Source organism: Eulemur rufifrons, chromosome 11 (assembly GCF_041146395.1).
Source record: "Eulemur rufifrons isolate Redbay chromosome 11, OSU_ERuf_1, whole genome shotgun sequence".
Taxonomy (NCBI): Eukaryota; Metazoa; Chordata; class Mammalia; order Primates; family Lemuridae; genus Eulemur; species Eulemur rufifrons.
Window position 1 is genome coordinate 2,499,309 of NC_090993.1, and position 53,039 is coordinate 2,552,347.

The 53,039-nt window shown below is 38.7% G+C and overlaps 1 protein-coding gene across 6 annotated transcripts; it reads right to left on the bottom strand.

The window, feature by feature from the left end:
* Positions 1 to 3,484: 3,484 nt before the first annotated feature.
* LIN9 (lin-9 DREAM MuvB core complex component) lies at positions 3,485 to 44,120 on the bottom strand. Of its 6 annotated transcripts, none has more exons than XM_069484623.1 (15): positions 43,722 to 44,120; positions 37,483 to 37,515; positions 35,942 to 36,036; positions 34,345 to 34,449; positions 27,070 to 27,203; positions 24,854 to 24,979; positions 21,228 to 21,385; positions 17,898 to 18,031; positions 16,345 to 16,464; positions 15,598 to 15,699; positions 13,249 to 13,329; positions 9,066 to 9,191; positions 5,654 to 5,833; positions 5,401 to 5,498; positions 3,485 to 4,940 (listed from the first exon to the last, which is right to left on the bottom strand). In XM_069484623.1, the coding sequence occupies exons 1-15, from the start codon at positions 43,798 to 43,800 to the stop codon at positions 4,835 to 4,837; spliced, it is 1,677 nt and encodes a 558-aa protein (XP_069340724.1). In that variant the 5' UTR covers positions 43,801 to 44,120; the 3' UTR covers positions 3,485 to 4,834. The 6 variants fall into 6 exon arrangements, with proteins under 6 accessions (XP_069340724.1, XP_069340728.1, XP_069340727.1 ...); XM_069484627.1 differs by having other exon boundaries at positions 35,942 to 36,055; XM_069484626.1 differs by lacking the exon at positions 34,345 to 34,449.
* Positions 44,121 to 53,039: the final 8,919 nt, after the last annotated feature.

Here is a 53,039-nt window from a genome sequence, read left to right on the forward strand (position 1 = left end):
GGACCAAACTAATACCTTTCTCTTTTGAAACACTCAAGACTCCCTGCCACTTTCTGATGCTTGCAACTTTAATCCTGGTTTTTTACGTTACCTCAATCACTCCGACATTACCCTTAGCGCTTGTTAATGGACTTCCTGTGCAACTTCACATTATTAAATGTTTTTCACAAATGTTCCCACGTACTTTCTATTTAAATGAATTCTGTGCCTTGGCTCTCACTGCAGTGCTTTACTCCACAATTGCTCAGTACATATTATGTGGCCATGAAAAACATTTCTGAAAGAAGTTGATAGCCAGTAATCAATATTGTATCAATCAGCAAGTCACTGTGCTGAGATATTTAATTTGGTTAAAAGCGTATCTTTGCTTGTTCAAAGTTTAGTTATATTTTGGTTTTGGAGGCCAGCCGCGGTGGCTCATGCCTGTATCTGGCACTTTGGGAGGCTCAGACAGGAGGATTGCTTGAACCCAGGAGTTCAAGACCAGCCCGGGCAATGGCGAGACCCCCACTCTATAAAGGAAAAAAATTAGCTGGGCACCAGCTACGGGAGGCTTAAGCTCAGGAGTTGGAGGTTGCAGTGAGCTATGATGACACCACTGCACAGCCCAGGCAACAGAGCGAGACCCCTGCCTCCAAAAAAAAAAATTTGGTTTCAGATTGCTCTTTCTCAATTTATAATTTTTTTTTTTTTTTTTTTTTGGAGATAGGGTCTGCCACCCAGGCTAGAGTGCAGTGGCATCATCATAGCTCACTGCAACCTCAAACTCTTGGGCTCAAGCAATCCTCCTGCCTCAGCCTCCCAGGTAGCTAGGACTATAGGCGTGAGCCAACATGCCCGATTAAATTTTTCATTTTTTGTAGAGACAGGGGTCTCACTATTGCCCAGGCTGGTCTTGAACTCCTGGCCTCAAGTGAGCTTCCTGCCTTGGCCTCCCAAAGTGCTAGGATTACAGACATGAGCCACTGCACCCAGCCCCAATTTATAATTCTTAATGTTTACATACGACTGTTTCTAAGTGAGCCTAGGATTAAATATTGTATTGATATTTTGAGGGTTTTCAAACTCCTTAGGGCCAAAGGACACTCTGTATATGAAGTAACCCTAGGTAAGGTTTCTCTGTAAACTGGGCTTTAAAGTAGGCTTATGAGAAGCCAGGGCCAGGGCCGGGACATCTGATGTATCGTGATGGTTATTAGGAGAGCTTGAACGATGCTGAATGTCTTAGAGATTATACAAGCTGGTTGCCCATTTTCACAGAGATGTTATTCAAGTGGTTTGTACTTTTCAGAGTGGCAAATCCACTATTAAAAGTAACTAAGAGAATATGGTTCAGGCTTCAGTAGCAAACTGGACTTCTGAACCCTTTGAAAACTGTCTGAAACCAGATGATAAACATTAGCTATTATTATTTTAAGTGCTTACTATGTGCCAGACATTGTGCCCAGAGCCTGTCCTGGGGGTGGTCAGGAGGTCTCACGATCACAGAGTTCACATTTTCAACTTGGGACATGGCAGAATGAGATGACACAAATACATCCGCAAGACTGAAAAACATAGATCATAAACTTTACACTTATGGTCCACTAAGAATCACAATTAAATTAATCTTGTAATTAGCTTTTTAATTGTATTCTTGCATTTAGATTGTCTTATATTTTCCCCAGTGAACAATTATAAAAACCTACAAATATTTAAATCCTGTTTGTATATTTTTAATTTTTAAAAATTGTGGGGTCTTCTACAGACAGAAGGAGTCTGCATTTCTCTCAAACTCTTAAGCCCTTAACCGCTAAGGGTGTAACAGGCATTATGTATTTAATCCGTACACCTACCATGTAAGGTAGGGACTATTCCTGTTGTAAAGATGAAGACACTTAATCTCAGTAGTGGTTCATAGTCACAGAGCTTATAAATGGCATGGCCAGGACCCAAACCCAGGACTACACGGCCCACCTGTTTGCCCACCACCATGGAGTGCTGCCTCTATGGCACTGGTCCTTTTAATCAGGGCTAAGGATAAAATAATGTGACAGGTTTAAAAGCAAGCCCCAAATCAGAATTTCTACATGCGAGTGAATATTGTCTCACCTTTCAAAGAAATCGTCACGGAAGACCACACTCTTATTCCAATGCCACTAATGTTGCTCAGCGCTCTTTTGAAACTCGCATTTCTTTGTTCATTATACAAATATATTTATTTGGTGCCTAGGAACGGGCACTTTAGCAGGACCTGGAAATAAAATGGTGAGCAAAAACAGAAACAGTCCCTCCCCTCATGGAGCAAAGAGGCCGGTATGAAGACAAAAGCTCTCTAAGGAGTATAAAATTGCAAATAGGACAAGTGCTGGAAGGAGGTACGTGTTCTGGAGACATGATGATGGCAGATGCATCGTGGTTGAGGAAAACTTCCTTGAGGTTTGATGTGAAGGAAAGATCTGCGTGCTGATCGGGGAGTTACCCGGGAGGGGAGGGGAGGAAACGGAGGCACTGCACGTGCAAAGGCCCTGCGGAGCAAGGAGCAGAATGAAGAAATCGGTAGGGGAGGCCAGACCACGCACGGCTTTTGTAGATCTTGTAAAAGAGTTCTGAATTTGTCCTGAAAGCCATGCAAGGACTTTAAAGGCATTTGTAGACAGAGGGATAACGAGACCAAGTCTGCATTTTAAGAAATACCACTCCGGCTGCATTTGAGCCGGGCCGAGGCGATGCTGGGAGGCCAGTTAGGAGGCAACTCAGTTTGCAGGTTAGTGATGACGGCAGCTGGGCTCCGGGTCGTGGTGGTAACGAAGATGGGGAAAGGTGCGTGGATTCAAGAGAAAAAAATTTAATGGGAAAATCTTTTTGTAGCTTCTCAATGGTAAAAAGTGAACTAGCTTAAAGTAATTCAGAACCAAAGCTATAGAAATAAAAGCCATGGATGTGCTTGCATGTTTGCGCTGTCTGGTTTTGATAGCTTTCTTTACACATGTATTAAGCAGTGGTACCTCCTTCAAATCGATGAGTGGCTGGCCCAAAATGACTACTCTGAATTTTATGGGTCTCTTCTTCCCTGAACAGAAATAGAATTCGACTGTATTCTTGGGCATCCCCTGCTGTCAACACGTGACAGCACTGAAAGGCAAACAGTGCTTAAGTAAATGTGTATCAAATGGGGTAACGTTTAAGTGTTAGGTTACTGTTCAAGTAAGCCTTAAGCAATACAAAAGAAAAAGCGTAAAAAATGCTTACCCAATTCTAGGCAGGATACATTAAAATCGACTTTCACTAGGTCTGTACTAGGTCAAATAACCTTGCTTGATTAGTGATTCCACAGGGATTTACTCACAGATGGAAAAAAACCCTCCCTTTTGTACTACAAATGAACCTGATTATTCATCTCTACTGTTTCCCCTAAAAATACAGCTTAGTAGAAATTACAGTTCTGCAAAACTTTTAAAATAGAAGGAATACTTACCAATTTGTATTAATTAAAATGTAGACTTAATTTTCATAGATCAATTTATTTAGAATTACAAATATTAAGAATAAAAGATTTATGCATTTCTTAATTAACATAACAGTTTAGCTAAATATAAACTCTGCACTAAAGTTTTGCAGTGGCACAATACCAACAAAGAATACAGAAGCATTTTTAAACTATACAAAAATTTCAGATGGAAAATAATCTTGTTTGAGTTTTATTATACATTAACATATAAAAAGTCTCATTTTATGAGACATCTAAAAGAATCAAAACCACCTCTACAGCTATATCTTAAACTCCAAATCTGAAAACAATTTATTATATTGTGACTTTATAATATTCTATATTAAAACAAAGAAAATTCCAAATGCACACTTTTTACAAGATTAATATTTTAGGCAGGGTTTTCCTTAAAAAAGAAAAACAAAAAAACACAACAATCAAAAACCTTTCTTCTGCATTTCACAGCACTGGTTATTATATTGGTTTTCCTTATAAAATCTTTTTACCTTATAAATTGTGTACTGTTGGATTTTAACCAGTAATCTGGTTTAAAATTTGTGCAAATAAACAAAAATATGAAAATAGCATGTTATCAGTCTTTTTTTTTTTTAAAATAAATCTCATAACAATAGCAATTTTGACCTGAATCGACGGGAAAAGACATGCCAAATCCACTTGTGGAAATTTAGCATTTTGCAGTAATGTTTTTTTCCTGCTCCTTCATTTTCTTTCAACAGACAAACAACAAAGGTTTCTTTCATATAAATTATGATAAATTAAAATATTATTATAAAATGATATATAGAACCATGTCACATTGCAAGTATATATCATATATACTTGTAAAGTTCATATTTCCCATCTATGTTTCAGCGGCTTCCTTAAAACTAGGACTTCCCGTACCTCATGATGTTATCCCTCGAAGGCTGAGATGGTGATCAACTGAATCAACTGCACTTGTGATTTGCCAGATGGAATTTCCACATTGCCACCGCTATGCACAAAAAGACCATGTTTTTTCATGTTCTCCATTGCAGTGTTGGGTTGAATTCATGCAAGTTAAAAAAAAATGGTGAATGTATTCTTCCGTGAAATTATATTATGTTTAGACATTTTCAGTTTAAAAATACTTGCTAATAAACATATGTAACATAAGCAATGCTACTGCATCTGAATAATAAGAGAAAAATAAATATGCTGGTCAGCAATGCTGGTTTAAGAAGCAGCACAGCATATCAAAATGCCTTATTTGGAGATAAAGTTCCCTTGTTTTCCACCAGTTAGGTTATTTGGTGTTGGAAGCCTGTATAAAGGAAAAGAACTTCTCACAGTGTCCTGTGCAGTTGGAATAACAACGTCTTCGGCTCAGTCTCTGTTGGTGTTATTGGCCGCAAAGGCGTGTAAGTTTCCCATCTGGCTCAGGCCACTCTGAATGTGTGCAACGTGGATTTCTACATTATTCTGAAAGCAACTAAAGCAAGAAGAAACATGATTAAGTACTTTATTTCAAAAATTTAAGAAAAATAATTTTTAAAAAAGGAAGTTAGGAAATAGCTAAGATAATGACCTTAGGGAAGGAATAAATCTCTTCTACATTAGCAGCAGTAGCTGAATAAGAAGGAAAGGAGCCACAGGGTGCTGGAAAGAAAGGATGAACCTCTCTTTCATTGGGGAAGCTCTACTTCTAAGCTGGACCTCCATGCTAACCCAAAACCTAAATATCATATGTCTCCTGATTCCTTTATATAAAAAAATCCATGTGAAATTTCTGTTCTGTCAACAGACTGGATATAACAGAAAAGCTCTTTCAAAATATATTTAAAGGATAAAAATATATGAACACTTCACAAATATGCATCATTCTTAAAACTTACACTAAAAATCACTATGAACTTAACATTAAAATAATTAGGGTGTACCTAATGAGTTACCTGATATTAGAAGCATCTATTGTACTCTTGATATCATTTAGTGAATCTGTAAGTGATTTGAATTCAAAGGAATTCAGGTCTCCTCCTTCTGCTAGACACTAAGGGGGAAAAAAAAATTTCAAAATTTAATTAAATTATAGCTCAAATAGAGACATAAAATATCTGACATAATCTATGGATTATAATTTCTTAGCAAGAAATCAGCATAGTTTGTTTAGTGTCAAATTGAGAAAATATATTCTCTAAAATTTACCTTGATTTGTAATAAAATAGCGGTAAGCCTGGAGATTAAGTCCGTCAGATTTTCATTTTCGACACAGGGCTGTCCCGTTGAGGAGTTTGCGTGCCGGACTATCTCCTGTGCTTCTTCCTCACACCTCCGCCGCATGTCTGTCGGCTGATCCGCAGGCTGGAGCCCCTGGTCTGGAGCGAGCTGCACAGGGATGATCGAAACATGAGACGCACGTTCAAAAGGCCATGATTATTTTTGTGTGTCTGTGCCGTTCTTAGGCTTTGATTTTTACAAAACTAGCATTTATAACTAAGATGATACTCACTCTTACCTTAGGATCTGTTTTTTTCCCTCCAACAGTTTCTTTTTTGATTTGTTTTCTATTCTTTGTAACTTTTAATTTTGATATAATTTCAAACTTTTAAAAAAATTAAAGAATAGAACAAAGAACTCTTGATAACCCTTTACTCAGATTCGCTGTTGATGTCTTACTACGTTTGATTTTGCCAGCTGATCTCTCTCTGTGCATATATAGTAATTTTTTCCCCTTAGTCATTTCAGAATAAGTAGCCAACACCGTGGCCTCTTTACCCCTAACTACTCCAGTTTGTATTTCCTTGATATTTTTGAAGAGTACCAGCTAATTATTTTGTATACTATCCCTCAGTGTGGGTTTATCTGTTTCCTTATGATTAGACTACAGTTATACATTTTTGGCAGGAATACTACAAAGTGAGGTTGAGTTCTTCTCTGTCCATCATTAGAAGGCCCATGATGTTGATCTGTCATTACTATGTTAACTTTGATCACGTGGTTAAGTAAAGTGTCTGCCGAATTTCCCCACAGTAAAGCATTTCCCCTTTGTAATTACTAAGTGTGAAGAGATACTTCGAGGCTATGTAAAGATACTATTTATCATCAAACTTTTACCTACCAGTTTTAGCATGCACTGACATACTTGTCTATATCGATTATTACTATAATGGTTGCCAAATGGTGTTGTTCTCTCTTATCATTCCTTTTACATTTATTAGTTGACATTTTACTATAAGGAAGAACTTTCCTTTAAAATTAATTAGTATCAATATAGATTCGTGGATTCTTATTTTATTCTATGGATTACAATCTCTTACTATATTAATTTACTCTGAAGCTCAAATTGTCAAATTTTCCCACATTTGGCCAGTGGCAACCCTGTCAAGCTGGCTCCTTTGACATGTCCCCATCATTTTGGGGGCACATTTTATTTCCCTGGATAATAGGATGGTCCAGCCTCATCTTTCTCTGCCCTAGGTCTGGAATAAGTCTCTTTTTCAAGGAGCCCTGCTTCCTTTTATTGGAGAACAGTGCTTAGAACCCAAGATCTGGGTACTAGGAGTGTTCTTTGCTATTAGGGTATCGCTGCCTCTGGGCTCTTTCAGCAGACATACACACTTACTTACATTAATACGTATATTATAAAAATAAAATAAACAACGAATTCATACTGATTCTTCATGTTCCACTCTACCACCACAGGATTTATTCCAATCTCCCCCTCTTTGTAACTCCCTTCTGCAACAGTGAGAACCTGGCTCCTGTTATTCTCAATATATTCAGCCCTAGAATACACAGGAGTTTCAGAATTGCTCATCCATGCCACCACAAGAAAAAAAAAATCCCACTAGAGTTCAGTATGTCTTTAAGTTTGGTTTAGACTAAGGGTATACAGTCCAAATACAAGTTGAGTGTCCTTTATCCAAAATGCTTGGCACCAGAGTGTTTCGTATTTTGGATTTTTTTGAATCTTGAAATATTTGCATTATCCTTACCAGTTAGCATCCCAAATCCAAAATCCGAAACGCTCCAATGAGCATCTCCTTTTAGTGTCATGTTGGTGCCCAAAAAGTTTTGGATTTTGGAGCATTTTGGATTTGGGATGCTCAACCTATACTATGTTCAAGCTATTTGGATTAGTTTTTGTCCCCTTCAGTGACAGTAACAGTTTATGTTACTCCTTTGTAATAGGCTTAGGTTTGTTTATTTCTGTTTGTATTCCATTTCAGAGTTTACTTGTATTTTGGAGGGAAACACACTCAGAGAAATGTCACTCCTTCTCACTCCCCAACCCCTTCCGAAATTAGTCTCTGGTTTACCCTTTCTGTGTTTCTTTTTGGAAAATTAAGCATATATATATGTATATATATGTATAATTTCCACTTATTCACTGATTTCCTACCCCAGAGGTAACATACTATATACATTTATTTGTACTTTGCCTTTTTTTTTTTTTTTAAAAGACAGAGTCTCACTCTGTTGCCCCGGATAGAGTGCATCAGAGCTCACCACAACCTCAAACTCCTGGACTCAAACAATCCTCTTACCTTGGCCTCCCAGAGTGCTAGGATTACAGGTGTGAGCCACCATGTCTGGTCTGTACTTTGCTTTTTTCACTTAATAATATATCCTGAAAGTCACTCCATATCAGTAAGTAGAGAGCTTCCTTGTTTTTTCTTATAGAATAATCTTATCCTTTAACATTTTTTAAAAATTTTAATTGAAGCATGTATAAATACATAAAAGTACACAAACCATAAAGTGTACAGGTTAATGAGTTTTCACCAATCAAACATGCCTGAGAAATCAGCGACTAGATTAAGAAACAGAACATGACCAGCCCCGCAGATGCCCCCTGATGCCACCTGCCAGTACTGCTTCCCTAAGGGTGACCCCGTCCTGACTCGCAACAGCACAGGTCAGATTTTGATGGCTTTTGAGCGTTACAGAAATGGAAGCATACATTATACGTTCTTTCATGTCTGAGTTTATTTGTTTGACATTGTGAGATTAATCCATGGCATCGTGTTGTCTGTCCACTCTCACTGTTGGGTAGCAATTCCATTGTGTAATTGTACCATGTTTATCGATTCTTTCAAGTGTTGTTGGATATTTGGGTAGCTTCTAATTTCTGGCTATGATGAACAGTGATGCTATGAACACTATAGTGTATGTCTTTTAGTAAACACCGATTCACATACGTGGTGTTTGGCATGTATTTAGGAGTAGAATTCCTTAGTCATAGTGGTCTCTCCGATATGGTCTTATTTTAAAATCAATATCGCACTTCCACAAGAGCTTTGTCATCTTGGATGCTTGGTCTGAGTCTCTTGTGGACAGGGAAGAAAATCTATTTACTAGAACAATGTATATTATTATGTAGGTCACTGACCACTATTAGGAAAATAAAAAAACCAACTCAGAATTGATAGCTTGCTGTGTGTGTATAGAGCACTCTTCAACACTGATGATTTCAGGAGTAAAAATATATATAAAATATAGTTCTGCTAAAGGACCTTATAAAGATACTGGCTTAGATTGCATTTTCTAAAATGTGCGGGTAAAAGTATTAAGCTTTCAAATAAAAAATGGAGAGAAATTCATATATCTGACCCACCTCATAGCAATACTGTTGAACTTTATGCAAAACTTTGTTTAGGTCCTTGTTCAGCTGTTCAAGCTCTAGGACAATTGTTGCATATCTCCGCTGAAATTCAATGCCGATGGGCATGGAATATGATTTCTGAGAAGAAAAAAATAAACAGGTCTTGATAAGGGTTTTTTGTTTTGTTTTTGCAATGCAATTTCAATACTCTAAAATGAAACTTATCTAAAACTAAATATTAATATAATAATTAAAAATTTAAACAACCGAATACCAAAATCTGTATTAGTCAGGGTAATGGAAAAAAAAGAAAAGAAAAAAACAAACTATGGGTATTAAACTTGTTTATATTCATTGTCATAGTTCTTGTGTGTGAAAATGGTATTATTTAGAAGATTGTTCTTGCTATTAGGAGCATCATGATGTCTGCCATTTACTTTTTTAAAAAGGAGATCTTATATAGAGAGAAATTAAACAAAGCAAAATGTTAAATGATAAATCTGTATCCTCATATTGGTCTTTCAACTTTTCATAGGTCTGTCATTTTTCAGAATATAAAGTTGTTAAAAATTGTATGTACTCATTTGAAGCATTCTAGTTATTTAAATTCAATTGGTTCTCCACCCAGAATCAAATGAATATAACATAATGGCTAAGAGCATGGGTGCTAGAATCAGATATTTGTTCAAATTTCAACTCTATTGCCTACTAGCTGTGTGACGTTAAGTTCCTTAATCTCTCTGTGCCTCCATTTCCTCATCTGCCAAATGGGGATAATACGAATATCTACCGGGCTGGGCGTAGTGGCTCACGCCTGTTATCCTATCACTCTGGGAGACCGAGGCAGGCGGGAGGATCACTTGAGCCCAGGAGTTTGAGGTTGCTGTGAGCTAGGCTGATGCCACCGCACTCTAGCCTGGGAGACAGTGTGAGACTCTGTCTCCAAAAAAAAAAAAAAAAAAAAAGAGAATATCTACCTAATGGGGTTATTGCAAAGATTAAACGAGATAATATAGGCTAGCGTATTGCTTCCCACATAGAAAATGCTCAATAAATACTTTTTGTTATTACCATCATTCCATATTTGCTCCCTACCAACAAGTGTTAGTGGACTTTGATACCATTTCCTTTCCTCTCTTCACAATACCTAATAAATTACACTCTTCATTCGCTCAGGTACAAATGCCAGCAATGAAACCTCTCTACTCAAGAAAAATTTAACCACATTTTTTTTTTCCCAGAGGATTTCTGAGAAAGCAGATCATAATGTACTGGGGGAGCCAAACTGCTCCTTCTACTAATAGTTCGGGAAAGAAAGCATTCCTAGACAGCACAGGGAAGAATTACTTACAGGAGCCCCAAATCACAGAATGATAGATTGTTTGAGCTAACAGAAACTGTAGAGATCGTCTAGTTGAGCCACATCACTTTACGGATAAGAAAACTGAGGTCTAGAAAAGTTCAATGTCTTGTTCAATAGCACACGGTATTATTGATACTAATGTGTTGTTGACGTGGTGATGATAACAACAGCTAACATGTGTAGTGTAGAGCTGGCTAATATGCCAGGCACTGTCCTAAGTGTTTTTAAGGCATTTCATTGAATCTTCACAACAGTCCCAGCAGAAGGGCACTATTGTTGGTTGTCTCCATTTTACACGAGGCCCATGGACTACAGCCAACGAGTGGTCAGGCTGTGGGGTCCGAAGCCAGTTTGCAGCAGTTAGAATTCCTCAGCCACTGGGATCTGAAGCAGTGAAAGAGGAGGACAGGTCAGAGCAGCCCAGACAGAACAGGGAAGGGACAGGTCCCACACAGGCCTGGAAACACACCCAGGACATCCTACTTTCAGTTCACCACTGGTGCCTCCCGCATTGCTTCCCCTGCAAGAGCCTCAGTTTTTGTGTCCACTGGACCATCCAAAAGATTTTTATTTTATAAAAATACAAGGATAATTCGAGACCTATTTTCAATCACTAGTTCTCCCTTCTGCTGCTCCTGATCTGCTGTGGTTATAGCCACCGAGTGCTTAATTTTGGTTGCTGTGGTTTCCATTGGGTCTCTTTTATTGCTCTTTCCAGTTCTCTTCTAAAATTCTCAGTTTTGTCTCACCTCTCTGAACAAATTAAGCATTTAAAATCTATGTCTAAAAGCCATTATCTGGAGTCTGCCTACTGTCCACAGTTTCTCTTCTTTTTTTGTTAGGGTTATCTTGTCTCCTTTTATAGCTGGGATTAAAATTGTTAGATACTGTATATAAAAATTTGTAGAAATTTGAGGCCTAGAAAAATGCCATATATTCCTCCAAAGAGGACTTAAGGTTTGCCAACTTCCCCCAACTCTTTGTGGGTCTCTGGACTCTAATTTTGGCCGCCCGACCCCTGTAACCCTAGCAAGAGGATGCCACTCAGCTTCTCAGCTACCTTTTCTAGAACTTGCAGAAGTCTCCGAGGAAAAAGCAACCCTAAACACCAGGTTCCCTCTTCTGAGTTTTCTTCTTTTTTCAGATCCTACACCTATAATTTTTTAATGCCTTGTTAATGCTCCAGTATCTTCAAGCAGGTTATTTTAATATTTTATTCCAGAGGAAATAGTTGTTCTCAGTAGGAGGGTTAATCCAAATTACCTAGTCTACCATTACCAAAAGCAGAAAGAATGCTTAACTTTTCCCATACAGTATATTCAAATTCTTGAGAGGAAATGTCTGTTTCTTTCTCTCCTTTTAATTTGAGTAAATGCCACATCTGAGTTCTGCCACTGGGATGAAAAAGAGGGATGAGTAAAAAGACTTTGAATTAATCTGCTTTGAAAACAGTCATCTCACTTCTGTACTTCATCATATTTGCCAACTCTGGGCCTGGAGCCTCTGCAGGGTTCCAACATGCAACCTCCTTCGAGCCATGGTTTCTGTTTCATCTAGTAAGGCAAGCCCGATGGTTTAAAGCATGAGACTGACAGACACAAGAAAAAGTCCTAGCTAGTGATATTAACAGGAAATGATTCAATTATGCACGAAGATGGAAGATGTGATAGAATTATCAGAGGAAACACAGAAGTGGGGGGAGCACTGACGAGGCAGAAAATAAAGGGCAGAAGTAGAACTGATGGAAAGCAAGACAAGAACTGGAGTATAGCAGGGAAAAAGCAGCACACACAGGTTTACGTTTAAGATATGCAATAGCAACACGTTACGGCTGATCTTTCTCAACCTTTGGTGGCCTGTGTATCTGACAGTAATAATTTTATATTATGCTTAAATGAGTTAAACTGGAACCAGGAAGCTTAAGTTATAGTGTGGTATCTGCACTGCTACACAGCAATAGGATCTTACACGGACATCACTTGACATCTTTGGTCTTAGGTAATACAGATAGTTTCAGATGAAAAATTCCATAATCCTAAAAGGGGCTGTTCTTCGTGCAGTTAGGTATCTGCCTGTGCAGCTGTTTACCCACACCTGTCCCCTCCCAGCAAGTCCTTCCAGAGATGCCAGGTGCCCCCACCCCCACCCCCACGCCCTCACAGATGGCGGTGACCACTCCGCACTTCCTCCTCTCTCCCGCACTTCCTCCTCTCTCCCGCCCCAGCCCAGGCACGGAGCTCTCCCTTATTTTCACACTTCTGCGTGGCCATTTTCAATTCACTGGAGATGGTGCTTGAGATGAAACCTTTTTGCCATCCTACAAATCCTTCCGCAAGATGTGAATTTCCTTACAGACTTTCTTAGTATTTTCTACATGGTTTTAAAACACTCTGATAATTCTCTTACGAATACATATTTTAAACCCATTAGATTAATAAGATATAAACTGTCAGGATAACCTGAAGATGACAAGGTATACATTTCCTGATTTACTTATTATGAAGCACTTTTTATAACCTCTGACATTGTCACTTCCTTAGTCAGAGGCGCCAGGCCCAGGATTTCCACACTCACGCGAACTGTTCAGAGAACCTAATACGCCCATTAATCCTGCTTAGCTGTACAGTCAATGGCATAATGAGGTCTGGGGTAGCGCACTGCATTGCTTTGCTAGTGTACTCAGCATATGTTCTATATAATAAGAGACAGTAATAATAAATGAAGACTTAAAAATAACATTTACCTCCAGGTTTTCTTCCATAAGACATTTTTAAATCATTAGATATAGAAGGCCTCACCATTTTAAAATTAGACAAGCAAACAAATCCTTACCAGTTTTTCTGCTTCTGTATTCATTTCCCTTAATTTCTTGATATGTTCCTTTTTAATCATGAGAATTTTTGATAATTTGGTCTACAGACAAAAAAGAAGAAATGTTTTGGAATAAATTTTCACTAAGATATTTTAGCAATAGATTTTAGTGTTTCAACATAACTACTGTATAGCATTTTATTTATCTGATTAGCTGACAAGAAAATATTGTTTTAAAATCCATCGTAACTAGGACATGTCAAAAGGACTCAACCTGAACAAGCTTTCGCTGGCCCAAAATAGGACGATTTGTGGACCAATAACAACTGCAAAGAACTGAAGTGCAAATGTTAAAATCCATGAGTTCACAGTGCTACTTTAAAAAAATTGACCATTGTTGCAGAACACTAGTGACCAAACTCATTATTTTATAAACTGGAAAACAGAAAGAATCAAGCATTTATCCTGCCCTTTCCTATACAAACTATACCATTATGTAACCAAATAATAGATTAGGAAAATCTTCTTTTGGGGGAGGTTGTTTTGTTTTTGTTTTTTAAGAGACAGAGTCTTGCTCGGTTGCCCCAGCTAGAGTGCAGTGGCGTGATCATAGCTCATTGCAACCTCCAACTCCTGGGCTCAAGTGATCCTCCTGCCTCGGCCTCCCGAGTAGCCGGGACTACAGGTGTGTGCCACAATGCCTGGCTAATTTTTCCATTTTTAGTAGAGATGGGATCTCGCTCTTGCTTAGGCTGGTCTGGAACTCCTGAGCTCAAGCAATTCTCCTGCCTCGGCCTCCCATGATGCTAGGATTATAGGAGTGAGCCACCATGTCCTGCCGGGGAAGTTTTTCTTTATAGAACTATTTCAGGTAATAAAGAATGAGTGATAGAATGAAAAGAGCATCATTTTGCCATTCTAATGAATGAATGGATCTAGGCATTGATAATCAATGACAGCTTACATTAAAAAAGAGAGAGAACATATAAGCCTCCTATCAAAAGAACATTTTCAAACTCTTAAAATGTTCTATATCCTTAAAAATCCTAATGTCAATTATGGTCTTTAGATGATAAATGACCTAGGTCTTTAGGTGTCAGTGTAGGTTCATCTACCATTCTGGTGGGCATATTGATAATGGGTGGAGACTATGCACGTGGATGGGCAGGGAGTATATGCGAAATATACCTTCCTCTCAATTTTGCTGTGAACCTAAAACTGCTCTAAAAAAAATAAAGTGCATTAAATTTTTAAAAATCAAACATACAAGCATCAATACTTCTGACATAATGCAGCAGTACTTAGCTTCTGGCTCCCTCTGCTTGTGGATCTCTTTCTCTCTCTCTCTCTCTCTCTCCCCCTGCCTCTCTTTGAAACACACACACACAAACACACCTGTCCAAATACAACATATTAGCTTTGTTTTCACTTTCAGTATTTGAAAGAAAGAATTAAAAATAACAGGTGTCTTCTTTGTGAAAAGAGTAAGTCCTAACTCTTCTCATATTTTCAACCTTTCATATACAAATATCTATCGACCTTTGGAAGCCAAAAGGCCTAAGAAATTTTATATTGCAAGGATAATTAACAATATGTGATTGAGGAATACATAATGCTATCACACACACACAAATGACAAGACTTTTCCTTAAAATAACATCAACTGCAAAAGGTAAACATTGTATCTTAATGGATTATGTTATAAACATTTTTATTTATGAAGATTGTATCTATCCCAAGCCAAAGTAGTTTTTATTTTCAAAAAAGGAAAAGAAATAAAACATTATTAGACTATGATTCAAACTAAAAAACTTATCTATAGTCTAATTTTCAAAACAAACTACTCATATTTTTAAGAGTTAGGCTATTCAGGAGAATTTTTCTGTGTGTCTACACTTATTTCAAATTACTAAGTATTTAGCAAGTAAATATTAATCGTTGTTTCTAGTCTCTGAAAAGAAATAAAATTTCTCTTAACCATACAGCTAGCCAAGACATTATAACTGTTGAGTTAATTGATAATGGCAGGAGATGCTGAGGTTACTCAGTAAAAGCCTTCGTACTCACCCAATTTATTAATAGACAACCATTTAGCTTTCACAAAGCATAATGCTAGAATGTCTGAGCTCTGAAAAATGCAGAATAAGAACTAAAACCTAAGAAAAGCCCCCAAAGGAAGGCCTCTAAGGCTTTTTGGTTTTTATAACTTTTATTTTCAAGCTTTGTTGAAAACAGTAGTTCCTAAAATCTATACTATGCTAAAAGAACAGTATGTAAAAACATTTGGCCTTAGAAAAATTTTCAACTTTAATAACACAAAAGATACAGAGTTTTTAAAGACATAGCCCAGATATTCAGAGTAATACTTACCACTTGGATAAGAAATTCTACTGGAAAACCACCTAACGTTTCAGTGTCAGAGCCAGAAATTTTACTTCTCCAAGGTGACTGTCCCAATAAAGGATCATTATCCTACGGGAATAAAAGGGAACCATTTAATCACTGACTGTTCAAAGGGAAATATCTTACTTTTTGATAAAGAGAAAATTCTATTATAATTAATATTATATTAAAATCCAATAAAAAGGAAGATATTTCTGGAGTTGAAGCAACTATGTACTTTTTTATTTTTTTTTATTTTTTTTTTTTTTGAGACAGAGTCTCACTTTGTTGCCCGGGCTAGAGTGAGTGCCGTGGCGTCAGTCTAGCTCACAGCAACCTCAAACTCCTGGACTTAAGCGATCCTACTGCCTCAGCCTCCCGAGTAGCTGGGACTACAGGCATGCGCCACCATGCCCGGCTAATTTTTTGTATATATATATATTTTAGTTGTCCATATAATTTCTTTCTATTTTTAGTAGAGACGGGGTCTCACTCTTGCTCAGGCTAGTCTCGAACTCCTGACCTCGAGCGATCCACCCGCCTCGGCCTCCCAGAGTGCTAGGATTACAGGCGTGAGCCACCGCGCCCGGCCTTGTACTTTTTTATTAATATTTTAAAACTCACAACAATGTGCGTACCTCCTGAAGTTGCTGTAATAGATGTGTTTTCATAGGAACAGTTTTCATCTATAATAGTCAATTAAGTTACTGATGACATTTCTAGAATATTACTTACTGTGATCGGTGACTGGAGAGGAGGAGTATAATGTGACCGTGGTGGGGTCATGAAAAATCGAGAAGGCCGCTGTTTTTGTCCAAAGGCAGCAATGGGCATCGTCTCATGAGGTTCATTACTCTTTGGGAAAACAGAATATCCGCAAAACTTAAAGAAATTTACCAATCGTTTAAGCTTCATAAATATTATATTTCAGCTTGAGACATATATTCACTCATATGATTTATCGTAGCCTATATTATTTTACAAAGATCAAAAGCTGGAACTTAAATCAGAATATGCTGCCAAAAGGTTGAAAAGAGAAGAATTAAGGCCAAAGGCTCAAACAGTTCAGATAATCATAGATTAATATACAGTGTTCTATGGTCATCTTTGTTTATCTGCATTTAGATAATCTGAATATATCCTACTGTAATTAAAGTCAATTCTTATTTAGCCATGGAGAAAAATTTGTATGATCTTATAATGAAAATTAAGTTAATTAAACAGAAAAGCAATTTTCTTTTTTTAAAAGGGGAAGCTTAAAGATTTCAGCCCTTAACATAAAAACTTAAGGGTGGCATACTTTGCCTATATTGAGTCCAAATTTTCTTTCTCCTTTATTTCCCTTCTATGTAAGAGATGTTTAATCTAAAAAACCATCACAATAAACAGAGTCATAGTTTTTAAAAAGCAAATATCAGAAAAGAAAGATTCTTCTATTGTATTTTTTCATTACAATAAAGTATCAAGTAATATTATATTTTTGCACTTAAATTTTAAATTATAGATAATCCTTCCAAATCAAGTTTATATAACAAAAAAATGAAAAAAAGGAGGCTAAAAGTGAACAATTTAATTTCCATAATGCTTGGAGGAAAACCATTTTGTCATAAAAGTTCGTTATTCATTTTCGAAAGACTTTATCAGATTACAGTTATATTAGTTCTTAAAGTTATTTTAACTTATTAGAAAGGGGTGTAATTTCCATAACATTGCTAAATCAAGCATGATCATGAAAGGATGGTCCAATAGTTTAATGGAATCTACCAGAAATTCAAAAGATCTGGATTCTAGTCCCAGCCTGACAGGAAACCGGCTCTAGAGCCTTGAATAAATTAATTTACTTATGTCTCAGTTTCATCATCCAAAAAGTGAAGATGATTAACACTCACTCTGCATACCACTGAGGATAAAACAAGAGAACAAATCTTAAAATATAAGATGTTACTTCATACTTTTAAAATAATTTTGCAAGAGAACTACATTTTACCCTAACAACTGGAATAAAAATGTTGTGTAGCTTCTTCCCCTAGTTTCTCCCGTCCGGAGTGATCAGTTCTGTGATACTAAAGTGCTGTGTGGGCAAGGTACGACAGAGGGATCCTAGCTTCTGAAAAATGGAAGATGTAAGTACAGTTCTGCTCCAAAGGTCTAGCAGACAGGGCTGGGAACCCCTAAGGATCTCTTCCTCTGTGAGCTAAAGTCGGGATTCTATCATAAAATAAAATAAAATTTCTCAGAAAGCTCTACTTAGTAGGCATAAAACACACATATTATGAAATACTACTTACGAGAACTTCATAGTCAGGGATGGTGTGGGTTCCAAGCCCTGTCCGATCAAAAGTTACTCTATAAGTAGCATTAAGAGTATCCACAGCATCTATTTGTCCAGTGAACAGACCATCATGAACACCACGTAACCGTGCTGAAGAAAGAACAAAGGCATTATGGTGTTTGAGAGACAGAGAATTACCAAATATAAAACTATTCCAAGTATGTAATTTTTTTTTTTTTTTGAGACGGAGTCTCACTTTGTTGCCCAGGCTAGAGTGAGTGCCGTGGCATCAGCCTAGCTCACAGCAACCTCAAACTCCTGGGCTCAAGCGATCCTCCTGCCTCAGCCTCCCAAGTAGCTGGGACTACAGGCATGCGCCACTATGCCCGGCTAATTTTTCTATATATATATTTTTAGTTGTCCATATAATTTCTTTCTATTTTTAGTAGAGACGGGGTCTCACTCTTGCTCAGGCTGGTCTCGAACTCCTGACCTTGAGCGATCCACCCGCCTCGGCCTCCCAGAGTGCTAGGATTACAGGCGTGAGCCACCGCGCCCGGCCTCCCAAGTATGTAATTTAAACCATAGAAAGTACAGTATTATTATCTGTTAGAGTTTAAAATAAGCACACCCTTTATTTTAGGTTTAGAGAAACAACAGAAAGATTTTTTGAAACCAAAACCAAAACTATAAACGGTGATTCCATTATACTGATCCCATTGTATTAATATATTTGTGTGTGTATATACATATATATTTTTTTTTTTACTGAGAGTGCCATAATCTTGGATATATTTGTATTTTACAACAATGTTCAGGAAATCTGTCTGGCAGCTCCATATCTCTGTCAACATTTGATGTTATCAGCTGTTTCAAATTCAGCCATTCTGGGGTATGTGTAGTGGTATTTCATTATGCTTTAATTTTCATTTCCCTGATGATTAAATGATGTTGAGTACCTTTTCATGTGCCAATAAGGCCATTCGTAAATCTTCCTTTGGGAATTTTCTTTTATTTATTTATTTTTTGAGACAGAGTCTCGCTCTGTCACCCAAGCTAGAGTACAGTGGCATCATCATAGCTCACTGCAACCTTAAACTCCTGGGCTCAAGGGATCCTCCTGCCTCAGCCTCCCGAGTAGCTGGGACTGCAGGTACCCGCCACCATGCCTGGTTAATTTTTTCTATTTTTTGTAGAGACAGTCTTGCTCTTGCTCAAGCTGGTCTCAAACTCCTGATCTCAAGCGATCTTCTGGCCTTGGCCTCCCAGAGTGTAGGATTATAGGTGTGAGTCACCACGCCTGGCCACTCCTCTCTTTTTCGTGACTCCAATTACACACGTTATATGGCCTAAGATCTCAAAGGGCACAGGGGCTCTATTAATGTTTTTTTCCTTCCTGTTTTCATACTTGATTTCTATTGAAACATTGTCAAGTTCATTGATCCATTCTTTTTCTGTTTCCAACCCATTCGGAACATTTTTTCTTTTCAGATGTTATACTTTTCAGTTCTAAATTCATTTCTTTATCTGAATAATTTCCATTTACCCACTTATATTCCCTATCTATTCATTATGATCGTATGTATATTTACACTTAAATTCAGGGACCTATTTTATAACAGCTATTTTGAAGTCTTTATCTACTAATCTCAACATCTGAGTAATCTCAAAGTCTATTTCTGCTGACGGCTTTTTCTATGGACTTTGGAATCTGTCTTCGGGTTTCTTCACAAGCCTAGCAATTTTTGATTATATGTTGGACAAGGTTGTCCTTTTTTCTGGTAGGCAAAAAATCTTTTTGGTCCTGTCATGCTTGCTTTTATTTTTTTATAGGGGTTGGTCTGTTTTAGTTAGGAACTTAATTTAGAGCGTCTTTACTCCTTAAGGAGGCCCTTTGACTTTCGTATAATTTCCATGAGTCATAAAATCGCATTATTCTTTTGATTTTTTTTCAACCATTCAAAAATGTAAAAACCATTCTTAGCTTACAGAGTATACATAAATAGGTGACAGGCTAAATTGGGCCCAGGGGCCATAGTTTGCTGACTCTTGCACTAGTGACCCTTAAACATTGCTTTAAAAGAGCTCTACTAGCTGATTCCTATAAACTTTTCTCATATTTGATATACCCAGTCCAACCTACTCTCCATTGTAACAAAAGTACCTACTTAAGGATCCTCTCAAAAATTTTCATTCTTGTCAAATAATATCATCAGAATTTAAAATTCTGGAACAACTAACATTTAAGGATTTCCTATTTGAGTCTGAGTATCACTCTATTCATGCCAGTATTTCTCTGATTAGTAGTTATGCTACAGACTTCATCTGTACTTATTTGTAAGGGTTTCTATAAACTAACACATTTTTTTCTAGTATGGTCATCTCCCCACCTCATCCCATCTCCACCCCGACCCCAGACTGATTTTGTTAAGACACAGAGTATATCATCTCTAACTTCTGCATATCGTAGGTTTTCTACATGACATTGATTATGACCAAATCTGGTCGCTCTTTTCCATTTGCATTTCACATACACGATACAGTCTCTTCCTTATTATCTACCTTTCCTCAGAATTACCCAATTTTACAATATAATGGAAACGTGTCCCACTTTTATAACTAAGAAAGACAACATAAATTCTTCCCTGATTAATCCAATCATTTCCCAAACACTTCCAGTAAAATTATTAACCTAGCTATCACTTAACATCTTATTTCTCATATTAATTATAATTTTACCTCATCAAATTAACTTAAACTTGAAGTTTTGTACCTTCCCTCCAAGTTGTAACTAAACTGAATCATTACACAGAATCACATCTATAAAATGGACAAAAATTACACTCTCATAAAATTTTGAGCAAATTACCTATGGAATAACTTAGTTTTATTCAGTTATTAGAAATGGACTATTTCTAGACCCCAAGGCCACAAGAACAATGGTGTTTGTGAACTAACTAAACCAGGCTGGTTGGGAAAGTAAAACAAATTATGTGAATGCAAAAGATAATTTAAAGTTTAAAAAATTTAAACAATACATAACTATATTTATTCGATGAATTCTAAATTTCATCTCTGTTGGCAGTTTGTTTGACTTTATACTGTAGTATATGTTACTTTCAACTGTAGTTACTTTATATTGTAGTAGATGTTACTTTCAACAAGTACACTTTTTTCCAATTACTTTAAAAAAACAGATTTCATGAATGAGGAATGAATAACCTCAATAGTAAATTGCTGCAAAACTATAGTTTAAGCTTTCTAAATTTAAAAGCCATTTCTCTAACAGAGATTATCTTGGTTAAAAATTACAAGTCAAAATAGTAACAAGCTTGTCTTCACTTACCTGTAACTTTGGTACCAATAACCAGGGGCAAAGGAATTTCGTCTGGGAGATCTTTAAATTGTGAAACATCTGCAACTTTCCTTTGTTGTAAGAGCCTTATTTTCTGCCGTTTCTGCTTTAATGCTGATCTCTCTTCCTCAAAAAATGCAGAAGAACATCTAGAATAAATTATAAAAATCATATAAACTGATAACTACCCTATATAAACTTAAAGTCTGACCACCTATCTCATGGCTCTCTTTTTCCTTCTCATTCTTTTGAGATATACTAGAGGTATACTGGAGTGCAGGGGCGTCATCATAGCTCACTGCAGCCTCAAACTCCTGGGCTCAAGCATTCTTCCCGTGAGCAGCTGGGATTATAGGCACGTGCCAGTGTGCTCGGCTAATTTTACTGTTTTTTGTAGAGACAGGGTCTCACTATGTTGCTGAGGCTGGTCTCGAACTCCTCGCCTCAAGCAATACTCTCGTCTCAGCCTCCCAAAGTGCTGGATTACAGGCATGAGCTACCGTGCCCGGCCTCAAATTTGTAAATTTTATAGATACTACCAAATTGCCCTCCACAGAGACTATATAAAATTAATCTTTCACCAGCAATATGTGTAAGAGTGACTATTTCACCATATCATTGCTAACCCAACATGTTTTCCCATTATGAGTAAAACTGAACCTTTTGCATGTTTAGAAGAGACATTTCTTTTTCCTTTCCTATGAATTATCTGTCCATAATCATTTTTTATTATGGGTTACTTGACTTTTATTGATTTATAGGCATTATTCCCATATTGGGGAATTAGCTCTCTGTCTGTGATACGAGTTATAGATATTTCTGTCATCGTCTTTGAGCTTTGTGGGCTTTTGGTTTTTGGCCACGCAAAATGTTCTTACTTATTGCACAGTGGCTCATACCTGTAATCCTAACACTGTGGGAGGCCGAGGTGGGAGGATCGCTTGAGCTCAAGAGTTCGAGACCAGCCTGAGCAAGAGTGAGACCCTCATCTCTACTAAAAATAGAAGGAAATTAGCTGGACGACTAAAAATATATAGAAAAAAACTAGCCGGGCATGGTGGCGCATGCTTGTAGTCCCAGCTACTCGGGAGGCTGAGGCAGGAGGATCGCTTGAGCCCAGGAGTTTGAGGTTGCTGTGAGCTAGGCTGACAGCACTCTAGCCCAGGCAACAAAAGTGAGATTCTGTCTCAACAACAACAACAGCATCAACAACAAAAAAAGAAAGGCCTTTTCCAATTCAAGATTAAGCAAAAATTTCCTATGTTTTCCTCTAGAGTTTTATTCTTTCATTTTAAAAATATTTAAATCTTTGATCTTTTTCAAATTTTTCCTGGAATGAGGCATGAGAACAACTTTTTCCCTCTAGATTGCTGCACAGTAGTCTCAATCTCCATTAAGCAAATAATCCATCCTCCCTCCCCATGTACTTGAGAGGCAACCATCGCAACTATTATACTAAAGTCCCACAGATGTCTGTGATTGTATCTGGATTTTCTCTTCTTTTTCATTTATTTTTCCATTCATGCACCACCACACTGTTTAATTATGGTCACCTTATCATCTATTTTAATATCTGATAAATGGAGTCTTTATTACTTTGCTTTTTCAGAATTTTCCTGCTTGATCTCTCCCTTCTTAAATGTGAATTTTAGATTTATCCGGTTTTAAAAAAGGCCTATTGATATTTTTATTGGGACTGATTTTAATGTACAAATTAGCATGTTGAGTTGTCTATTCCAAGGTCAGGTCTGTCATCCCATTTGTTCATATGTACCTTGCACACTTCCTGTTAAGTTCCTTCCTGTAGTTTATCTTTTTTCGTTGTTGTTATTTCTTCTTTTTTATCTTCTAATTGGATATGGTTTCACCAACTGATTTTTACAATTAGGATATTTTTTTATCGTACCAATAATTTATATTATACCTTGACTTCCTCAGGGGGAAAAAAAAACCTACACATTTTTTCTGAAAACAGACTTCAACTATTAATCAACCTTGATGAATTAAAAGACTATAAGATTAAGTAATGTTATCATAAGAGAACAAAGGATAAATTAACCAGAGAAATATAATGACACTCTTAAACAAACTGCAGAATTATAATGAAACAGTAAAATAATGACTAATATCCCATTCTGATGGACAATAATTAGAAATAGTATATAGCTCAATTTGCTAAAACATGGAAAATCACAGCAAAAGCCCCCAAAATGCCCTAATGTAATTACCAAAGACCATAAATGATTAGTATGAAACACACTAACACAGTATAAATGGGGAAAATATTAAAAATATCATCAGCAAGGTCATCTTTTAATACATGAGATAAAATATTAGCAGTTGAATGGAAAGTTCTTGCATTTCATCATCATCTAACAAGATCATTAAAACTAAATTCCATATCTCCTTTGCCCAAGTCACTTTATATTTCTAGATCTTCCTTGAATTTTCCCAGAATGTAAAATGAAGAAGCCTTGCACATGCTTTTATTAAGCAGATGGACATAACGTGAGAACTAATGATCTAATTCTTCTTCTAGTATATTTCCAGATTTCACTCAAAAGTAACATAAGGTTTTCCAATGTGTTACCAGGATAACAATGGAAAAGGAAAAGTCATTTCACATGAAGAGTAATTCTTGAACTGTAACATATTGGATAGATTAATTGATTTCCTATTTTTATGAAAAGTAAAATAGGCCCTTCTGGGAAAGCTCTTAAGGTGATAAAGGTTTTCACAAAAAATAATAACAAGGAACCCAGAACCTTATAGCTTCCTTAAATACTTGTAGTACATCCTTAAATTTTTTTTTGAGACAATCTCACTCTGTTACCCAGGCTAGAAGTGCCGTGGCATCAGCCTAGCTCACAGCAACCTCAAACTCCTGGGCTCAAGCTCAAGCAATCTTCCTGCCTCAGCCTCCCGAGTAGCTGGGACTACAGGCATGCACCACCATACCCGGCTAATTCTTTTTATATATATATATTTTTAGTTGTCCATATAATTTCTTTCTATTTTTAGTAGAGATGGGGGGTCTCACTCTTGCTCAGGATGGTCTCGAACTCCCGACCTTGAGCAATCCTCCCACCTCAGCCTCCCAGAGTGCTAGGATTACAGGCATGAGCCACCGTGCCCGGCCCCCTTAAATATTTTTTGGAACATAGAGGTATATACATAATTTAAAACAATAAAATTATATCCAAAGCCTGTGATTTAAACAAAAATGAAATTGTACATAAGATACATGAGTATAAAATGCACCTACGTTAAACTTGGTTAATAGGATATAGTTAACATATAATCAATTATTCTGAAAGGTTGTATTTTGGAACCAGTCATTTTAAAGATTAAAAAAAACCAATGTATTGTAGTAATGATATTCCTATTTATTGATTTTATCTTTTAATTAATTTATTTTTTTTTAAGAAACAGGGCCTCACTATATTGCCCAGGCTAGAGTGCAGTGGCTACTCACAGGCATGATTATAGTACACTACAGCCTTGAACCCCTGGCCTCAAGCGATGATCCTCCTGTCTTAGCCTCCCGAGCAGATAGATGGGATTACAGGTGCCCACCACTGTGCCTGGATGACTTTAAACAAAAATATTATTTTTACCTCCGCGGTTTTCCCATAAGCCGCCTGATTTTTCCCCATTCTACTCTTGTTAACTTCCTTGTTTTCAAATTAGGGAAAGATTCTTTTAGACATACACAGAAGTCATTATCGCCTTCAAAAAGTGGTCTGTAAGACAGAAATGGTATTTTAATGGTTACATACAATGTGTTATTTTCTTCAAAGACATAAAATTCAAAATATGCATTCCAATTTTCCACATCATCTTAATTATAAAATGTCAAACTTTCACTTCAACCCCACATATATATACAAAATAGGCACAAATTCGAAGTGCTAAAACTAAACTAAATACTTTGCATTTGTGAAACAACTAATGTGTAAAAGTCACTCAGGAAATATTGTCTGTGCTTGTGATTCCAGGAGACACTGAATTGTGTTTCATCTTTTATATAAGTATATCCTGTGGGAGGCTGTACTGGCCCTAACATTGTATCTGGTGAAGATAAACAATGTTAGCTACAAAGTGTCTTGGTTCCCAAGGTAATGCCATCTCCAGGGAGTCCTCTTTGGAATTAAACCAGTCTTAGAACTCTGGAGGACTCTAGAGCATTGGTCCCCAACCTTTTTCACACCAGGGACCAGTTTCATGGAAGACAGTTTTTCCACAGAGCAGGAGGTGGGGGTGGGAGGGGGGGATGGTTTGGGGATGCTTCAAGTGCATTACATTTATTGTGCAGTCAAACCTCTCTGCTAATGACAATCTGTATTTGCAGCCGCTCCCCAGGGCTACAGCGTCACCGCCTCAGCTCCACCTCACATCATCAGGCATTAGATTCTCATAAGGAGCCGCAACCGAGATCCCTCCCATGTGCAGTTTACAGCAGGGTTCATGCTCCTATGAGACTCTAATAGCGCAGCTGATCTGGCAGGAGGCGGAGCTCAGGCAGTGGTGCGTACCATGGGGAGTGGCTGCAAATACAGATGAAGCTTGCTCGTCTGCTGCTCACCTCCTGCTGTACGGCCAGTTCCTAACAGCACACAGACCGGTACCGGTCTGCGGCCTGGGGTGTTGGGGACCACAGCTCTAGAGGGTTAGATCAGTTTTGGGGGCTCCCAGAAGAACTCAGATCACACCAGGACACCCTGAAAGTTCTCTTAAGCCTATGGAAAACCTGTGGACAAAAATAAAACAATTCTATTCATAAGTTTGGGAAACCAGGAACCAGTCTTAGCAATGACACATAAATGCCTTGGGCTCAAATATAAACATCCAGGAGGTTCGCAAGCTTCAGAGTAGGCCACTGGTTTGGAAAACAGAGAAGGGAAGTAAAGATAAATAGCAAAGCAAGCACCAGCGACTGGCAGAGGAGGATGGATTAGAAACCAGAATTTGTCCTCAGGAAATTCTATTGTTCAATAATTAGATTTCAGCCACATCTCTTACTATGTTCTTTCTACTTAAACATTTGTGTGTAAGTGTTTAATCACTATCCCCAAAATAGCAAGACTATCTTCCTAAAAATCTTATTAAGCCATTTTTACCATTAGCAATGGTTTCTCTGCTATTATACTAACTCTTCACATTTCGAGATTCATAGAATAAATCTCATTCACTGCAATAATGGTGCTTTGTTTAAGGTATCTTTACTCCATCGTCTTTGTAAATTATAATATGGAAATTATTCTTTCATTAATTTTTTCACAAAAATGTATAACTTCTTCCCCCAAAGGGGGAAGGAGGGAAGAAAACTGTGAGAAGTAGAAATGGATCAAACTGGAATGAGGAATAAAAAAATGAATTCAGGGCCGGGCGCGGTGGCTCACTCCTGTAATCCTAGCACTCTGGGAGGCCGAGGTGGGCGGATCGTTTGAGCTCAGGAGTTCGAGACCAGCCTGAGCAAGAGCGAGACCCCATCTCTACTAAAAATAGAAAGAAATTATATGGACAGCTAAAAATACATATAGAAAAAATTAGCCGGGCATGGTGGTGCATGCCTGTAGTCCCAGCTACTCGGGAGGCTGAGACAGGAGGATCGCTTGAGCTCAGGAGTTTGAGGTTGCTGTGAGCTAGGCTGACGCCACGGCACTCTAGCCTGGGCAACAGAGTGAGACTCTGTCTCAAAAAAAAAAAAAAAAATGAATTCAGGGAAAAATAAGATCAAAACAGACGTATTAAAAACATTGTAGCTTATGGCATTTGAAAAACTCAAAATTTTGGTTTCAGTAATATTCGTGATATAGGCCACGATACATACTTATCTATATTTGAATAGAACCACTCATATATGCACCATTTATGTGCTTTGGGAAGCTTGAGAAGATTGCGTAATCGAAAACCAATCTTCTGTGACGCTTTCTTATCTGGTGTTGACATTGTTGCTGTAAATTTCTACAAAATAAAAAAAAAAACAGAGATTAATTACAGTCCCATTAAGTAAAAATGAACATTTATAACACTGAATAAATTTGTAAAAAGGTAAATTATGTTTACATACTCAAAAGATTCAACAACATTCAACATGGAATTTTTGTTATAGAATAAAAAACACTCTAATTATTTCTTACGAAGTTAAAAGTTCCAGTTTCATAAAATATTCTGACAAAGAAGGTGAAATATTTGCCCCTCCCCGTGTTTGAACTGCAATACAATTTCAATTTAGGGATGCAGGAAGAAGAGGCTTGTATGAAATATTCCTAGACTTCACAGGCCAGAAAAGACCAGTAAAAAGAGAGCAACAGACAGACAGACAGACACACACACACACACACACACACACAGAAAAGAGAAAGAACATGTGAGCAAGCACTAGGTCCAGAAAGTTTCACCAGTGAATTCTACAAAAAAAAAAAACAAAAAAACTCCAATGCTATTCAAATGTTTCAGATCACTGCAGAAGAAAAAAAGCTTCCCCACTTTTTTTATAAAGCCAGCATAACACAGATAACAAAATCTGCCAAAGTATAATAAAAAAAGACTTTAGAAAATATCACTTACGTGCATGGATTTTAAAAATCTTAAAAAAAAAACACCAAACTTACAGATAAACTCCAACATAGCATCAAAAGAATACAACATAACCCAGTGGAATTCATATCAAGAAAGCAAAGATTGTCCAGTAATAGAAAACTATTATTAATAATATAATTCGCCATTACTAATAAATCAAAACAAGAAAAATTCAAGGATGCTAAAGACATCTGAACACTATCCATTAAAAGAACTCTTAATAGAATAGAAATAGATGAAATAATTGAAAAAACACAACATACCAAAAGTTAAGTGATACAGCTACCATAGTGCTTGGAGGAAAATTTAATTTCTAGACTTCAATTTTAAGTCTAACCTACATTTAAAAAGAAGGAATATTTCAAATAAATTATCTACCCTCTCACCTTAAGAAACTGGAAAAAGAAGAGCAAAGTAAACCCAAAGCAAGTAGAAGGAAAAACTAAGATTAGAACAGAAATAAATAAAACAGAATATAGAAAAATAGAAAAAAAAAAAATCAATGAAACCAGAAGTTTGTTGAAAATATCAACAAAATTAACAAACTTTTAACTACATTGACCAAGAAAATAAAGATAGATGTATACTTTCTTAACCTGATAAAACACATTTCTCCTCACTCCAATCCAAAAATCAGTATCATATTCAATATTCAAATACTAAAAACATTCTCATTAAAGTGAGGAATATGACAAAGATGTCAACTATCACCACTATTTTTTAACATTATTTTGAAAGAACTGGCCACTTAGATAATAAAAACTGGAAAGGAGAAGATAAAACTACCATTATTTACAGGTGATATGACTGTCCTAGAAAATTCAAGAAAATCATCTGTAACCATTAAAAACAATAAGAGAATTTAATAAAGTGGGTAAATACAAAGTTGATAGACAAAAATCTGTATGACAAAATAAATTACCATCTTTTCTATGTAAATAAGAACTGGTTAGACAATAAAATGAAGACATATCCTGTTTATGATAACAAAAATGACAAGAACAAAAAATATTAAATACTTAGAAATATACTTAAGAAATGTACAAAATTGATATGGTAAAAAATTTTGAAGTCTGCTGAGGAATATTAAGGACTTGAATAAGTAGAAATAGAACCAGATCTTAGGTAGTCTCATTATTACATATATGTCATTTCCCATAAATTTATAATATTAGTGCAATCCTAATAAAAATGACAACAGGATATTTTTCCTTGTCAAATTGATTCTAGAATTTATACGGAAACATAAATATGAAAAGAATATTTAGGAAAAAACTAAAAAAAGAACATGTACTAATGTTTTACCAGACATTAAAACAGTATGAAGTCATGTTAAAACAATTTGATACTAGCACATAGAAATATACTAGACATAGAGACAGAAAGCCTCGAAGTAATCCTAAATGAATACAGGAATCTAGCCTTGTGATGAAGGCAGCACTTTAAATCAATGTATAAAAGGTGGATCACCCAATAAATGTTACCAGGACAACCTAGTAGCTCCCTGGAAAAAAAATTAGGTTGCAGTCTTACCTCATCCCTTACTCCAAAATAAATTCCAAATGTACTGAAGAGTTAAACAACAGAACAGTGAAATAAGAAATACAAGAGAATTCTAAAACTATCAATTTTCGACTAGGAAAGGTCTTCCTGAGCATGACAAACTCAAGAAGTCATAAAAAAGGAAAGAAAGTTATATTTGACCCTTAAAAAATTTTAAAGCCTGGCCAGGCATGGTGGCTCACACTTGTAATCCTAGCACTCTGGGAGGTCAAGGTGGGAGGATCGTTTGAGCTCTCGAGTATGAGACTAGCCTGAGCAAGAACAAGACCCCATCTCTACAAAAAAATAGAAAAAATTAGCTGGGCATGGTGGCGTGTGCCTGTAGTTTCAGCTACTGGGGAGGATGAGGCAGGAGGATCGCTTGAGCACGTAAGTTAGAGGTTGCAATGAGCTATAATGACACCACTGCACTCTACTCAGGGCAACCAAGCGAGACTCTCAAAAAAAAAAAAAAAAAAAAAAATTTGTTAAATCCTGCATGTTGAAAAATACAGAAACAAAGTCAAAAGGTAAACTACAAACTCTGAAAAAGAAATTACAACTATGTAAATAGCCAAAGGGTTAATGTTCTTAATATATAAAAAATTATTCTAAACTAGTAAAAAAAATGACCAATGATCCAATAGAAAAATGGGGAAAAGACGTAAACAGTTAACAGCAAAGAAAAGAAATAATTTTTAAACATATGAAAAGTATATTGACCTCACTCATAGATGAAATGCCAACTGTTAGAAGTGAGAAGGCCAGGAACAGTGGCTCATGCCTGTAATTCTAGCCCTTTGGGAGGCCGAGGTGGGAGGATCACTTGAGCCCCAGGAATTGGAGAACAACCTGGGCAACACAGCAAGACCTCATCTCTATAAAAAAAATTATTTTTAAAATACCCTATGAAAATTTTTTTAAAAAAATTACCCAGGCATGGTGGTACATACCTGTAGTCCTAGCTACTTGGGAGGCTAAGCCAGGAGAATCATTTGAGCCCAGGAGTTCGAGGCTGCAGTGAGCTGATTGTACCACTGCACGCCAGCCTGGGTGACAGAGCGAGACCCCACCTCTTCAAAAAACCCAAGTGAGAGGCTGTATCAGATCAGCAAAAATCTGGATGTTTAATGATGTGGAGTTGACAAGCATTTGAAAAATAGAGGCTCCGATATATTGCGGGTAGAAAATATAAACCAGTACAATTTCTTTTAAGAGTATTTAGTACCACTTTAAAAACCTTAAATGTGCATATCCCATAATACAACAATTCCACGTTTTAGGTATCTGTCCTAAAAAAACACTTGTAAATTTATACCAAAAATGCTCAGGATGTTCACTGCAGCATTGTTTGTAAGAGTAAAAACTTAAAAACTATTTAACTGCCCCGAAATAGGAGGATTTATAAATAATGATATTATATAAGATTGAAGATCTCACAACAGGAAAAAGAAGTGAAATACTGAACCCTGTTTGCCTGTCTGTCTCAATCAATCAACATGCCCAGCTCTCCAAGAAGATTTTAGAGTGAAAAAACTAAATTACAGAATGATGCATGGCATAATACTATGAAAACGATATTATAAATGTAATTTTAAAAATATACACAGTTAGGCTGGGCACAGTGGCTCATGCCTGTAATCCCAGCATGTTGGGAGGCTGAGGTAAAAGGATCGCTTAAGGCTAGAAGCTCAAGACCAGCCTGGGCAACGTAGTGAGTCCCTGATTCTACAAAAATATTAAAAAATTAGGTGGCCATGGTGGTATGCACTTGTAGTCCCAGCTACTAGGGAGGCTGAGGTAGGAGGATCACTTGAGCCCAGGAGTTAGAGGCTATAGCAATCTATGATCATGCCACTGCACTCCAGCCTGGGTGACAGAGCAAGACCCTATGTCTAACAGTAACAACAAAATATATGTATATTTAGAAAAAGGAAAAAACTATATATATTAAAAAATATATTTTCTAAGAATACATAAAGTTTTAAAAGTGTATCTATAAGGTCTTAAGAGGATAATCAAGCCACAGTGATTAGAGCTGGATGAGGGAAATAGATTAGCATGGTGAGTTAAGGTCAAAATTAACTTTTTATTATAGAAAAATTATAGATTTACAGAACAGTTGCAAAGACAGTACAGAGTCCCATAAGCCCTCCACCTAGCTGTCCTTAATGTCAACATCTTACATAACTACGGTATATTTGTCAAAATTGATACAATGCTATCTGCTAAACCACAGACTTTATTTGGATTTCGCCAGTGTTTTCACTAATGTCCTTTTTCTGTTCCAGAATCCAATTCAGGATACCACACTGTATTTAGAAAATTAACTTTCTAATGTAAAAAAAGAAAAATTGTGTAAGTGACGAGGAGATGTTTGGCATGAATAACGAAATTACTGTAAAATACTCTTGCCATAAAAACCGCTATGTTTCTTCCTATTGAGTTAATGATCCAGATTTTTAAATAGGGTATTGGTGGCTCAATGAATATAAAACTATATTAAAGACCCCTCTGTTGGGAAAATATATTTAAATTGTTCGTGAAAATATAAATTATTACAATTTTTATGAATAGATTGACAGCATCTTCCAAATTTTAGATATAAATACTCTCATTGTGGCAATTACACTTCTAAGGACTTATTCACCAAATGGAAAATGGGGAGTGACTACTACTGGGTACCAGGTTTCTCACTGGGGTGATAAAAATGTTCTAAGATTGACTGTGGTGATGGTTGCATAACTCTGTGCATTATTAAAAACCATTAAATTTGTATACTTTAAATTGATGAATTATATATGTGAATTATATCTCAATAAAGCTCTTTTTTTTTTTTAAAAGTAGGATTCTGGATACGGGCTGCCTGTTTTATTAGCCTTTACTTCCTAGCTTTTTGATCTTGAGCAAGATACTTAACTTCTCTGTGTCTGTCTTCTCATCTGCAAAATGGAGAATAATAAACATTAACCTATCTCATAGGGGTTGTTGAAGATTAAAATCAAAGTAATACATATGAAGTGCTTGTGAGTACATACTAAGTACTCAATAAAAGTTAGTTTTCATAATTTTTCAGCTCTAGGGGGTATTCTTTAAATATGCATGGACAAAATGCAACAGATTTAGAGGATGTAACTAGAAAGGTAAGGGAACAAGCCACGTTACGGAAACGAAGACTGAAAGAACCAGGGATGTTAACACTAGTAAAGGGAAAACTCAGAGGACACAAAAACTTTTCACATATTTGAAGAAGTCTCACATCATGTGTGTCCTATGTTATCTTTGCTCTGCATTGCTCAGAATTGCTCCACATTACTAGAAAGGACTTTGTAAAACAGCCCTGAAGGCATGATGTGCCTAGGAAGAAAGGCAGCCAGCAGAGGTGGGACAGGACGGTTTCACAGTCACAAAGACCAGTTTTCTGTCTGTAAGTCACCCAGATTATCCTGGCAACACAGTTCTTCCAAAGTCAAGCTAATGAATTGTTATTTAACTATTTCTTGTATTCATTCAATCCTGTATCCAACACATAAACGAGCCAAGAAATACACATTACATTTTAGTTTCAATAAGATCAAATTTTTAATTACATTTTAGAGGCTTACATGTGGTTATACTTGACAACTTTTTCTTTCTTTTTTTTTTTTTTTTTGAGACATTTGAGACAGGATTTCGCTCTGTCATCCTGGGTAGAGTGCAGTGGCATCATCATAGCTCACTGCAACCTCAAACTCTTGGGCTTAAGTGGTCCTCCTGCCTCAGCCTCCCAAGTAGCTGGGAATACAGGCTCGAGCCACCATACCTGGCTAATTTTTCTACTTTTTGTAGAGATGGGGTCTCACTCTTGCTCAGGCTGGTCTTGAACACCTGGCCTCAAGTGATCCTTCCGCCTACGGCTCTTGACAACTTTTTAAAAAAAAGCTTGGCCAAGCATGGTGGCTCACGTCTGTAATCCCAGCACTCTAGCAGGCTGAGGTAGAAGGATCACTTGAGCCCAGGAGTTAAAGACCAGCCTGGGCAAAATAGTGAGACCCCCATCTCTACAAAAAGAAAAAAAATTAGCTGTGACTAGTGGCATGTGCCTGTAGTCCTCGCTAGTTGGGAGGCTGAGGCAGGAGGATGACTTGAGCCCAGGAGTTGGGGGCTACAGTGAGCTGTGATCACTCCACTGCACTCAAGCCTGGGAGACAAAGCAAGACCTTGTCTCAAAAAATAACAAAATAAAAAGTTCAAGATACATTTTTGTTCATTCTACAGAACATGAACGCATTTTACTGTTTGACATTATCATCAGGTATGTAAGAACTTTTTTTCTGGTAGGGCATATTGCTGTCCTGCTTTTCTTTGATGCCAAATCTTTGCTTGACGAAATCACCTCTACTATGATCCACTAGATTGGAAACTCTTGTTTTATAACACTTTTGGAAAATAATGAAAGGGAAGTAGGCAATGACTATACCAGAAGTTATAAATTTGATACAAGAAAAATTACATTATTTTTAAAGTTAATAATTCCTTATCCAATTTTTATTCCTTTGATTCTTACATGTCCCCTGTGATTTAAAAAAAAAAAAGATGCCAAAAATACAAACAGGAGATATGATTTTATGCTATATATTTTCCTCTTTTGGATAAAGGAAGTCTTCGACATACTTTCCTCAGTGATAAAGTAAAATATTTTTTCCTGTCTTATTTCCATGCATAACTCCAAACTATGTGCTTAACGTCCACCACCTCTCTCCATGCGTAAAAGAAAACTGTGCATTTGTAGGACTGACAACTGGCTTTCTACTCTAGTTTAAAGCTGATCGACAAAACAATGACATGTTTTAGGTAACTAACACAGAAGCAGAGTGGCAGTACTGATTTAAAGAAAAGAACTTGTTACTCAAAATGTAACAGAATAAATACCATAAACTTTATTATGTTGGAAAACTACTTACTTCCTTTCACATAAAATAAAATTTTAGCACATACATACCTGTGGAACCATTGCAACCCTTTGGTTTCTCTTAGGTGACCTTGTATTTATTTGTCTATCATCTTCATCAGAAAAGAGTCGACTTCGTTTTGAATTTCTGAAAGGCTATGACAGAAATTTTTTATTTAATGAAAAAGCTGAACGCTTCCCATTTTTGTTCCAAAATACAATTGTATACTTGGAAAACAGGGCTAACTCTGGATTGTTAACATCAGCAGTATGGAAGGATGAAGTATGTGTAACACAAAGTACACAAAGCCAGATATAAGTAATCTTAGATTTAGAAAGCAGTAGGATATATTTATGCAATTTGCTTACAAATGAAACATCTAGCTGATGACTAAAACTAGAACCCAAGTCTCCTTAGTACACTGGCAGCCTTGGATGCTGCAGACAGGAAAATAAATTCCAGAAATTCCAATTCAAATTATATTGGCACCTGGGTTAATATCAGTTGGGTGTGTGACACAGGGCTGGGCCAGGCCAAAGATACTATATCACTCGAGAAGAGTAAGCCTAAATATATATAATATTATCCTAGATCTGCTGTCAAAAAATGTCATTTATGAATTTCCATTTGTAAATAAAAATAACAAGATCCACATGATAGATCCTCAATAATTACCTGGAGAACTAAAAAAAATTTTTTAAAGGCCAAAAGTACGCCATACACTTAAGGGTCTGTAATATGAAAAATTGTGCAGTCCACCCTATATTCAGAGGTTTCATTAACAGAAACAACAGAAATAATATCCCAGTAAGACCCACATCCTTTTTCGAAGCCTTCTCCCACCACTCAAGACAGACCTGCACACCTATCTGCAAAGCAGACGGGTGAGGAGGGCTAACACCGTACGGGTAGCATCCAGTTGGATCCACGGACCCTTAAGATAAAACCCACTCGAAGTCTCAGGACTCTATATCCCTGAGAGGAAGTCCCTTCTACTCTACCTGCCTTCCCCGACCACAGGCAGAGAGGAGGAAGGGCCTGTAGGTGACGGGAAGTCCCTCACGTAGTGGGGCCAGCTGGCCAGGCTACGGTCACTGCTGCTGTCTGTCCCAGCTCTGGGCTTGTTTCGTGACTGACCCCTAGAACTTCCTGGCAGAGCAGGGGAGAAACAGAGTTCCTAAAATTGCTAGTCACGCCAATTATATGCTCATCTCTGCTTTCCACCTCCAAAGGCAATTACCCTTGACCTACACAAGGATTTTTTTTTTTTTTTTTTTAGCTATACAAGAATTTAATACCTCACCACTTACTTACAAATCTTTCTGCAGGAACCAGAGCCATGTAAATTTTTTACGTAACTAATAAAAGTATGATTTGGGGTTGTTGCAGTGTTTTTGGTTTTGTTTTTCCTATTTAAACAAACTACAATTATTTAACAAACACTTAATGACAAACGGATTATCACTGGCTACAGATAATTTACCTAAACAAGATCAAATAGTGCTCAATGACACTTAAAGATTTAAACGCTTGAGGTTGAGGGAAAAAACTTGTAAATTTTTTTTACTGCGGTATAAGAACCTAAACATGCCAATAATACAATTTAGCTGCAATTATTCTAAAATGTAAGAAAAGCTCATTCCTTACCATTTCCACAGCAGGGCCTGTATTCCTGCCTTTCCAAACAGGCGTTTTCTGTAAAGAACTGTACTTTTCATTCCATGTGTTAGATAAGCTTCCCTCTGTAATGAATAATTAATACTAATGAAATTTAGGTTTAGTGCAAAGGATTTCATTCTATGAACACTGCCTTTTTAATAACAGCAATATATGTGAAATATTTACCAACATGGAAAAAAATATACTGACCATAATTAGTTTATTATAAATGAAAAATCTCTTCTGTATTTTTCTGTCAAATTCTATAAATAATTTGATAAAGCAATACATCTTGAAAGTATTAAATTTCCATACTAAAACATATAGCTTCTTTTTTCTCTTTCTTTTGGCTTTTAATAATGTCTCCACTCTAATTTGCCAAAAACTACCTGATTGAAAGCAGGGCAATGGAAAAATGGAAAAAGCCCCTTCTAACCTTGAGTTCTGAGCATATTTCCAAATGTTTTTTGCTTCAATATGTGAAGCCCTTGACATATGAAAATGAAATTAGTGTGGTGTTTCTGTTTTTCTTACTTGAAAGAAATGTCTTCAGAGTTCTGCACAACCAGGAAAAATCCAATCAAGTAACTGATTAGATATATTATGAAAATAAAGAGGAGTTTAATTTTTTTATAAAGGATATATTTATACATACAGAGAGAGATAGAAAACCAGGATGAATCCATACAAGATGGTTATTTTTATTTTCTTCTAGTTGCTCATCAGCATTTTCTAATTTTTTCTATAAGAAATTTACATTACTTGTATAATTTTTTTAAAAAAAAGAAATGAGAGAAAAACAATGGAGAAAAACATTGATGGAATACATTTTAAGAGGCACAAAAGAAAAGAGGTGGGATGGAATTGATCCTGCTAGGCAAAGAAATCGGGGGCATTCTAGAAGATAAGTGGTCTCCTCGAGTCAGAAGGATTTAATCTGGTAACTCACCAATTCAAAGCACAACACAGTAGCTTTAAAGACTAAAAGTACTACAGAAACTTCAAGAATATTTAGCTTGGTTCCAGATTTATTTACCCAGGAGAATCTTAATCAAGCTGTAAAATTTTAAATAGACCATATTAAAAGACTAGCCTAATGTACCTACCAAAAGAAACAGCAAAACCAAGGAACATGTCTAACTTTTTCTCAGAAAGAGAAAAGTACTATCATTCTTTTATTTCAAGGAACTTGCATTATAACTTAGAAGGCAAAATTCTTAAAAATAAACTATTAAGCAAATATATAGCTCAGTGCCGTTTAATAAATGCTTTAAATCTAAATAAGATATTTCTGGAATGTTTAGTTAGAAAGTTCTTAATAATTTTAGGGAAAAGATTTTCTTACTTTCTAACAATTGAGAATCAATTCTCCTATAAAAGCATTATGAATTTAAGGTTATCGGTGAAAACTAATACTTAAAAGCTACGATGAATCGTAACTTAGAAGGAAAAGGAAAACACTATACCCAAATTAATTTAATGAATTAAATTTCAAGCTACGGTACACATAAAACTGCTATAATTCTTACCTTTTAAACTGACAAGGGCTTTTGCTGAAGAGCCTGCAATTAAAAATAAAACAGATCAATAATTATTTCATAATCAAAGTGAGAAAAAAAACTTGGTTTGGAAGTAAAAATGATCCCTTTAGTTTTAGCAATGTTGAGTTTCAAGTGACGGTGGGTGCGATTAGAAATAACTATTAATAGCAGATAATTTGAGCTAGAGACCAGAACTCAGACAGGGTAAGGAAGAACTGAAGAAAAACACATGGGAGTCTTGTTGAAGTTTTAAGAAGTGGAGGCCATTCCAGTAGAGGAAAACGAAGAAAGAGAGAAAAGAGGAAGAATAGAGACAGAAGTAATTTTGGATCCACCAGAAGTGCTCCGGTGCTGGAGGGACAGAGAAAGGGAACTGAGGTTTATTGAGGCAAAGATTAGAAGTGGTAACGTAGTGGAGAAAACAGACAATGGGAATGATCCAGGGACTGTCAGAGCAGCAGTAAGTCCCTTGAAAGTCTAGAATGCAAGGATGTGCGCCACTTAACAGATGCAAGCTGGAAAAGGACGTTCAGAACAGCCAAGGGGGGCCAGCATAAAGTTGGAGGGGTCCACGGGATAAAACTTTAGTGTATATTAGAATAACCAGGAAGCTCCTCATACAGGCAGAACCTGTTCTACTAATAAATAATAACTTAAGGGATTCTGTTGCAGGTAACACACTTTGAGACACACTGGGCTACATACAGGTCCTGGTGTGAATAAAGGACAGCATCTATGGGTCAGGGAAGCAGGAGAATCAATAGGGAAAGAAGTTTTCTGAGAGAGGGAGAGCACTAAATTTAAAATCTCAGAATTGGGTGTATTGCAAAGAAGTCCAAGTCATTTGAAAAATAATAATTAAGGATGATCTCAGGAGATGAAGTAAAAAAAAAAAAAAAAAACATGAACCAGGTACAAAAATTAGAGAAGACAGATTAATCCTCCTTGGTGTTTAGTAAAAGCAGCAATGACTGACAACTTATATAAATGGAAAACAGACTATAAAGGAGAAGCAACAGAAAAAGTATGGCAGTTGTGGCTATGGAACATTTCATCTCAAATCCTTAAACCATATGCATCTCAGATCCCCTAAACCTCAACTGACGTTTCCTCCACAGGTCAGTAAGACAGGCCTGCTAGCATTAAGGCCACTCTAGTTTGCCCGCTACTTTCTTGCCTAGATGTGGAGAATGGTTAACAACACAGGAGAGCAGAGTCTGTAGGGTGAACTGAAGCTTAATGACCAAAGGCAGGAGAGTCATGGGGGAGGGGGAAGAATGGCAAAAAATCTTCCTAAAATGCCTCAAACAATACAACACAACAAGCAGTAACAGCAGACAATGCACACATCCATACACAGCTCATTTGAGAAAACGTAGTAATCTAATCCCTCATTCAGTGACCACCACAGAGCACCAGCTGCACGCCAGCCCCTGCTCCAGGCAATGGGGACGCAACAGCAGCAAAACAGCCAAGGTCCCTGTTCTTACGGAATTTACATTCCAGTGAAGGGAGACAAACAAATACACATGTCAGGTGATGATAAGCACTATGGGAAAAAAATAAAGCAGGATAACAGGAATAGGCAGGGTGGGGGTGGGGGAAAGGAGGACTATTCGTAGTGAGGTGCTCACGACTAGGTGCTGTGAAAGGTGATACTGAGTAGAGATCTGAAGGAAAAGGGATAAGCCACACGGTACCCACTCCTGTTCCATGAAGGCAGGGACCGTATCTTGGGGATTCTGACCTACCACCTTTAACCTTTTTTCCTTTTTTGGGAGGCAGTATAGCATGGTCGTTAAGAGAACTTGTTCTAGGTTGAAACTAGCTATGTCTGAATCTTGGCTCGGCCACTTTCCTGAGTGTTACCTTAAGCAAGTTATTTAATCTCTCTGTGCTGTTGCTTCTTCATTTGTAAAATGAGGATTAAATTAGTTAATATACGTAAAAGTGCTTAGAACAACGCACATAATACATGGCTAATTCTGATATGGTGCTTACTGTATTATTTTGAGCAGTCAAAAAAACTATTAAGAAAATGAATCTTACAGGCAGGTGAATCTGATTAAGTTAGAATCTTGCTCTAACCAGGTATGTTCATTCATCCATTCAACAAGTATTTACTGAATGCCTGCCATAAGCACTATTTTAGGGGCTAGGTTTACCCCCAGGAACAAGACAATTCTAGTAGAAAGAGATATATAACAGGTTGGGTGCGAAAGCTCACGCCTGTAATCCTAGCACTCTGGGAGGCTGAGGCGGGAGGACTGCTTGAGGTCAGGATTTGGAAACCAGGCTGAGCAAGAGCCAGACCCCTGTCTCCACCCAAAATAGAAAATATTAGTTGGGTGTGGTGGCACACGCCTATAGTCCCAGCTAGGTGAAGGACTGAGGCAGGAGGATCGCTTTAGCCCAGGAGTATAAGGTTGCAGTGAGCTATCATGACACCATTGCACCCTACCCATGGCGACAGAGCAATACTCTGTCTCAAAAGTAAAAAATTAAAAAAAGAGACATTTAATAAACAAGTACATAAAATAATAATTATACCTCGTGGTAATTGCTATAAAGGAAATAAATAGGGCGATATCACTTAGGGAAGGCATCTTTGAGGAGGTAACATCTGAAAAGAATTAGTTCTGAGAAAGCAGGAAATCAAAGCAATGAATCTGGGCAGAAGAAACAGCAGGTTAAAAAGTCCTGAGAAATTATTAATAGTTCAGCATCATCAAGGAGTGGGAGCATTGTGCTTGGGGAGTAGCCAGCAAGGGAAGAGAGGTACGAAAAAAGGTCAGAGAGGTAAGCCAGGTGTCATACATGGAACTGGGAATGCAACCATGAAGAAAAACAGGGTACGTGCCCTGGTGGGGCTACTCACCACACAATCACACAAACAAATGTAAAACTGCAACTCTGACAGCTGCCACTAAGAAGTTACAAAGTGGTATGAAAAGATTTAAAGAAGACATAGTCTAGGCAGGGAAGATGCAACATAGCTCTCTGATGAAGTGTAAAATGGGACATAAAAGATAAGCAGAAGTTCATTGGAAGTGAATGGAAGAAAGAGAATTCCAGGTAGAGAGAACAGCATGTGCAAAGGCCGTGCAGAAAAGAGAGCCTGGTGAGTACGGGAAATGAAAACAGTCCAATTTAACCCAAAGGGATAGAATGAGAGCAAGAATGGTAAAAAAAATTAACCTGGAGAGGTGGGAAGCAGCCAGACCACAAAGCGTCTTGTAGCTACTGAAGGGTTTGGTTTTGTTTCTTACAGAGTCTCGCTCTGTCCACCCAGGCTAGAGTACAGTGGCGCTCGTAGCGCACTGCAACCTCGAACTCTCAGGTTCAATGATCCTCCCACCTTAGCCTTCTGAGTAACTAGGACTAGAAGTGGGTGCCACCACACCCAGCTAATTAAAAAAAAATTTTTTAGAGATGGGGGAGGGGTCTCACTATGTTGCCCAGGCTGGTCTCCAACTCTTGGCCTCAAGTGATCCTCCCACCTCAATGTCTCAGGTAGCTCAGATTATAGTATGAGAGCATGCTAACGGGTTTTAAATAGGAAGATGACATACGTACATTTTGAAAGGATCCCTCTGGCTGTGTGCATGTGAGGAGGGGGCTGGATTAATGGGAGGCTGCAGGGATTAGTGTAGAGAAGAGATGGCGACAGTTTGGCCTGGGGTAATGGTAAGAAGTAGGTAGAATTAATAGACATTTAGAAGGTAAAAGTTACAAAGACTTAGCAAAGGCTTAAATATGGGATGTGAAAGACAGGGACATGCCAAAGATAATCTCTAGGTTTCTTCCCTGCCAGCTGCACGCACAGTGGAACCATTCATTAAGACAGGAACCACTGGACGTATCTCTGTTCTGGGGTGGAATTATGAGGTAGATTTTGAACCTGTGAAGCTTGAGGGGCCTCGGAAGCATCTAAAAGGAGATGTGAAATATGCAAGAGGTATCGAGGAAACACCTGAGTTCAAGATGGCATCATTTTCCTCATACATAAAATCGAGTACTTACATCAATTGAAACGAGGATTAAATGAACAAATAGTTGTAATATGCTTTGCACAGCATCTGGTTCCCAGTAAGTACTCAAAAAATGGTAGCTTCTTTATTATTGATAATATTGTACTGGCTATTGGCTAATATATTAGCTAGCCTCCTTGACTAAACGTTACCAAAAAACATATTACTATTTCCAGTATCAGACTGAAATCACTATTCCTTTTCAAGACCCTACTCCAGTTTCATTAATAATGCCTGTATTACTCTACATTCAATTCCATAAAATCAACTATTTATGTCCCTGATGTAACAAACCAGGTAAGAAAATGAATGCCTGGTTTCAACAAAACTGAAGTCTAGCTAAACAAAACACACACCCCACAAACACACACACACCAATGTACCAGAGATGTCACAGAGTAAAGTAAATGATTCAGTTATATAGTTTGAGAATATGGCTGGAATTTGAACCCTAGTATAAATCCCAAGGCCCTGCAAAGAACCAAAGAACCACAGTAAGTTCTCAATAAATGTTTGATAATGAAGCAAATATTCCTAATGACAGTAATAAGAAAGCCACTTAAAATACCTCTCATTTCAACAGAATAACCACAGTAACCAAAATAATAGCTCTAGTAATTTGTGACTTCTAAAAGGTGATAAGACATCTTTATGACAAAGATAGCAAGGATAAGAAAAACTTTTTTAGATGACAAGCAGGCCCACCATTATTTGGGATCTCCCTAAATCACAATCAACTATATTCTACAAACAAGAAACAATGAAACTCATGGATGGGCTATAGCTGGGCCCTGACCAATACAGTAGCCACTAGCTACATGTGACTATCTACATTTGAATTTATTAAAATTAAATGAAATTAAAGATTTCAGTTCCTCAGTCACTCTAGCCACATTTGAAGTGTTCCATAGCCACATATGGCTTGTGACCACCCTACTGGACGTCACCAAAGAGAACATTTCCATCACTGGGAAAGTTCTTTTGGGACTTAGTGCTGGCCTACATCAAATTTACAAGAAAACCTTAATACAACTTTTCACCAGCTTAGCAACTTGAACTTTTATTTTACTTTGACCTCATGAAGAAGACAGACCTGGCAGTATCTTTATCTCTCATTTTTCAAAGTCTATTTGCTTTGTGCACGGATTTAACAGTGATTGAGCCTTTTGTTTTCGTTACACTAAAACTCTCACAAATGATATGTATACATACACTGAATAGTGAATGTGCACTCAGCATCTTTTTGCAATTAACTAAAATAAAATATCTGCCGTTTTATGTAATTTATGCAATACTCTAAATTACAAAATTAAGTTCCATTGTCCTCAAACTACGGAACTGGTGCTTTTACTTACTCAACCCAAGTGAGCATACATGTCTGAGACGTCAGGGCGAGCAAACATGGGCAAGGGAGGCAACGCGCAGGAGGGGTCAGGCAGACTACCGTACATGTGCTGGGCTGGTCACATCCATGTGCAGAGGGACCCCGGTGATTCTTGCGACACAGACATTCAGAGGGAAGTCCGTGGGATGGGGGCTACCTGAACGCTGCGTACCCAGTCCGCATGACCTCCGGGAAGGTCCGCTGCCACCTGTGGTGCCAGGGGAAGGGGCCAATGCTCTGACACGGAAACACTTCCAGGGGTGGACACACCGGTTGGGGGTGGGGGGAGACACGGAAGATCACAAGCGCCCGTAGAGACAGGAGCCGTGACAGGACGAGATCAGAGGCGGGGGCAAGCAGAAGGGGCTGTGACCACCCGGTGCCCAGCCCGAGCCCTCCCCCGGCCCCGGGACAGGCGAGTTACATAACCCCGGCGGGCGGCTCTCGGCGCCGGGAGAGCGGTGCAGGCGGCGGAGGCAGCCCCCGCGTCCGGGGGCCGCTCTTCCCCCACCTCGGCCGGGGGCCGGAGTCGGGCCGGGGGCGCAGCCACCGCCCGCGCCCGGCACCGGCTGGACTCCCGGGCTTTCGGTTTCCGGCCCTGGCGCTCACACCACCCCAGAAACCAACACACAGGCACCATAACAAAGGCGGCGACGCGGCGGCAGCACCGGAGTGGGAGGACTCGGGGACCACGGTGGGGCTGGCAGTCAGCCCACCTGCCCGGCAGACGGCACGGCCGCCCGTCCCGGCCGGGGCAGCGGCGGGGCAGGCGGCGGGCGGGCCGAGGGGGGGTGCTTTGAGGTGCTACTCACTCTCGTCAGGCAACTGGTCGAGCTCCGCCATCTTGAACGAGCCGCGCCGCTTTTTCAAAGGCTGCCCGCCGCGGTGCATTGTGGGGCGGAGACTGTCTTTGCGAGGGAGGTTCGAATGCGGAGCTCGCCGCCCGCGGCGCCGCGCCGCGCTGCTCCCGCCGCCGCCGGCCGACGCGGGCCGGCTCCGCCCGCGCGGGCCCCGGGAGGCGGTGCGGCCGCGCGGGGCCGCGCCTCGCCCCTCCGCCTCGGCCCCCGGCCGGGCCGGGCCGGAGGGAGGGCGGAGGGCGGAGGGAGGCCGCGCCGAGAGGCCCGGCGCTGGAGCGCGGGGGGGGCGCCCCGGCTCCCGAGTCCCGCCCGGGCTGCGCTCCCGGCGCGCGTTTCGCGGCTCGCGCTGCAGCTGCGGGCACTGCAGGCTGTTCGTTCCAAGTGGGGACAGGCAGGGAGGCCCCGGAGGGAGGAAGAAGCCCTCGGTGCTTGGTCGCGTTACCGGAGGGGACTCTACGCGGAGTGAAATATCCATGGTTCCCCAAAACCACGTTTCCCGTACGCCTCCATCCCCGCTCCTCTCCCGAGAGCTCAGGCCGCAGCTGCCCCACTGCGAGCCGGTCCGGGACTCGGGGTCCCAGCGGCCCCCCGCGAGCCGGGGACACCTCTCCCTCCGAGTGTTGGACCCTAGGCTGCGTGCAGCCCGGAAGCGAGACCTTGAGAGGTCACGAAGTTAGACATTTAGGCCGACAGCTAAGAACTGTTCTGCTCGGCTCCATCCATCGACACTGGACCGTGCAGTGAGCCGGGAGAGAATTACAACAGGAATAACAGGAGGCTTCGCGAGGATACAGACAAAAAGGAACGGTGACCCTACAAGGTGATGAAGTCCCCTGATCCAAATATGAGAACACTGTTCTGTTTTGAAAGAAGCCCAAGGAAAGATTTCACAATTCCTGTCTGTAACATTTTCCAGTAACAAACCACTGTTGCTTTTCAGCAATTCATTTAACAAATGTTATTGAGCTCCAGTCCTTTTCTCCAGGAAAAGCTGGGGTGGGGGCGGGGAGATGGGACAGTTGAGCAATGAGAAAGACAACCTGGACGAATTCCAGGAACTACAAAGTTAAAAAGTGGTAGACTAAGATGCCAGCCGTACATAAGGCTGTCCACAGCCCAGGCTAAGGGGTGAGACTTGCTTAGCGCCCTGGAAAGGTCAGGTTGTAGATAAAGGGGGCAGTATGCTTCCATCTGTGTTTGGTTGTGGACAAAAAACGAGAACCTGGAAACCAATCAGGAGGAAGCTTGTTGGGGCAGGGAAAGGACGGGAGAGAGGTACCTGTGCTGGTGGCTGTAGAGGTTCAGAGGGTGGGCTCTGGAGCCCCAAGGCCTGGGTGGCATTCTGGCTGTTCATTGTCTAATCTCAGGCAGGTTTGTTTCTTCTCTGTGCCTCAGTTTCTCATCTGTACGTTGCAGATAACAGGGTTGTTTGGGGGATTGTATGAGTTGATAGATGAAAAGACTTTATACTAGCTCCTGGCAGGCAGCAGCTAGCTTTTACCACCGCTAGGGCACAGGCAGTATCAAAGAGGACAGAGGGGAGGATGCATTGCACCTCTCAAGAGGTGTGGAGAAAGGCAGGACTGGGTGAGTCACTGGGTGTGAGGAAGGAGTATCATTGCTGATGCCAGCTGTGTGCCTTGGGTAGCTGGGTGCTGCCGTGCTGAGGTAGCAGCGGGAGCAGGGAGTGAGCAGGGAGGGTGCAAGTTCAATTTTACAAAGTAATCCTTCCGTGGGAGCTAGCTGAACCTCTCCTGCGCCTTCTACGCACATCCTGATCTGCCCTCCAAGAAGATGAAAACACTGGCCCCTGTTGCCGGCACCTCGGGGGCTTAGCGGCTTGCACTTCACTATCAATTTGGAGACGAAATCAAGAAAAGGTCAACCCTTTGAGAATGAAACAATAGAAGTAAACAAACGTGAAGGTTAGCCAGGTGGGAAAAGCGAAAGTTTTGTTCATGTCATCATGGTCAAGCTATCATTAGACCAAAGGACACCAGGTTTTATTCTGAGGCAATTTTCACATACACACAACAGCGGGACTGCTGTTTAAATCAAGATGTTCAGGCCCTTCCCCTGATAATCTGTGTTTTAAACAAAAACCCTAAACGATTCTTCTCACAGTCTGAAGGCTGAAGCTGTATCCCAGCTGCAGGTCTATTAGCTGTGTGACAGGAGCCCAGGCACTTTGTTATTTTCAGTGAGGTTGTTGATTGGATATTTGTGAGAGGTTTTTACAATCATTGGCTTACTCGATTCTCTCAACAACCTGGTAATTTGTCCAAGGACAATGGCAAGCAGGTGGTAGAATCAGGAATCTGGCCCCCTCTCAGTGCCGGTTTCTCCCTCTGATATGAGGATGACATATATGTTTTAGTCCATTTGTGCTGGTATAAATATAAATGGGACTGGGTAATTTATAGACGACAGAAATTTATTTCTTATGGTTCTGAAAACCGGGAAGACCAAGACCAAGGTGCCAGTGGTGCCTTGTTGCTGCGTCTTCGGCAAAAGGGATGGAAGGGCAAGAGAATGCTCCCTTCAACCTTGAGCCCTCTAAGAAGGTGTAATCCCATTCATGAGAGCAGAGCCCTGGTGACTTAATCACCTCCGAAAGGCCACACCTCTTAATACTATTACACTGGGGATTGAGTTTCAACTGCATTTTGGAGGGAACACCATCATTCAAACCACAGCAACACACCGCATAGGGGTGTTACATTTCCTGCGATCATTTATTCCACTTTAAAAGAACATTGTTTAAGTGTTGTTTGCTTTAAAAAAAAAAAAAAAAAACAAAATGTGGATAAGGTAATAAGTCATGAAAAAGCTAGATAAAAATATACCATAAGAAAAAAAATGACATTTTAGGCATGTCAGGTTTGATCATTTCCAGTCCCATGGCCCATTTATCAATTGTGGAGTTATTTCTGTGTGAATAGCCGGTTGCAATGACCAAAGATAAAATGTGTGTGCGTGTGAGTGTATATATTATATATGCATGGTGTGTGTGTAAATGTTTTTATAAATACTTTTGATAAGGTCCTGAGAATTTGAGTTGGCAAGGAAAAAATAAAGACTATGCAGTTTCTTTGCTTGACAATCTCAATCATAATTAGGTAAAAAAAAAAAAAAAGCTCTTCGTTTTATATCTACATAAATGCTGTATCGCTGACAGGAACCCAGACTCAGCACTTCCATTCCTAGCATCCAAATATGCCAGGAGTAGTGACGGAGTCAGGATCTGGGTTCCAATTGCAGTTCCCCTGCTTCTTTTGTGTGTAGCCTTGAACCGACTACTTACTCTCAGTAGCAGTTTTTAGTTTCTTCTTCCCTTCCTTGAAGGATTATTATGAAGATTAAATGGCCGGGCGCGGTGGCTCATGCCTGTAATCCTAGCACTCTGGGAGGCCGAGGCGGGTGGATCGCTCGAGGTCAGGAGTTCGAGACCAGCCTGAGCAAGAGCGAGACCCCATCTCTACTAAAAATAGAAAGAAATTATATGGACAACTAAAATATATATATATATTCAAAAAATTAGCCGGGCATGGTGGCGCATGCCTGTAGTCCCAGCTACTCGGGAGGCTGAGGCAGGAGGATCGCTTGAGCCCAGGAGTTTGAGGTTGCTGTGAGCTAGGCTGACGCCACGGCACTCACTCTAGCCCGGGCAACAAAGCGAGACTCTGTCTCAAAAAAAAAAAAAAAAAAAAAAAGATTAAATGATACAATGTAAATTAAGTACCTATCAAGGCCTCCAGTGGGTATTGGTATCCTTCTTTTATTAGAACCCCTTTTTGATAACAAATAGCATCAAGTATGATATTTGTATAAAAATATTTTATATAATTATAATAAATATTTTGATAACAAATATTAAAATGTGCTCAATGGCTACCCTGGTAATGCCCTTGAGAATCCTCTCCCTGGACATCTTCCGAGGGTGGAAAAGGAAGCAGGAGCGAGAGCAGAAGACATGGGTTCCAACCCTTGCTTTACCGCTGAGGAGCGCCATGATCTTGCTCAAGTCATTGAACCTTGAAAATAACTACATTGTCCTACCTAGATCACAATGTGAGGATAGATATGGATAAAATTGAGATAATGAAAGGTAAAATTCTCTACATATGCTAGATATTATGGATGAAACATCCAAGTGTAGTGGGCTTTAGTATATGACAGTACTCTGTAATGAAAATCATTAACACTTAAAAGTTTTTATTAAAATCTTATTTTCACACACTATATATAAACATTGAACTCAAAATGGATCAAAGACCTAAATGTAAGGGCTACACTATAAAAATTCCTAGAAGAAAACAGAGGTGTCAATCTTTGCGACCTTAGGTTAGGCAACAGTTTCTCAGGACACAAAAGTACAATCAACCAAAGAAATTATAAATCGGACTTTATTAAAATTAAAAACTCGTGTGCTTCAAAGGACACCATTAAGAAAGTGAAAGCACAACCCTCAGAATGGGAGAGAATATTTGCAAATCATATATGATAAGGTACTCATATCCAAAATATATCTAAAAACTCCTACAATTTGATAATAAAAAGACAACCCAATTCAAAAAATAGGCAAAGGCTCTGAATAGACATTTATCCAAACAAGATATCATAAGCCAATAAACAAATGAAAGGATGCTCAAGATCATTATCATTAGGGAGATACAAATCAAAGCTACAATGAGATACCAATTCACACCCACTAGGATAGCTATAATCAAAAAGACAGATAATAGTAAGCATTGACAAGGATGTGGAGAAATTGGAACTCTCGTGCACAGCTGATGGGAAAAAATGCAAAATGGTGCAGCTGCCATGGAAAACAGTATGGTGGTTCCTAAAAAACTTAAACATGTGATCCAGCAATTCCACTCTGGAGATAAAAGAATTGAAAGCAGGGACTCAAACAAATATTTGTACACCCATGTTCTTAGCAGCATTCTTCCACAATAGCCAAATGTGTAAGCAACCCAGACTAAACTCAGAACAAAAGATATGCAATGTTAATGGTGGCTATCTCTGAGTGGTGTGATTTTTTTCTTTTCTTTCTATCTGTATTTATGAATTTTCTACAGTAAATTTTCTTTATTATTTTTATAATAAAAACAGCCATTGGAAAAAAGTGGTGGTATGTCCCTACAATGAAATATTACTCAGCCATAAAAAGGAATGAAGTATTGACAAATGCTACAAGGTAGATGAACCTTGAAAGCCTCATGCTAAGTGAAAGAAGCCAGTCACAAAAGACCACATGTTGTAAGATTCCATTTATATGAAATGCACAGAATAGGCAAATGCGCAGGGACAGAAAGCAGATTAGTGGCTGCTTAGGGCTGATGGGGGTGGGGGATGGGGAGTGACTGCTAAAAGGTACAGGGATTCTTTTGGGGGTGATGAAAATGTTCTAAAATCAACGGTGGTGACGGCCGCACAACTGTGCATACAGTAGCTCTTTCTCATCCATGGTTTCAGTCACCCACAGTCAGCCAAAGTCTGAAAATAGGTGAGTCTAGTTCAACATGATATTGTGAGAGAGTTACAATATACTGTAACTTTTATCACAGTGTATTGCTGTCATTGTTCTATTTTATTATTAATTATTGATAATCTCTTACTGTGCCTGATTTATAAATTAAACTTTATCATAGGTATGTATTCATAGGAAAAAACAGTATATAAAGGGCTTGGTACTTACTATCCATGGTTTCAGGCATCCACTGGGGGTCTTAGAATGTATCCCCCAAAGATAAGGGTGGACTACAGTACACTAAAAACCAGTGAAATGTACATTTTAAATGGGTGAATTGTGGTATGTGATTCATGTCTCCATAAAGCAGTTACAAGAAAAATCTTGCTTTCTGATTTTAGGTTTTGTCTCAGTCTAAAACTTTTGGTAGTCACCTTGCACCAGATCACTTTCGAAGCCACTTCATGAAGATGTGACATCCAAGAAGCCCTCTGCTGGACAATTTTAAATGATAGCTGCAAAGAAAAGACTGACATCAAACTGCTTTCCTTCCCACTCTGTCTTTTCCTGCCAAACATTTTACTCATCAGTCTGCAAACTATGCTAGAAAGAGAAGCTCCTTTTCCTGTTGGACCCAAGTGGCTAGAGGAAGATGCAAACTGAATTCCTAATAAATCCTGTTTCTTTACAATGAGTCCTAGGCGGGTCATAAAATACCTATTTCTCCTGAGGCCCAGGTAAAAAGTATCATTTGCTTAAAAGAGAGAGAGAGAGATCATTAAACCTATTTCCCAGGGCTGCAGTGAGAATTAAATGAGATCGCTTATGTAAAACACCTGGCCCACATCCCAGCACACAAACACCAGCTCCCTGCCACTCTCTCCCATGTCCTGCTTCCCAAAATGCACCCAGAAGGAACTGAATGTCGTTAGTTGTATTTGTGAGATACTACTTCTAAAGACATCATGTTCGGCAAAAGTTATTGGTATATCCCAGGTTATTTGCGGAATCTCTTTGTTTTCCAATCTGCATAATGGAGCCAAGATAAAGGGGAAAAGAACACCTCCTTGAAGGAATAATATTATAGCAACCTCTTTTACCAGATTTATTCCATAACAAACTGTGAAAAAGTTATGGTAGATTATCCCTTGGGAGGGAGAGTGGAGAGACATACCCACCCCACCCCCACCCCCGGCCACTGACACACACAGACACACTAAATCATCGTCCAGAATTTCTTAAATGAATTTACAGATAAAATATTAACTAGGGGAACACACCAGCCCAAGCTACCAGCAGCACTTTGTCATCAGAACTGCCCAAACTAGAAAGATTGGATGGCTCAACAGAGCAGAATTATAGATCCTAACCCTGGAAGATTGGCCCCTTTAGGACGTGTATGTGTTCATGAGATGTGAAGAAACAGCAAGAGTTTGACCGTTTCTGATTTTGCTGTTTTCATATCTTACAACAGCAGCTTCAGATTATCACCTCTCGGAAAAAATCTTGTCCTAAAGGATAACTTGATTCAGAGCTTTAACTACAAATTATCTCCAGGTTACACTTATGACAGACATAAAGATAACTCAGGTAAAAACAACATATAAGCACATTTTAATTCCATAAATTTCTCTTTCGTATTTTAAGTCTATCACATTATAGCTTCAGTATCAACGCTAAAATAGAACCTAAGATTTCTATTTGAGCAATATTCTATATAAATCTCAATCCGTTCTCTACCTGCCACAAAAGCTCTAAATCCGACTAGACTAATAGATTTTGATCATAAATAGTTTTAATAGGTTTTAATTGAATAATTTAATAGCTTTGAATTTTAAAACTTGTTATAAACTATGATTTATCCTCAAAAAGACTAGTTCATGAGGCCAGGTGTGGTTTGTGGCTCACACCTGTAATCCCAGCACTTTGGGAGGCTGAGGTGGGAGGATTGCTTGAGGACAGGAATTGGAGGTCAGCCTGGGCAATATAGTGAGATCCCGTCTCTAAAAAATTTTTTTAAATAAGAAATTAGCGAGGCATGGTGGTGTGCACCTGTAGTCCCACTTACTTGGGAGACTAAGCTGGGAGGATCGCTTGAGCCCAGGAGTTGGAGGCTGCAGTGAGCTATGATGACACCACTGCACTCCAGATTGGGTGACAGAATGAGAGCCTATCTCCAAAAAAAAAAAAAATATGACTAGTTCACATACTCAAGATGGATGAATCCCATGCAGCTCCATAGCAAAGCAAAGGAAAATTGTTCTCAATAGGCAGACATACTAATTCAGTGCAGATATAGAGTTTAATAAGACTACCAATCCCTGATTGTCTAGTGGTTAGAAAAAAGGAAATAAGAAAAAAAAAAATAAGACTACCAAAACAGCTCATGCCATATATTTTAAAATATATATATATATGGTACTGAGATGGACTTTAAAATAATCTCAGAAGATTAAAAAATTTTTAAATAATCTTTACAGCTTTTGATTACGTATCTCTATAATGAGAATTCTAATCACAGGTCTCAAACATGTTGCCATTAGCTCTCTAATCGTAGATCATTTTTTGTTGCACCTTCTGCTGATAAAGAAAGAAACGACTGCTTAACGTTCCAATCAAATATATTTCCGGAATTAACTACGAGACGGTGCTACTACTGGGAAGTGAGCTGAGCTAATCAGCAGTTACATCAAATGTAACGAATCCCAAATCACTGTCTTCTCTAGATCCAGTAGCGCCGTCTACACTTCTTGGTGTGACCCGTGAGACGTGCAGCCTCCCTGGGACAGTCCTGTCTTTGAAGACCGTGGAGATGAAGCAGCGGAAGATGGGGAGCGCCACCGTCACACCCAACAAGGAGGCAAAGAGCGAGTCACCTGTGACAGCACCGTGCTCATCGTGAACGTCTCCCACGCATGCCAGGAGCCGCCACGTGTTTAAATAATGTAAGAACCTTTTAATAGTAGACCTCCATCCCCCCCCTGCAACTTTTGTGCTGTTGTTTTAATAGATTTCATTTCCATATATGTTATAAAGCCCCAAAAATATTTTTATGTTTGCTTTAAGTGGTCAATTAACTTAAAAAAATTTTTTAAACCAAAAAAATTTTATATTTATCCATGCATTTACCATTTCAGATACTCTTCATTTCGTTGTACAGCTCTCATTTTTCTAGCTGCTCTCATTTGCCTTCAGCCCGAGGAACTTCAAAAAACAAAACATTTCTTCTAAAGCAGTTCTGCTGGAAATGACCTCTCGGCCTCGTATTTATTTGAAAATGTCTTTATTTCTTTAGACGGTGTCTTAGTTCAGGCTGCTGTAGCAGAATACGATCGACTGGTGGCTTAAACGAAAGAAATTTATTGGCCAGGTGCAGTGGCTCACGCCTGTAATCCTAGCACTCTGGGAGGCCAAGGCGGGAGGATCGCTTGAGTTCAAGACCAGCCTGAGCAAGAGCGAGACCCCGTCTCTACCAAAAATAGAAAAATTAGCCAGGTGTGGTGGTGCACGCCTGTAGTCCCAGCTACTCGGGAGGCCGAGGCAGGAGGATCACTTGGGCCCAGGAGTTGGAGGTTGCTGTGAGCTATGAAGTCCAAGGTTAGGGTAGCAGCAGATCCCATGTGTTTAAGGGCCTCTTGCTGGCTTTCAGATGGCTGTTTTCTCGTTGTAGAGAGACAGACGAATCAAGCTGTTCCCTTGTCCTTTCACATAAAAGCCCTAATCCCCTTGGTGAGGGCCCCATTCCCATTCTTATGATCTAATTACCTCCCAAAGTCCTCACCTCCTAATACACTGGG

Excerpts from the sequence above, each read along its gene's own strand:
- LIN9 (XM_069484623.1), bottom strand. The coding sequence starts at position 43,800 with ATGCACCGCGGCGGGCAGCCTTTGAAAAAGCGGCGCGGCTCGTTCAAG. Across the intron at positions 24,980-27,069 it reads TTCTATTCAAATATAGATAA|ACCACTTTTTGAAGGCGATA; the intron begins GTATGTATCGTG and ends TCTGTCTTACAG. Across the intron at positions 4,941-5,400 it reads ATAGATGCTTCTAATATCAG|TTGCTTTCAGAATAATGTAG; the intron begins GTAACTCATTAG and ends TTCTTGCTTTAG.